We start from the raw sequence: 69,534 nt of genomic DNA on the forward strand, positions 1-69,534 counted from the left end.
GTCTAATATGTCTGGTATGCCTAATCATGTGATGTCCTGCTTTAGATGCCCTCCTCATGTGATTAAAGAAATGAACAAATGTTGCAGGACCTTTTTTTGGGGTAGGGATGGTACCTCTCCTATCTCTTGGAAGGATGTGGCCTTCCCAAAGACCTTGGAGGCTTAGGGGTCAGACTTGCTAATCGATTTAATCTTGCTGCTCAAGCTAAGCTTGGGTGGAAATGCCTTACTGACCATTCTAATTGGTGGGTTAAAATTGTTTCAAAAGTATCTCAGACATGAGAATTTCTTTACTCTCAAGAAAAAAATAAAATCATTTTGTTGCTTGGAAATCTATTTTGGATGCAAAACATGTTTTACGCAAAGTTCTTAGGTGGGTGGTGGGAAATGCTGGTTTCATCTTTTTTTGGACCTTCCACTGGGTTTTGCCTTTCCCTCTCCTTGACCTAATTCTTGAGCACCAAAAAGGTCCCTTGAATCTTGACCAGAAAGTTTCAGACTTCATTACCAATAACAACTGGGACAGAAATAAACTCTCTCAAGTTTTAGATGATGATTTAGTTGACAAAATCTTAACAGTTCCTCTTCCTATCTCTAATATGTAGGATCAAATGGGTTGGCTCCCCAACCCTAGTGGCTCTTTTACAGTGAAAAATGCATACAATATTCAAGTCTAGGGGCATCCTTCCTACCCTCAAGCTCATCTTCTAAAGAAAATGTGGAAACTTGATATTCCTCCTAAAGTGCAAATCTTTGCCTGGATGCTTATTAGAAAAAGACTTCAAGTGAGGGCTAGACTTCATAGATTTATGCCTCATCTTTGCCCTAACTGCCCTCTCTGCCAGAACTAGCCCGAGACCATTCAACACCTTTTTGTGGATTGTAGCTTTGCTAGGAATGTTTGGGGATGCTCCTTTGTTTTCCCTTCCCTTCCTTCATAAGCTTAGTGACGTTATTAGTTAGTTATTATCGTTGGATTGCACTACTCAAAACCCTCGTCTGGATCACTTGTCCAAAGCTCTTCTCATATGCTAGAAAATTTGGGAAGCCATGAATAACCTGATGTTCTGTGATTCTCTGCATCACCCTGCTTGTTGCTTTCATGCCACAGCCACTGTCGGTACAGACTATTGGCAGCTTAACTATTTGGTCAAAAAGAAAAATGATATCCCTATGGTGATTGAGTGGCACCCCTCCTCATACATGTTGGATTAAAATTAACTTTGATGGGTTTATCATTAATTCTCAAGCTTTCACAGGTTTTGTCATCCGGAATAGTTATGGTCATGTGCTTCTGGTTGGTTCCATCAACATTGGTGAAAACTCCATAAATGTGGCTAAAAGTGTTGCTCTTCGGGATAGTCTCGCTACTGTCATCAATAGAGGTTGGGGTCAAATGGTGGTTGAAGGTGACTCTAAACTTGTTATCAACAGTGTCCTTAAAAAAGTTTCTCCCTCTTGGAGTATCCAACAAATTATTCAAGATATTTGGCACTTTAACTCTTCTGTAGCTTATGTTCGCTTCCAACATGTGTTTAGAGAGTCAAACTTCACAGCGGATGCGATCGCTAAGCTGGGCCATGGGCTCTCTTCGCAAGTTTACTGGGAGCTTGGTCTTCCCTTATCAATTTGCTCCCGCTTTTATTTCGACCTTTTTGGGCATTCATGTCTTAGGTGCTTCGTTTTGTAATTTCTTTTTCTGCATAAAAAAAACCTATCCTTAACATAAATTACTTATTGGAGAATCTAACTCTATTGATGACATGTATATAAAATGTTTTAGAAAACTATAATTGTTCTTCTTTTTTCTAAAATTGTCATTGGTACTTCTTTTGGGACCATATGTAGAGGTGTCAAATGGGCAATACTGGGCAAGCTCATCCTATTTAGAGTCGACCCATTTAATAAAAGGGTTTCAAGTGGGGGGAGGGGTTTGTGGGACTAGGTTTTGGGTTCCGTGGTGGGTGGCGGGAGGAGAGGGGAATGGTTTAGGGGTACGTGGTGGAGGGAGATCGGTTTTTTTTTTTTGGTTACTTTTTAAATTTTATTTTGTTTATATGTAGTTTTTTATGTTTTTATTTTTATTTTTAATTATTAGAATATTCGGTTATGTTTTTATTTATGTGAAGGTGGGCTCTATTTGCCACGTCATCAAATTAATAGACTTTTGGATAGAGTTGACGCAGGGGAAAAGTGGGTCACCAAACCTCAATGAAGGGATGAAAGTGAACCATTTTGAGTTTGGAGGAGGGGGGCGTTTGGCAAAGTAGGATTTGACCAAAGTTTCAGGGAGCATTGGTATAATTAAGCCTATATAATATGTGGCTGCCTTATTAACTCTGCCTAATCCACAAGAAATTATAGAGTGATACAGTATCTTACCACGTCAGCTCCTCCATTCAAAATTTGCTACGTGTCTTAGTTTTTTTAACAAATGGATTTAACCTTATTTTTATCTTTAAAATTAGAAGAAAAAGAAAAGCCAAGTAATCACCTCCCTGAACAACAGCGCCCCCACCCTCAACTGCCTGCCATGGAAATCTATCAGAAGGTTTGAGACTTCTTGACCTTCTAACCTGTATATTCTTGGCCTTGCAAGACCATAAAGGGTTCAACAACAAACCCATCCCTCAAGCCTCCATTTCATGTTTAAGGTTGTATTGAGAAATTAAGGTGAAAGAGATATGAAATATGGGAAAAAGATAAATGAGCGACATTCAGTGCAGGCAGGGATGGGGGGACATTGTTGGTGAGGAATAGGTTGTTAGAGCTGCTCTTTCTTTTTCTATTTCCAATTCTTTTATTTTTTAAGTTGAAAATGTAAAAATAGATTTTTAAATTTAGATGTATAAAGATTTTTAATTGTTTTGAAATAAAAATATAATATGTGGAAGATTTTAAATTGAAGTATCACGAGCTGACATGGTGATATCCGTAGTATTCTATAACTTCTCCTAATCCACGACCAAATGGCATTTGAAAACCCGTATCGATAATTTTCTTTAATTAATTAAAAACTTTTCATGAGGGCAATGATGTGCACACAAAGTTACTGATGGTTCTAGTACTTTTTGAGTTTACTATATTTAATCATGTAGTCTAATTGGGTTTCTATATAATTTTTTATTATAGAAAAAGTGATAGTAATTTATATATATAAAGCAAAAGGCAGAGGATGGTGAAACATTCAAAATATCAGAAACTGCCCTTGGTTAATTCCAACATTAAGAGTTGAAATTATTAACTAAATGAGGATAATATGATAAATTCACATTTATTTCATATTAAAAAAATAAAAATAAAACCAAATCAAATAATAGGTCATACTTTTATGGAACATAACTTTCCGTATTTTCTTTTCTTAATTCTAAAAAAAAAAAGAAAAAAAAAACAATTGGCACATGCTCACACATGTGCCAAGGGGCTAGTTATTGATAAAACAGAATAAAATACAAAGTAGCCATCGTGCAGAATATGGGTACAACGTCTATAATGACATGTTGAGAGTGTTTGTCCCACATTGAAATGTTAAGGGACCTAGCCTAGGTTTATAAGGAGTTGGGCTACTCCCCTTATTGTCAATTGGTTTTGAGGTGGAACCTCAACTTCCTTCATGGTATCAGAGCAAGGCTTCACGTGTTGGGCCCAACGGCCATACATGTTCCCACGTCACCCAATATGTATTGTTCATGTGTTAGGCTTGAAAGTTCACAACATGTGCGGGGGCGTGTTGAGAGTGTTTGTTCCACATTAAAATGTTAAGGGACCTAGCCTGGGTTTATAAGGAGTTGGGCTACTCCCCCTATTGCCAATTGGTTTTGAGGTGGAATCTCAACTTCCTTCAACTACTTATAAGTCCTTGCTAGGTTTCTCAACTTTTCAATGTGGGACTCTTTACCTTCACATTCTCACACGCCCTCGCACGTGTGGCGAATTTTCAAGCTTAACACGGGGACAACACATTTTGGGTAACGTGGGCCGTTGGGCTTTCACACGTGGGCAACCCGCTCTGATACCATGAAGGAAGTTGAGATTCCACCCCAAAATCAATTGGTAATGGGGGGAGTAGCCCAACTCCTTATAAACCCAGGTTAGGTCCCTTAACATTTCAATGTGAGACAAACACTCTCAACATGTTGATTTGATCTTTAGAGAATTACGCCTAAACCAAAAAAGACTTAATTCTTTATTCAGTAGCCAGAAACACCTGTAATCAGACTTACAATACAGATTCATCGCGCAATGGCATAAATGGTAAAAACTAAAATACAAAACACATCAAACTTCTAAAGAGTTCTTGAGAATTATTAGACGAACACAAACAAAGAAACAAGATCACCGCTCCACATCCTCTTTGGCAACTGAAGAGACTCATAACACCATACTGGCTAAACCTCAATCCATACAATTTGAAAATTTCCGTTTTTGCAACTCCAAAATCTGAACTAGAGCCAAATCCTTGTATATGTGGGCCAAAACAGCAACTATATCATGAAGAAAATGGTGTTTCGCGGTAATTGCTTCAACAACACAAAACAAACCATCATAGCAACCGATGCTACCCTCATTAACGTCGACGATGTCGCTTCCGCCGAGATAGAGAGCACCGACAGCCACTCAAGACCCTTGTCTATCTCCAAATCACATATTGAAATGAACCACAAAGATTTGAAGTAGATCTGAAGCAAAAACTCCAAATCTGCAACAACAAAAAAACAAAACACACACGCACACACACAACAATGCACAACCCGAATTATCAAACGATCATTATGAGGGAAGATAATACCTTGCTCTTTCTCCTCGCTGGGTAATAGGCTCCCATCTAACCTTTGACATCTTTGGCATGTGCTCTCGTTCAGCACTAAAGACCTGATGGGCATAAGAACCTACAGAGTGCTTCAGAGAGCATTAGAATGTACCAGCCAAGGTAGTATTGACAGGACCCGCCCCAGATTCCCTCTCGAAATCTATGACGAACCTTGCTTCCCATCCGCCAACTAACTTTTGACAAACCCACCTTACTAAAATGCTTTTTAACCCCAATTTAAAAGGATAAACTAATTGACCTTTGCCAAAACTTTCAGTCGATACTGTCGACTATCCCTATGGTTTCAAGCTAAGAAAAGTATTGGGTTGTGTAGAGGAGAGGGAGACGAAAATTTTAGAACAAATTTCGTTGGATTGGGTTGCCGGACGGAGATGAATTTGTCACCTGAAAAAGAGGCATCACGGTGGTGAAAATGAGAAGAGAGAGAGAGAGAGAGAGTGACGACCCGCGGGAGAAGAAGAAGAGAAATAAGGTTGGGTGGGGGTACTGTAGCAAATGTACTGTAGGGGTACTATTTGCTATAGTAACAAATTTTAAAACTCTGTTTCCGTCCTTTTTGTTTCTATACCTTTACACGTTCGTTACAACTTGGAACTGAGCATGCTGCCTGTCTACAAACTCATATTGGCGAACTCTACGCAACGGTGCCACTCAATTCCCCAAAATCATTTAGGATAAAAAAGTGACTAAAGTACCTGTACCCCAAAGACAAAATTGTAATTTCACAATTAAATAATTAAATAAACCCTTAAATTGGGTCAGGATGTTACAAGTTCGCCACTAATAGTGGAGATCATGTTGATCTGTGTCTTTAGTAAGGAGGTTGTGCAGGTTGGGTGTTCACATACTTGTCGAGTTTTGCTTCCCAAATGAGACACTTGATGATATTGCGAAGGCAAATATTCTACACAGTATTTATCTTGTGCTAGTCCTAGCCTTCTACACAGAGTTTAACTCTTCTTGTGTAAAATATGTTTACACTGAATCAATGAAATCATTCGAGAAGGCAAATATTCTTCAAAGATGATAAGAGTCATCCTCAAGATAAAATCCTACCTCAACTTCAAGGCTCTTCATTATCAGCTTATAATTATCCCATACGTATGTATTTTCCATATGTATTATCTTCCCATGTTTAAATTTTTTTTTTCCATAAATTAATCATTCATTTTTTGTTTTTGTAGATTCAAGGTTCACTTGCCTATAATTGGTGAATTTGTTGTGATTTTTATGGTTCTAAATACACACTTATGAAACCCATCTATGTTCTATACGGTTCCATTGCTATTCAAAACTGGAATCATCAAATTAGGATTTTGGGTGCTCATGAATTGCTTGTAGATGTAAAGAATATGTTGGCAATTGCAAATAGGGTCCTTTTGTTCTTCTTTTTTTGCCAGAGGGTCCTTTTTTATTTTTAAATTTTTTTTCCAAGAGGTTCCTTTTTTATTCATCAAGTAAAAGAAGATATTTGTTATTGCTATCCGTGTTTATTTTTATAGTTTTTTATAAATAAAATTTGGCATTTGGGCACGGTGGGGAATTCTGTATCTAAATTGAAAACAATATTATTATCACTTGTCAAATGGGTGAGATGTAAAAGACTATAGAATTAGTTTTTTAAAGATATAATTCTTATATGTCTCTGCATTTGTTACATTCCTACGTATCATTCCCATTAAAAATAGAGAGGTTCCTACAATTTACAAATGAACGTCTCCTCATTTAACGAAAAGAAAAAACTAAGACGTTTTGCATTCCATAGTCTTCTTGGTTTTCTTCGAAAATGAAATAGAAATAAGATTCCTACATATATCATTACATAAAAACATTCCACCTTGTCAATGGCGGAGCTATTGGGGGTTAGTACTATAAATTCAAGATTATATGAGTTATATTTTAACTAATATTGTAATTGACGCTTAAGAAATAATGGGATTTTCATGGAGTTTTTGGGGGCCACGGCCATGGCAGGCCTGCATGTGGCTCTGCCTCTACACCTTATAGTCATTGACTTGTGTGAACTGCCTAATATTCGATAGTCTTTCTTTATTTATGAACATGAGTAATTGACCTAACTAATTGAAATTTCTAGAAACACCAAGTTTGAGTCGCAAATGTTATAGCAATTGCCTCAATAACTTTAGATTAATTTTCTAGGAACGAAACTAAGAAAATTAATATTCAGTTGATTAACCATAAAATTATCCCACCACCGTATAACTTGCTCCACCACAGCTCAGCCTCTGCTGCTGGCTGCACCACCATGTCGCCTCTGGCCGCAATCACTCCTGATAAGTTTCGTCAATTTTCTTAATTGAAAAATTGATAATGAGGCAATCATGTCCACACACGAAGTTTCTGATGGCTCTAGTTAGGGCTCGTCAATGGGCCGGGCGGGCTAGCCCGCCCAAATTTAACGGGCTTGGGCCGGGCCGGGCTTTAAAGAGAGAGAGAAAATATTGGGCAGGCCGGGCCAATTTTTAGAAAATTCAAAGCCCAAGCCCAACCCATAGGTCGGGCTTGAGAAAGCCCATTGGGCCGGGCTGGGCTAAGCCCAACGGGCCGGGCCGAAACGGGCCTACTTCATTCGAAAAAAATCATAAACTTAATCATAAGGGCATTTTAGTCTAAATTTGAGATTAAACTCACTTAATTCCAATATTTTCACATCAAACCAAATTCATAAAATACTCAATAAAGTCACACAACTTAATAAGATTTTCCACAAAAATAATAAAACAAAGTATTATTTTTGAGGTTATTACATAATTAGACCATAATACGTTTTAAGAAATAATTTAAAAAAATAATAAGTATCAAAAAGATATTTTTTTTAAAGGATGGTATAAATAAATATGTAAATGTTTGGTGATGTGTTCAAGAAAAACATGATTATATTTGGTGGTAGTAGTATGATTATGTTTCGTGATATGATTATGTTTAGTGATATGATATATTGTTCATCTTATTTATATATATATATATAATTGTTGTATTAATAATTGACACAAATTAATGTGCTAATCATCCAATTATAAACTAGGAATGAGTAAAGAAAAGTAAATGAAATGAAACAAATTATATATGTGATTTAAGTGATATAATCCTAATCCTAAACTCTTATTTATACATAATTATATATCTATGCGGGCCTAACGGGCCGGGCTTTTGTGGGTGGGCCGGGCTTTCTTGGGCTTAATCGGGCCGGGCCTATGGGCCGGGCAGACACCTAAGCCCAGCCTAGCCCAAGGCGGCGGGCCATCTCAAAGCCCATAACGGGTCGGGCCGGGCTTTTTCCAATGGGCCGGGCGGGCCCCCATCGGCCCATGAGCCCGCGGGCCAAATGATGAGGCCTAGCTCTAGTACTTCTTGAGTTTACTATGTATTTAATCATGTAGTCTTTTATATATATATATATATATATATATATATATATATTATAGTGAAGCCAATATACAACCACCATAGATAGTAACGTTCGACCTTTTGCATTGTTCATTGTCTTCCTCTATGTCCATCCATGTATGATGCGCACATGCATCTTAATTCCGATGGCTCTAATATTCTTTGAGTTTACTATAATTAATACTTCAGTCTTTTTTAATTGTCCAAATTGATATTTACATAATATTTATTTTGGCTTCAGTGTATCTATATAAAACATAAAGTCAAGACCGTCACCTCTGACCAGAAAAAAAATAAATAAAAATAAATAAAAAAAATAAATCCCCCTTTCAACTTCCTTTGCAATGTTTATTATCTTCTCTCCATGTCTCTATATGTATATATATGTGTGTGTGCGCCTTCCTTTGTACTGACGTACTAATTCGGCATCATTAGTTGAAAAATTTGTATTCTGCAATGGCGAGCAGATTTGGTATGTTTCGCTACTACCTTGCCCTCTCAAAATTTCCTTTGCATAAAATCATGACCGGCATTTGTCTTTTGATTTCCAATAGAGTAAAATGTTAAATAAGTATAATTTGAATGAATCATTTATCAAATATTTCGATTTTTTTCCTTTCTTATGATTTTTTTAGTATAAGCGATAGTCTAAAATACACGGGAAGGGGGTTTGTCATACACACGCACACAACTAAGATTCCATAATGACTCGAACATGAAACTTTTAGTCTGCAAGTCAAGACCCTTTTGCACTGGGCTAGATGCCGTTACCCTTTTCCTATTATTTAGATCATGTTTATCAATTTGGTTTCACTTGAAGCTTTCTGCCATATAATTTTCTTCTGCTTTTGTAAAGATATTGCAGTGACGAAACCATACAGAAGAGACTCTCCACCACTTCACTTTAAGTTGGAAATAAATTCATACTCCTCCTTATTGACGACGCTAGCAAAAAAGTACGAATCTAAAGTGTTTGAAGCTGGCGGTCACACATGGTGGGTTTTTTCAGTCATCCACTAAATTAGCTTTTTTTTTTTTTTTTTTTTTCCTTTAATCTTTTACATGCATTTCCCACTTAAATAAGGATGCTGATCAAGATATTGCCTAGCTAATTTCTCTTTTTAAAAAAAAGAAAAAAAGAAACGGATCTCTTGTTTTTTATTTTCTTTTTGCTTTTACATGGACTTGCGTTTGGATTTGGGCTCACTTTGCATTGTATTCAAGGATCGTTTCTTACAAAAAGATCAATGAAATAAAAAACTATGCAACCATTTGATTATCATAACAAGATTTCATTGTTTACCTGAAGTACTATGTTCACCTATTTATTATCATAATTAGAGATCTTCATAAACTTCCATTTGGCTAATTGTTTGTAATTGATCAACAGATTAATGTTCTAAAACATCAACATTAACACGAAACTTTTCACTGTATTTAGGGAAATCTGGAGATATATAATTTAGTTGTAAGTCTGTGTTGCAGGAGGTTGGCTGTTTACCCAAGTCAAATGATAAATGGAGAGAAGTACATCTCCCTCTACTTGGCAAAGGCGAAGACAAAGAATAATGGTATTATTAACTCTGTGGTGTCAGCTCTTAGGGGGCAGGCGGAGGTTTATGCTACTTTTAGATTGTCTGTATTTGATCACCACCAAAAGAATTACTTTACCGTCGAAGGTAAAGTCTCTGATACGTATTCTATGTCTGATTTGCATAAACACGTGATTTGAATGCTGCAGATATTTATAAATAAATAAATTAATATATATATATACGTACATTAAATGAAGAACATATTTTGGGCGACGTGAGAGTATGTTAGCCATTGGGCTCAACGACGTGTGAATAGCACGCTCTGATACTATCCCACTTAAAATCAATTGGCAATGAGTGGAGATGGCTAATAATATTTGTACTCAACTAATTTTGAATTTGCGCTATGTTTGTACAGATAAGGCCGGAGCATTAAGCCGATTTGAGAGTGGGACTGAGATAGGTTTTGCAAAATTTCTTCCCCTTCATACTTTCCAGCGCCATTCAGAGGGATTCATTTCGAATGACTGCTGCACATTTGGGGCCGAGGTCTTCGTCTCTACGAATAAAAGGACACTTCACAGGGAATCGCTTTCCCTCGAGACACCTGCCATTCGCATGCGTACTTTCCGTCGTGATTTGGGACAGTTCTCCACACAATTTGACATGGAGTACGCATTTCCACAATTGATCATTGTTGGAGGAAGAAAATGGTATGCACAATCATAGTCGAGTATTTTATGTTGTCAGACAATTTTGACTACCATACAAATGTAGGTTCTCACCCTTAAAAGATTGGTATTTTTTTTTCTTTTGGCCGGGATCATTACCTCTTCTTTTTTTTCTACTAATTATGTAGGCAGTTATGTGTTTATCCGAAAGGGTACGGGAAAGAGAGGAACAAGTCACTATCACTTTACCTACGATCGGCCGACGATTTGGACACGCTTCCCAGTGTTTATGCAGAATTCAAGGTTCGGGTAATTGATCGATCCCTTAAGACGCACAATACTGAACGGAGAGGTAATTCACTTAACACATATTTTTGGTCATCTTCCTGATTATCTACTACTCATCAGCTCATTGGCCTCACTTGTAATATCTCTAATTTTCTGTTTCAGGCAACCACTGGTTCTCGTCCTCAGACTGCATTTCTGGTTGGCCAGATTTTATGCCGTTGCGAACTCTAAAGGGGTTCCTTAAGGGTGATATATTATCTGTTGAAGTTGAAATGCTGGCTGTGTCTACGTCGTTGTGAGACAGCAGAGAGATGGTTTCCATCTTTGGAATTGTGTTTGAAGCCCTTTCTGAATTATATATTGTGTGTCAATTTTATCAGTTACCTTTTAAGTTTTTGGATTGAATATGAATAAGAAATAATAATGTTTTGATTTGGAATAAAAGTAATTAGCAGAGTGTTTTGTTGTTAGAACTGTGTACGCTAGCTGGTGTACCGCTTGTAATCCACACAAACAGACGAAATAATTTTTTAAAAAAAATGGTAGCAGGTGTATTTTTGTTGGGGTGAGCACTCTAACATAGTTATCAGTTATCTTGGATTCTTCTATGGTGTATTCTTTATTTATTTTAATTTTGAGAAAAATGGTAGCAGGTGACCAAACTAGTACCTAATGACTCTGCTGACCTGCCATTCGCATGGTAGCAAATTTTGAAAAAGCAAATACTTAATGAATTTAAAAGGAAGTGGGCTCACACAAAATTAGAAATTGAATTCCAGATTTTGGAAGTATTCAATTCTTAAGTGGAATGTGGTATTCTAATTCGTTGAGATTCAACCCATTAGGAATTCATCTTTTTTATCCATTATATCCGCATACAAATTTAAAATTTTCAAATTTGTCATCTACTTTAACCCAACAACGAGGATATTTTAGTAATTAGTATCACTCCAACCCCAATTCTATATGGTTTAATAAGTAACTTCAATAGGAATATGGAATCTAACTCTCCTCAATCTATATGGTTTAGTAAACAACTTTAGTAGGAATCCGGAATCTAATTCTCCTCAATCCAACTCTTCCTCAATTTAATTCCTCCTAATCTGATTATGGATTAGTAAACATGCTATTAGTGCAGATAAGTCGTATTCAAAACTAGTCGTCCAATACAAATATGAGTGATTAAGAAGATTTTTAGAATAAAAATGAAAAATCATTTTCTCCCAAAGAACACTCTCTCTCTCTCAAAACACAGAGCCAAACTTTGCAAATATGAATGATTAAGAAGATGAAACTTCAAATCATTACACTCATATTTCTAAACTGATTCTCCATTGAAGCACATGAAAACCTTAAGTACAAGATGAAGTTATTATCCATTGAAGGGCACTAGGCAAATAAGAGTAAAAACTGCAAATGTTAGGCAGCACGAAATGCAATGCATGTACTAGTCAACTGAGAGTAGAAACTTCAAAATTTTAGAATGAATGCAATGCACATATGCATGAATGATTTACCTGAATTAAGGACAATTAAGTAAAGTGGGCCCGATATCTATCAAATGTTGGCTACATGAGATTGGTCACGAATTTCTAGAGAAGAAAACTCACACACAAAAGTTTAATTATAACAAATAATGTGGTCTCCTTTTTAAAGGTTCAATTATTACTATTTGGATAATGTACTTTTTCCTGGCCGGTGCATCTTAGTTAAGCCACATGGATATACATGTACACCTGGCTCTGGAACTATTAATCTGACTTTATGGAGTCTTCTTTTAATTGACTTTCTCTACACTTTCTCCATCTTTATATGTGGCTGTCTTAACTCTGTCCTAATCCACGATCAGTCAGCATTTCTGCAACTGCAATGGCGAAATTTGGTATGTTTTGCTCATATCTGAATTCTCAAGTTTCCTTCTCATAGAATAGAATTAATAATTTGCTTCGTTTTGCCATGAATTTCTTCTGGTTTTTTGAAGATATTCCAGAGATGAGAGAATACAAAAGAGAGTATCCACCAGAGCACTTCATCGTGGAAATAAAGCCATACTCCTTGCTATCAAACACCAAAGCAGAAAAGTACGAGTCTGGTGTCTTTGATGCTGGTGGTTACAGATGGTACGTTGGTTTCTTTACATCTCTTTTCTTTTCTGAAAGCTGCTTTAATTATCTGCTTTCCTTTTTCTTTCTTTTTTTCTTTTTAAAAAAAACTGCCTAGCTAATTTCTCAGCCAAATTAATATCATTTTGACTGATATTTCTCAGCTACTGATCTAGCTAATTTTATTTTGATCTCAGTTTTAATGGTTAAACTGAATGGTTTGATTGAATTTTTTTATTTACTGAAATGAAATTAGCCTTATTTTAAAGAGAGACATTAAAAAAACTGTAATTTGTGTTGCAGGAGGCTATCACTTTACCCAAATTACGAAACAACAAGTAAGAAGGGTTACATCTCCCTCTTCTTGGTATTAATAGGGAGTGTGTCCGGGAAGCAGTCGCCGGCCGAAGTTTATGCCACTTTTAGATTGTTTTTATACAAGAATACACCTGAAACACAGGAATACTTGACCATAGAAGGTGAAACTCTCTGCAACATATCTGATTTATCTGCTCATAGTTGACTTAACTATATGTCTATAGTTATGTATGTACATAAAGTATTCATTATCAAAGTTCATACATTATTAGTGATTAAATTATGTATAACAGATGGTTCTGGAAAAGTAAATCACTTTCATGAGGAGATGAGGCAGGAGTTGGGTTTTGCAAAATTTCTTCTCCGTTCGACTTTCGAGAAACGTTCTGAGGGATACGTTTGGGACGATTGCTGCAGAATCGGGGCAGAGGTTTTTGTTCATAAGGGCCAAACGAAAACTCTTGACGAATATCTTCCCCCTCGGGAACTCAAAAATCCAACCTCAAGTGTCCGTAAGTTTAGGTTGGGAAGCATCTCATCAAAACGTGACCCAAAGTGTCTATCTTCAGATAAATTTCATCTTCAAGGAAGAAAATGGTACGTACGTGCAATATGTCTTACGTATATGTATAAAGAGAACTGTTATTCACACTCCATATAAAAAGAAACATTATGCAATCCTTTTATTCGCTATGGAAGTTTATACGGGAATCATTGTAACTTTGTTGTGTTTATTAATTTTAGGAAGTTAAGTGTTTGTCAGAACGGAGAACCAGAGAACAAATCACTGTCATTTATGTTAGAATCGAAAGAAGATTGGAAGAGCTTTCCGAGCTTTTATGCAAAATTCAGGGTTCGGGTATTGGATCGAGTCCATGGTAAACATACTATTGAAAAAGAAGGTAATTCCCTTTACAACTATTGCTATATGGAGAGTTAGACTCGGCTATCCTAGATTAGTTACTATTGTTTTACAAGAGAACATTACTATTGTTTTACATAGTTCTCTAAAAATTTGATTCTCTGTTTCAGTTCAACACTGGTTCTGTTCCTCAAACCGCAAAATTGTTTTCCCAGACTTTATGCCGTGGAAAACTCTCCGTGACTCGTCGAAGGGGTTCATTAAGAATGATGTATTAACTGTTGAAGTAGAAATATGCTCGCTATCTGTGGTTGATGCTCCTAGAATATTAAAAAACCCATAGTTTTATGATTAAGATAGATGTTTGCAGATCTTTGAATAGTATTCGGAGCCCTGTGTGTATATGCTGTGCTAGAATTGCAGAGTGGTGTATTTGGAATATATAAAAATTTGTGTGAACTTTATCAGATAATTTTCATGTTTGAATTGTTCAAATAAATAAAGGATTAATTTCTTGTGCTAGATACCACTCTTTTTAAGGTTTTGCATAATTAAGGAAAGACATGATTGTTAATTTCTTGTGCTAGATACTTTGAGTGGACAAGAACATAAGAATTTGGATCCAACCATTGATTTTTATTAAGACTTTGAACTTAAATATGACACCTCAATCATGACACTATAGTCGACGCTCATGACTAAATGCAGCATACAGTTGATATTCATCTTATGAGTATCACTTCTTATTAAGCGACATTAGGGGAGGAGGGAAGACAACAAGTGCAAGGATAGATGACTTCAGACCCAGCCCAGTTAACTAAAATACTAGCCCAATTAATTACATTCATTAACCTGTGCCTTAATTTGGTTATTTGGTCCAAACGAACATGCGTATCCTCAGGGTTGGGAGGATCGATGGAGGTTTTTGTCAACTTCAAATTGTTTGCATTAGATATTTTGCACAAACATGATCATAAATCCAAGAACTCTCTACTATATTTGATTCGTGCACATGTTAAACAATCAAAGCTCCCCCAACCATCATATCCTTGATGCTAACGACTTCTTGGGAGTTCTGGTAACGATGGTGAACATTTCTAGCAGGGCTCAAATCCCCAATGAGCAGAAAATCATTAAGCTCATCGAAAATTAACTTCAATATACAGATAGACGGTGTTCAATAAGGGAGAATAGAGTTTCACACATAATGCCAATGCATCATGGAAGTTTAAACCTAAGATCACTTATGTGCAACTTTATTATTTTTTGGGTTGACTATAACTTATGTTGTAGTCTTCTCTTTCCTATTATTTTCTTTTGGCTTGCTTTTTTTAAAAGCAAACTTTATTGGCTTGCTTTTTTTAAAAGCAAACTTTATAGTCACTCAACCATTAGACATTAGTATCTTCCAACTTGATTTGCATTGTTTTCTGTCTTTCTCTATGTCGATATACATGTAGTCTTTGTTTAATTGTCCACTTGCTATTTACATAATAATTCTTTTTGGTCCGTGTATTTGAATAAGCCTTATGGTCAAGCCAGCCATTCACATGAACCATGGATCAGTAACTCTTAACCTGATTTCCATTGTTTTTGGTCTTTCTTTATCAGGATATATGTGTGCACATGGTTCTAGTACTTTTTTGACTTGATCACTATAAGCAATAGAATGGCTTGTTTGGGAGTGCTTCTGGAAGGCCTAAAAACACTTTTTGACAACCTAAAGCGCTTCTGATAGCGTTTAGCAGAAAAGTTTAGAAGTGCTTATTGGCCATAGAAGTGCTTTTTGGAGAAGCACCTGTCATATGCTTCTTCATGTGCTTCTCCATGAAGCACTCCTAAGTGCTTTTTTAGGAAGCACTTTGATTTTTTATGAAATTTTCAACAACTTTATAATAAAAATGCTTTTGTTAGACGCGCTTATGAGCAGAAGTGCTTCCTAAAAAAGCAGTCCCAAATGAGCCCGAAGTCTTTTTAGTGTCTTTGTTGACTTTTGACCGCTAGCTTTGACATTTGATTATCAACCATTGACTTGTGTCTCCTCATTTCATTTCTCCTCATTTGCACTTCTAATCACATGATCGTATAGTGCCCTCAAAGATTAACAACATAGTCACAAAACATCTATGATGCCTCAGGTATAAGGATTAGTTTGCACCATTGCAATTTATGAGTTCTAGCTTGAGATGTGAGTAAAGACTTCTATGCTGTAACTCGTGTGTTGGATCATGTTCAGTGTATTTGTTCTTCTACAAGCACCTACACACATATCAATGTGTCTCCACACTTAATGACTTGAGACCTTGCCATTTCCTACATATCCTTTCGCTCAATACTCTAGAATCGACAATTGAAGCATCTGAGGCTGCATTAATCGGGGATACACGACAGAAGGCGTTGTTTTATTTACAAACTTCAGAAACGATATTGTGTGTACTGGTCTTTACGGAATATTGACGCCCAATCAATATTCCTATGACCAGGAACATATTCAGGATTTAGGGATGATGAGAAGTCTTCATGTATGCAATCTCATTACATAGCTATCATATCAACTTGTGTATTCCTTGGACTATGGTTGTTCTACATATTGAAAGATAATATATGATGATTTAATGTATAAAATAACATTTCTTGCCTATTGATAACATAATATGTCTTTTATCAAAGATGTCCTTAACTCTAACTATCACATCAATAGTTGGCTTTAAGGGCATATTTCTAACACCAATGGTATCCATCCTTCCTCTTAAATTTTTAACCACAGTTGGCATCATCATTGAAATAGTAATAATGAAGCTTCTCGTGATTAGTTAGTGGTGGAGTTATGGGTCTATCTATGTACTAGTTTCAGAGTGTTGAGTTAGTGGTTTTATTTATATAAGTGATAATTTAAATTAAATTAATCTAAACTATACATTTCCAAGTACATGCATTTTCTGTTGGCTCTAGTATTTTTTTATCTTACTAGGTATACTGGGAGACTTTGGAAAAAGCAAAAGGAGAGAGAATTTTTTTAAAAGAAGTCAAAATGGACAAATTGCCTTAATTTATTTTTGGATTTCCTAAGGAATCCTTTACATTTGCATGTCTTTTATTTGAAAGTTGAGAGGTTTTTCTGTCTTTTTTGAAAAATCTTTGGCTTTTTCCAAAAGTGAAATTTTTTTAAAAGAAGTCAAAATGGACAAATTGCCCTAATTTATTTTTAGATTTCCTAAGGAATCCTTTACATTTGCATGTCTTTTATTTGAAAGTTGAGAGGTTTTTCTGTCTTTTTTGAAAAATCTTTGGCTTTTTTCAAAAGTGAAATTTTTTTTATGTCTAAAACCTAAATTTACTTAACAAAATGTGGTCTTTTTCTAAATGTTCAATTATTGCTATTTAGATAATAAACTTTGGTCTGGCCGGTGTACTTAAATATATTTTAGTCAAGCCATTCATAGTGGATGGGTAAGTTTCAACTTTTTTTAATTGTCCAAATTGATATTACATATTATTTATTTTGGCTGCTTGTGAATTTAAACAAAACTTATAGTCAAAGACCGTCAACTATGACCAAATAAAGAAGAATTCAACTTTCAACTTCCTTTCAATTATTGTTTCTTCTCTCTCTCTCTCTCTCTCTCTCTCTCTCTCTCGTATATGTATGTGTGGGTGCTCCTGCCTCTGTGCTGAAGTACCAATCCGCGGTCAGTTGGCACTGGACTGCAATGGCGAACAGACGTGGTATGTTTTGTCCTCACAATTTTGTTCTCCATAAAATCGTGACATGCATTTTGTCTTTTGATTTCCAATAGAGTAAAATATTAAACAAGTTGTTTGAAACTCTAAATTAAACATGTTTGGTTTCACTGAAGCTTTCTGCCATAATTTTCTTGTGCTTTTTGTAAAGATATTGAAGCGATGAGAACATACTCAAGAGACGCTTCACCACATCACTTTAAGTTGGAAATAAAGTCGTACTCCTCATTATCAGCCACGAGCGCAACAAAGTATGAATCTAGTGCCTTTGAAGCTGGCGGTCACAAATGGTGGGTTTTTCCCGTCATCTACTAACGTTGTTGTCTTTCCGTTATGCAAAAGGCGGGATTCCACTTTCAATTATGTTGTTGAACATATTTTCATTTTGATAATATGTGTTTTTTGGTTGCATTTAATTTATATTTGTTTTATGCTAAAGCTTACGAGAAATTGGCATGTAGTCTTGCATTCGAGGAACTAGCATAGTTTATATGATTTTTATCTCTAAAAAGACAATAGAAATTAGAAGTACAAAAGAAAATTATTATTAGATTATTAAACTAATAACTTTAGCTAGCCCACCAGTTGATAAATTTGTGATTCCACCCACTGCACTACTCTTTAAATCTCATCGAAAACCATATAATCATTTGATTATTATCTCAAGATTTTTTAAATAATTTGATACATGAATACATACATAAACTCGAAGTTTTGCACTGTATTTAGGCAAATCTTAAGATGTATAATTACTTGTAAGTTTGTATTGCAGGAGGTTGGCACTTTACCCAAGTCAAATGATAAATGGACAGTGTTACATCTCCCTCTACTTGGCAACAGCAAAATCAAGCGTTCCTTCTTTGAGATCAGTGCACAGTGGTATTAGTGCACCGCGTTCTTTGTTATCAGTATACAATGGTATTAGTGACGGGGAAGACGTTTATGCCACTTTTAGATTGTTTGTATTTGATCAGAAACAGCAGAAATATCTTACCGTCGAAGGTGAAGACTCTACTATAATATTATTTCTTATTTACATACATAGGCGAAGCCAATTAAGGCCAACAAGGTTCACTTGACCCTTCTCATCTTTTGGTAATTTATTTTTGTATGTGTTGCATTTGATTGAATTACTTTCTAGATTACATGGCTGACCTTTCTCATCTTTTGAGTTTACTAACTTTCTCATTCTCTTTGTTTACTATTTAAATCCTATAACAATTAAAGTACACTATAAAATCCCTCTTGGCTCTAATAGTATCGATTTTCTAACGCATAAACACACCTCAAAATTCTTAAGATTTCTCGTGATTTTTTCAGTCGAATGGGTCAATTAATTAGGCAAAATTTTCACTCTCGTTATTTAAGGTTGACCCTCATTGATAAAATTTCTGACTCTGCCACTATTTACATACACACGCATGTACTTAATTAACTTTGAATTTGCATGTTGACGTACGAGCAGATCGTGCCGGAACATTAAGCCTATTTGATCGCGTGACAACGGAGGTGGGTTTTGCAAAATTTCTCCCCCGCGATACTTTCGAGCTTCCTTCTGAGGGATACCTTCTGAATGACTGCTGCACATTTGGGGCGGAGGTTTTTGTTAATACGAGTGGGAGGACGAGATATAGAGAATCTCTTTCCCGGATAAACAATTCCATGTTCAGACCCCCTTTCCGTTATGATTTGGTAAACTTCTCGTCACAATTTGGGCTGGAGCACTTATGTCCAAATCTGATCATTTTTGGAGAAAGAAAATGGTATGGCACTTTCACTCAATTAAATTGTTGGAGAGTAATATTGGGTACTTGATTTGTGGGCTTGATGAATTGTTGGACCTTCCCTTTTTTTTTTTCTTTTTTTTTTTGGGTTAGGAATTAATAATTTTTACCAAAATTAATCTATATCCATATATATAAAATAAAATGCATAGAATGGTGAAACATTCAAAATACCAGAAAATACCTTTTGGTTAATTCAAACATTAAGAATTGAAATTATTAATTAAATGAGAATAATATGATAAGTTTACATTTTTTCATATTAAAAAAATTAAAATTAAAAACGAAATTAGATAATAAGTCCTACTTTTATAGAACATAACTACCCATGTTATATTTAAATTCGAGGACATTTTGGACTTTCGAGCCTCATACTCTCAATAGAGCTGGTACGTGGCTAACCTTTATAATTATCTTATATTGCTTCTTCTGTTTGTGTGCTTTGTACATGTATACGTTTGACCTTTATGACGCAATAAGTAATACCTAAGATTAACTGGCCATAGTCAATATCCTTTTTTTCTTTTTCTTTTTTTTTTTTGGGTTTTTTTTAAAAGGGATCATTTTTTTCTACTAATTGTAGGCAGCTATGTGTTTATCCAAAAGGATACGGGCAACATAAGGACATATCACTATCACTTTACCTACGATCGGCCGACGATTTGTACACCCTTCCCAGCGTTTATGCAGAATTCAGGCTTCGGGTAGTGGATCGAGCCTTTAATTTACACCATATCGAACGAACAGGTACCTATTTTTGTATCTTCCTAATTATACTTTTCAACTCATTGGTCTCACTTGAAAAATCTCTACAAATTTGATTTTTCTGTTTTCAGGCAAACACTGGTTCCTGTCCTCGGACAACACTTTTGGTTGGTTAGATTTTATGCCGTTGCGAACTTTAAATGACCCTTCAAAGGGGTTCCTGAGGGATGATATATTATCTGTTGCAGTTGAAATGCTGGTTAGGCATGGGTCCTAAAAATAGAGAGATATTGTATTTGAAGCCATGTTGCGGAGATGTCCCAATTATGTGTCGATTTTATCAGTTACTTTTCAAGTTTGAATTCATCAATGAATAATAAATAATGTTTTGTTTTTGCAATAAATGTAATTGGGTTTATATATGATTTTTTATTATAGAAAAGCGATAGTAATTATTGATGAAACATAATAAAGTACAAAGCAGCCATAGTGTTGACGATGGGTACATCCAATGACTATAGACAACAACATGTTGATTTGATCTTGATAGAATTACATATATATATATATATATATATATATATAAAGACTTAAATCCTCGATTTAGCAGCCAAAAGCATTTGTACTCAGACTTAAAATACAGATCCACTGTGCAATGGCAAAAACAGTAAATCCGTATCGAAAGACAAAAACTAAAATACAAAACACAGTACATTTTTAAAGAACAAACAAAGAAACAAGATTACCACTCCACATCCTCTTCAACAATTGAAGAGACTCATAACGCCATACTGGCTAAACCCCAATCCACACAATCCGACAATTTCCTTTTTTGTAATTCCAAAAAGTGAACTTGAGTCAAATCCTTGTATATGTGGGCCAAAACTGTAACTATATTATGGCGACAATGGTGTTTCACGATAACTGCTTCAACAACACAAAACACATCATCACAGCAACTGATGCTACATTCACTGACATCGACGTAGCTGATTAGTGCATAATTATATATCATTTTGTACTCTTTCTAACTTATGATTTGGTTATGCTTTTTAGTTAAACTTTTGCTTTTAATCTATTTTGTGTTTATCATTCATTTCATTGAGCTTTAGGTAGCAAGATGGCTTTAGATAGGAAAATGTGCAAAATGATGCAAAAACGTGCAAACTGAGTTAGCAATTTGTTTCGGCCTTAAATCCTTCCTCCAACCTTGGATTGGCCCAAATAACATTTGGTTGGAAAGATTACATTCTGCACTGCAAGATGAACGGCTCAAAGTCATCAGTTTCTTAAGGGAAGCCCAATTCGTGAGCCTATGAAGTTGCTATTCATGCTAATTTAAGGATGAGCTGATTAGCACTGGATCTATGTATGGTGGCTGAAGGTTGAATGTGCAACAAGAGGAAGCTTCCTCCTAGGTTCAAAGGCATATCTATACCAAGCATTATAGAAGGGAAATAGATGCAAGACAAGAAGTGTGGCTGGAAGCTAGAGTGAGAAGAGAGAAAACCAAGTGTGAGATAGTTCACAAGTGCATCAAAGTGTTGAGCAAGGGGTGTGAGAGAAATCAAAATCGTAACCTATCTTCATTAGTGAAATTTCTCAAGGAGATCATCAAAGAAGATGTAGGCAAATTTCTAAACCTCTATAAATACTTGTGTCATTTGTACTCGGTTATTTTCTCTGTGTGTGAGTGTTTGACACATCCATCATTGTGTTTGTCTGAAGTCCATCAACAACAAGATCCTAAGGGAGTTATTTGCACAACAAAATAAACCACCAAGATATGAAGTAGATTTAAAGCAAGAGCTCTGAATCTAGAAAAAGAAGACAAACAAAACAACCATGCACAGCCAACAAACTAGCCCAAACGGCTAGAGAAATTCGACCAAAAAAAAAAACGGCAAGAGAAGCCAATCACCCCCAAAGGAGTAGTCGCGCCTGAGTTTTTCTCTTGCTAGAGTCTCTCTCTCTCTCTCTCTCTCTCTCTCTCTCTCTCTCACGTTTTTAGAGTTTTAGGCCTATTACCAATAGGTTTATATATAATTTAAATTTGTAGTAGGTGCGTTTTTTTCAATGTATGTTTTGTTATTTTGAGAGAATGACGATAATACATTACTGAAATAAGGATGTGCAACTAGTACAAAAATCGGGATATGTCGTCACGGATTAAGCGAGTGTCTTTATACAAATGGGCTCAGTCGTTGGTCTAACTAAGTAGCCTTACTCACTCAATCGCAAGCTAGAGCACCACATAAAATAGATTAATATAATATTTTCCCTTATTACTTTTTTGGGGGGAGCACTATATAAAATAGTTATCTTGGTGTCTTCTTTTATCTATTCTTTATTTATTTTAATTTCATCAATGCCACTACGAAAATGGGATTATAAAAAAATTCAAATGTGAGATCATGTGCTAATAACAACGCTTTTTTTTTTTTTTTCTTTCCGAGTTGAATTATTTGTAGAATAATGTTTAATAGTGATGCCTTGAATTTATTTTGACAAAGCTCCAGTTACTATAAGGAATCAGCTTGACCACTCTTATGCAACATGATTTGTTGACAGGAGGAACATAATATACCCCTGCTTTTAATTTCGATCCAACTAATTATGCTACTTAAGTGTAAAGGACCCGCTAAGCTTTAAAAACTAACTCGAAATAATGCCCTAATTTAATGACAGAAATACTTAATCACTTGTGCTACAAATCCTTTGCAAAACAAATGATCTTTTTTTATCTCCAAAACGTACTGTGGCGTCTGACTATAACTAACAATGTAGTCCTTCTTTAATTGTTTAATTGATATTTGCTTAAACTTTGTTTTTCTCGGCTGGTGTATTTAATAAGATTTGTAGTCAACCATACACGGACACGACCCCACGATTTTTTTTTTTTTTGCATTGTTTATTTATTATATTTCTCTATCTCGAAGTATAGGTGTACTTTTCACATGCATTTTCTGTTAGCTCAAGTATTGTTCAGCTTGCTAGGTATATTAGCAAAAAGTTACTTTTGATCTTTGTAGTTTGTCATTTTTACTACTTTGGTTTCTGTCGTTTTAATTTGGTCAATTTTATTCTTATGGTTTCACTTTGAAGCAGTCCAAGGACAATATCTCATTTCTATCAAATTAAAGTAACTTATGTTACTTTGAGCATTTCCACAGCTCCCTACCAGCCCAAGCAAGAGGTCCTCTAGGCCCTCAGAAGTGTTTTCAGTGCTCAAGTCTTGCCAAGGCAAGAGATGGGATCCACCTACCCAAGCAAGGATCAAGACAAAATCAGCCCGCCCTCCTGCCTGGGGGCTATGACGTCACCACTAACGTCAGGATGGCGTCAGCACACGAAATCAAATTTTTTTCTACGAAATCAAATCTCTCTATCTTTTTGTGACTATTTCATTCGACTCCATGGCTGGACAAGGTTAGTATATTTGGTTTTATAACTTATTAAGAACTTACATATCTTGGGTAGTAAGGTCTAACAATTTGAGAATCCAGAAGTCAACTTCAGCTAACACTTTTAAATTCCTAAGTCTTTTTAAGTATCTGATGAGATCTCCCCAAAGCATTATCAATATGAAATTTGAGATATTACATGCTCACTTGACGACTATCTTAAAATAATAAGCTCTCTCAAACAATAAATATGTTATGTTGTCAAACCATCAATCTAATACCGTACGTTAAAAGAATCTGTTTCACAAGAGAACATTTATCTGGCCATTGTACATATCACAAAATGGTGCACATACTCGTTGATGGTGCATCATGGATGTAGAATTCCAACTGAGGATGGTGAGAACAAGGTTGTGGTCTTGCATTTTCGGCTTTCGTTTCCTGTTTAGGTTCAACTTTGTTCACAGCTTTCTTTTCAGTTATTTCTTCGACACTCACCAAGTCTGCGTAGCCAAGCTTCTTCCTCAACGAGTTCGCCATGTCCACAGCATCAACTCCATCTCCAGTTATCACCATTTTGTCTCTGTTGGGTCCCTGGAAAGCCACTGATATTACACCTGCAACATTATAATTCATAAACAAAATTATCGAACTAATTAAACAAATCTCCCATTAATATGAAAGAACATAGTTTCAAAGTATGAAGGGCACCATCTTCCGCAACAGCTATCTTCATGGCCTTGGACCGACACTTATCACATCGAATCTGCGCCTCAATGGTTATCTTTTGCTGTAGGTCATGCATCCAACGAAACAAATGCGTCAGAATCAAACCATGGACTAAATATGACATGCTGCGCCTTCTTCCCTTTTCCCCAGAAAATATTTTTGGGAAGAAATTCTTATTAAATAAAACGATACAAACTCAAGAGATTAAGAGAGAACATATATAAATTGTGTGCTTCTGGGAGAAGTGATTTACCTTCATAGTGTCTGCTAGTATACTGAACAAAATTAAACTTTGGGGTTTCCAAGAAGAACGTATGGATGTTCTAATGCTGTAATAAGAATGTGAAGCTCAGTGTCGTTTTTATAATGTCAACCGTTTTAAAATGGCAGTGGCAGCTAAGCCTACACGTGATTATCTTAAATAATTGAGTTTAAGGGAACAAGTTTGGGGATCGATTCACGTTTTGTGGGTTCAACGTGCGCTGTCCTATCAGACTAAGTCAAAAAAATTAGATAATTAATTTTTGCTAATTTGATTTAAGACTCTATTTACAAGTCAACATTAGGTAGTACCCTAATGACAGTCAGCACCGCTAGTGTGTAAGCAAGAGTTGTGTTATTAGAATATTATGAAGCATCACATGTTCAACCAAAGTAAAAAAGAAAAATCTGTCCTAGTCAGGCTCATTCATTGTACAATGACTTGTCGCCATTAGGAGATAGAATTTAAGAAAAAGGAAATCTAAATTAAAGATCAATCATGACTAGTTTCCATATAAAAATTGACTTATTTAATTTGGAAGCTGTGCATGCACTCCTCCACAATTTAATTTTTATTTTTTTTAAACCAATGCAGTCCTAGAGTTCTACCTTAAAAAATAGGTTATGGAAACTCATCTCTGGGAATCTTGAGCAGTGTAGAATGGTATTGGAGTATGATAATGTGATATAACTTGTACACGGTCTTATAATATGGGTGGACGATAAGTTGATATTCCCCTTTTAAACAATAGTATTACTAAATATCCACTTATCATGTGACCGTATGACTATACTACACTATAATTAATCATGGGTTCGAATGATCTTAGAGGTAAAACTTAAAATCCAGACCGAATTTCAAGAGCTCCAAGTGTTACGAAAGTTAACTGATTTCCCCAATTAATTGGGGATTCCTGATATGTTGGTACTAAGGAAAAGATACTTACCTGTTGGGAAAATATTAGGTCTGTACATTTGCTTAATTGTAGGGATTACTTTCTTCTACTGTAATCGTAGTGTACCTATATATATCTTGTACTGTCTTCTTGTATATTCATATTTACCTATATATATCTTATACTGTCTTCTTGTATATTCATATTGAAGTGAATAAGAATTTCTCTTCTGTCACTTTTATTACCAAGTGTTCAAGATGGAAATGGCCTCTCGATTGGCAGAGCCAAAGAGTTGAACTTTAACTTGGTGATGGAGCTAAAGCCAAGGAATTGCAGGGCATTGTGCAGGTTGAAGACAGTAAGTCCCAATTGCAATCGCTTAAGTTGTCGATTTGAAAGATGGGGAAATTAGAGCCAAACAAACATTGATTGAAGAATATGACAAAGAGATGAAATCCAACGAGCAGAAACTTGGTTCGATTCAGAAATTAGTGCTAGAGTACCCAAATGCATTTGAATAGAAAATAAAAGATTTAATTTGCTTGAGAGTGGGTCTGCGATGGGTTGAGGGACCCTGGGAGAGGGAGAAAGTGGTTTTTCAGTTTTTTATTTATAAAAGGACTCAATTTTCTTTTTAAATTTTTTATATGAATTTTAAGTTTTAAAATAGATTAAATATTTTATTTGAAGTCATGTGGCTCTATATCATTGAATGTTTGGGCTATACATATATGTCACGCCATCAATTTAATAGAAAATTTGACAGAAGCTAACAACATGGACCATTTTGATGTGTGGAGGGTAATCTTAAGAACCATTAGTGCACAAAAAAACTTTATGAATGAAAGGTGATAATTTCGCAAATCTCAAGAATCGTTTGTAATTTTTTTTTTTAATTTTTTAAAAACCTTTGTTTTATATACAAAAATTAATGTAGGGAACGTGGGAAACAGGAAAAAAAAATAGAGTGTCGCTATTTCCACCCCCTTGTCCTATATCCCCACCCACCTTATCTTCCCACCCACCATGTAAATTTAAAAAATACAAATTTATAAATAAACCCAATCCTAGACATGTATTTATAAAAAAACCCAAGCACTATTTAAACATAGAAATACACCCAAAATCAACCCCAAAGTCAACTTTTTGGGTGTGTTTATAAATGGGTTTTGAGTGTGTGTAATGATGGGTTTTGGGTGTGTTTATATGTTTAAATAGTGCTTGGATTTTTTTATAATTTCAACCCCCATTTTGGGTGTTTTAGTGAAACTCCCTTTAAAAAAACACAATCTTATTTTTTACCCACCATTATTCCTAAAATACCCTTTAATTATTAATTCAAACAATCAATCTCTCTCTCTCTCTCTCTCTCTCTCTCTCTCTCTCTGCTGGGCAGTTTGGGTGCCCGCCCATCCCAAAGTTTTTATATAAAAAAAAAAAAAAAAAAAACCTACATATGTTATAAAGGCAGCCCCAAATTTAAAACACATGTTGCCCATCCGACTTCCAAGAGGAAGTGGTCTGATATCTTCTCTCTTCTCTTTTGGCACATTAGCATGTTTATCTCTTCTATTCTATAGCAACCCGACGGCAGCAACATCTTTTCCCACCTTTATTTGCTGCATCTTCCTGTTATCTTGGCTGGGCAGTGAGTAACTTGGCAATATCTTCTCCTCTCCTTTCTACAACAACAATTATTTTCTAATTCTCTAATTTTCTATAAATCTTTAATTATAGTGTGATTGTATGATTTTATGTTTGTATTAGGTAAATAGTATGTGTTATTACATTTTCCATACACTACATTACGATTCTTTATCAGTTTAGTATTGACAAAAATAATTAATGAAAAAGGTTATTTGGGTCGGTATATATGATGGAGTGGGATTGACGATAGCATATCCTACCTCGACCCATCCGTGATTTTACCTAGGTCTAAGAGCATCTCCAATGGGCTCCCTAAACCACTTCCTTAGACAAATTTTAGAGAAGAATCATAAAAATGCGACTCCAACCACGCTCCCTATCTACCTCCTAAAATAGGGAGTCCTCTAGGAGCTCCTAAATCTGAGGAGAGAGAAAGGACTCCTAGTGGCTCCCTATAATTTAATATTGTTTTATTTAATGAGTATTTCAAACCTTTATTTAATGCTAACTATTTTTTATTTTTAATAGAGATGGACCAATCAAAAAAGAGTTATAGTATTTATGACTCTTCAAATTAGAAAGTATGGTTGGAGTTGAAGTTTTTTAGAGAGCTCCTAAAATAGTTTTATTATATTCTTAGCTAAATTTTAGCTAAGAAATAGAGAGTATCATTGTAGATGCTCTAACAATATTTAATTTTATCCAAAAAAAAAAACAATATTGAATTGACGTGACGTAAAGAAGTATTCATGTTATAGCTTTTTTGCTGTGCAATTAATTCAAAAAAGCATGTCCAAATTTGATCGAAAGGTACACGCAAGTCTTTCGATTACCCTTTTCTTGAAAACTAAATTAGCGTTCACATATCCAAATTTGATCGAAAGGTACACGCAAGTCTTTCGATTCATGTGTAAAACCAAAATAATCAATCTTTTGTAGGGAGAAAATAAAAAAACATATTTGAGAACTTTTTTGAGTTTAAAAGATTAAAAATATAAATATGGCTTTGGAAAACAGATGGTTTCTCTTTTCAGATAGAAAATCATCGGCCAACCTTTACATATCGTATGTATGTACAAAAGAAAAGAAAGGAGAAATATAGAAATTAAAGAAGTTGACAACCATTGATGTATGATTTCAATGATTTCAACCATTCTAACATCGCAAGTAATCCACATGTGAGTTTCGTTCATGGAGCTGGCGATCCACTTTTTGTGGCAATCAGAATGCTTTGCTCATGACTCTGTTTCTGCGATCTTTCTTAATTATGACTTGTCAGAGTGAATTATTGAAGTAGCATATTGTAACCTAACCCAAAATGTATCGAGTCAATACTTGCCCAAAATCCCCAAACCATCAGGTTTGGACTTAGAAGGTCGTGAGGCAATCTCACTGGGTCATCAAGATGACCTCATGCATGACCAAATAACTGTACTGACATTGCATTCATTCAAAAACTTCGTCACAGAAATTTGTGATTAAATAATAAATCTAAGACTTTTTTCCATTTTAACTACTAAAAATTGTTGTGATAAAGTTTAATGCTTAACTGTTGATTTGCCATTTGAACTTGTACATAAATTTCAATTTACTCATAAATTTTTTTTACAAAATTAAGGATATGAACTTTTTTTTTCCCTAATTTCCCTCTTGCCGTCTAAATCTACAATATTTCATCAAATTTGCCGTTAAATATGAGAGAAAAAAAGTCATTTTGCACGTTAAAAATAAATAAAAAAGTTTTAAAATTTGAAATAATATCTCTCTCTCTCTCTCTCTCTCTCTATATGCATGTGGGTTGCGGGCCGGGTTATGTGGGTGAGGGGTGGAAGTAGGGATCTATTGCCGCTACTGGGGTGGAGGGAAGGGATGAGTGTGGGTCTGGGGTGGGTCTCTGAGGGGAGGAGGCAAGGGATGAGGATGAGGATGGGGATGGGGATGGGTCTAGGTTAGGGGTGGATCGAGGGTGGGAGGGAGGTTGTATGGTGGCGGTTTAGGTAGAGATAAATATAGAGGATGAGAGAGAGGAAGATATAGAGGGAAAAGGTTGGGGAAGGCAGGATTAGGGGTTGGGTCGAGGAAGTGGGTGTCTGTGATGTTGAGTTGGTGAGGGGGTGCATCAGGGGGTTTGTGGTCGATGGGGTTGCAGGAGGAGAGAGAGAGATTAGAGAGGGAGGGTGGGGGAGATGGATGGGGAAGGAGGGAATGGTTGGCGCTAAGTTCGGTTTAGTGGGTCCCATGAATTTGTTCCCTCTTTTCCTTCAATTTTTTCCAAAAAAATTTGTATTTTTTTTAATGATTTAATAGAAATAAATGTTCAGGATTTAGACGACAAAGGGAATTGGCCGAAAAAAAAAATTAATATCTTTAATTTTCTATATTAAAAAAATATATATAAGGGGTAAAATGAAAATTAAATACAAATTCAAAGGGTAACACTAGTTGAAAAGTGAGGTAAATCCAAAATGAAAGTTATGATCTAATCTAAAATGTTTATGATCCAAATTAAAGTAATGGGTTAAACACAAGTAGTCCAAGTAAAGAAAAAAGGCCTGCCATTGTTTTATCAGAACCACCTAAATTAGTTTTTTTAAGGGAGTTTCACTAAAACACCCAAAATGGGGGTTGAAATTATAAAAAAACTCAAGCACTATTTAAACATATAAACACACCCAAAACCCATCATTACACACACTCAAAACTCATTTATAAACACACCCAAAAAGTTGACTTTTGGGTTGATTTTGGGTGTGTTTCTAGAATTGTAGAGTGGTGTGTCGGAACATATAAAAATTTGTGTGAACTTTATCAGATAATTTTCATGTTTGAATTGTTCACATAAATAAAGGATTAATTTCTTGTGCCAGATACCACACTTGTTTTTAGGTTTTGCATAATTAAGGAAAGACATGATTTGTTAATTTCTTGTGCTAGATTGTCACATTCCGGGATCGGCTCCGTTGTAGCACAATATTGTCCATTTTGGGCCTCCTCTCTGCCCTCACGGTTTTGTTTCTGGGAACTCACGAGCAACTTCCCAGTGAGTCACCCATCTTGGGATTGCTCTAGCCCCAACTTGCTTAACTTCGGAGTTCTCATGACTCGGAAGCTAGTGAGCTCCCAAAATGCCTCATGCTAGATGAAGGCGGGCATATACATATAAGGCACATCACACCCTCTCCGTTGGTCGATGTGGAATGTTAAATCCATCCCCCTTAGGGGCCAGACGTCCTCGTCGGCACACTCGCACCACACGGCAGAGTGGCTCTGATACCAAATTGTCACATCCCGGGATTGGCTCCTTCGTAGCACAATATTGTCCGCTTTGGGCCCCCTATCTGTCCTCACGGTTTTGTTTATGGAAACTCACGAGCAACTTCTCAGTGGGTCACCCATCTTGGGATTGCTCTAGCCCCAACTCGCTTAACTTCGGAGTTCCTATGACTCCGAAGCCAGTGAGCTCCCAAAATGCCTCGTGCTAGATGGAGGCGGGCATGTACATATAAGACACATCACACCTCTTCGTTGGTCGATGTGGGATGTTACATAGATACTTTTATGTTGTGCGGAAGCGTCAACCAATTGTGAGTGAAAATTAAACAACAACTGGCACGAAATTAAAAAAAACAAACAAACAAAACAACATCAACAAGAACACCAAGATTTATACTGGTTCGGCAATGCTTGCATCCAGTTTGAAGACGGCGGAGTATTCCACTATAATCAAATGAGAGAATACATTAGTGTTTAACACTCAATTTCCTAAAGACCCAAATAACCCAAGCTCACACACTCATAATAGGAAGAGAAAACCAAGAAATATAAAGCAAAGAACAATTTGAGAATTTTCTTCTCTCTGCCGAATGGCTTCTTGCTATTTTTCTTTCCCTCACTTTTTAGTGCAGCTTCTTCTCTGCTCTCTCTCTCTCTGATGCATGCTCCCTTTCTCCCTTTTATAAACCCATGCAGCAACTCTCCAAAAGAGAGTAACCGTATGCAAAAGGAATTTGGTCCAGCTCCCCCAAAGTCCTCCTCAAGACAAGGAACATTAATGACCATATGCCAACCCACGTGATGTCTAGCCGAAAAAGAATACATCCTCCATCATTTCACCGTGCATTGTCTCCCACCGAAGATACATTAAAGAAAGAAAGAATTTATTCTTTCTTCCACAACTTTCAACACTTTAAGCTGACACAATTTATGGTGGCCATCATGAAGACACATGTGGGTGCAATTTGAGCCAACAAAATCAACAATGGTTGCCAAATCACATGCCATTAGGGGAGGAGGGGAGACAACAAATTGGACAAGAACTGTTGGTAGCGTAACTGACCAAGCAACTAGCTAGGCTAGATCATCCACGTGTCATGCTTTGAGAGGTAGCCAAAGAATCATTACTACAAGTCACAACTTTAAGCAAACAAGAGGAGTCCCACAACAGAAAACTACAAGAAGTGAAGACTCCTCCTCACCTATAAGAGGAGACCACTCTCCACTTAGGGGGGGATCCCTAGGCTGGGCTTTATGTTTAATCATGGGCTTCCCCCTTCTTATCTTTATATTTGGGTCCAACCCTATGTACAAATCATACATTATTATAATGAGAACATACTTTTCCGTGGACGTAGCCCATTCATTAAGGGTGAACCACGTACATATCGTCTTCTGTATATTTATCGTTTGCCCTAATCTTCACACACATGTTAAAGGTCCTCACCTTCACCCCTCATCCACCATTCCACCTCTATCTAAATTGACCCTCCTAAAATGAGTATCAACAAGAACATAACAATTTGGATCCGACTATTGATTTTTATTAAGAGTTTGGACTTAAATCTAACACATCAATCATGATAGTTGATGCGACGCTCATGACTTAATGCAGAAATTCTTATAAATACAATTGATATTCACTAATGAGTATCATTCCTTATTAACTGACATTAGAGGAGGAGGGAAGACAACAAATGCAAGGATAGATGACTTCGGACCCAGCCCCGTTAGCTAAAATACTAGCCCAATTAATTAAACTCATTAACCTGTGCTTTAATTTGGTTCTTTGGTCCAAATGAATATGCGTATCCTCTAAGGTTGGGAGGATTGATGGGAGTTTTTTGTTAACTTCAAATTGTTTGCGTTAGGTATTTTGCACAAACATGATTATAAATCAAAGAACTCTCTACTATTTTATTCATCCACATGTTAAACTATCAAAGCTCCCCCAACCATCATATCCTTGATGCTAATGAGCTCTTGGGGGTTTTGGTAACGATGGCGCACATTTTTAGCAAATCTCAAATCCCCACAGAGAGAAAAATCATTAAGCTAATTGAAAATTAACTCCTATATATAGATAGACGGTGTTGAATAAGGGACAGTAAAGTTGCACACACACTGTCAATGTACCATAGGAATTTGAACCTAAAACTATTTATCTGCAAGTTTATTATTTTTTGAGTTGACTATATCTAATACTGTAGTCTTCTCTTTACTATTATTTTGATATTTTCTTTTGGCTGGCTTTGTAAAAAGGCAAACCTTATAGTCACTCAACCATTAGATGTTAGTATCTCCAAACTTCTTTTTTTATATTTAGAAATTGAATTTGTTTACACAATAATCAATCGAGCATATCCAGCATCAAAACGGCTAGCACCAAGGCAGATACGCATTTTTTCATGTCGAAAGAAGACATTCTTCGAAGTGCTAGACACCTGCCAAAGCTCCCGATTGTCGAAGCTCCCAATTACCGAACCTAATCTCTGGGACACGTGTCACCACCACAGCGACTTGCACAAAGTCCCACATCGAAATTTTGTGCAAACCTCCCACTTTCACTTTTCTATAAATAGGGAATAATACGCAAGTAAAAAGGGTAACTATTTTCTCACCTTTACTGTTACTCTGCCAAATTTACCACTCATAGCTGACTTAAGCATCAGAGAGCCTTCGGTTGAGACTACATCGGTGTTTAAAGCTTGATGACTGCTTCTTCCTCTTCATCTTCTGCAGGTCCTTCCCTTATCTGAATGTCCTTACATTCCTCCCTGCTAAAGACTCTACTCTTCTCTCTAAGTTGACCTCCCAAAAAGAACATCATGCTTAGTGCTGCTGGGAACCGATTTTTGAATTCCATTTTTCTCTACCAGCCCTGGCTCTTTCTCCCATCAGCCTCGTCGCCTCTTCTTCACCCACACTCTGCTATGTCGACGGAGGATAGCCATGATACTCAGCACCATACCTGCGGGAATACCTCCCGAAGGAAAACTTTGGCGATGTCAACCTCCGTGCGTAGGTGGGCGCATTCGTGCAAGTGTTGCCAAGATGTCGAGAAATACGAACATCTTCATACCAAGAATATCGAGCTGGAGCATGACTACCGCACCAAGCGTAGAGAGGACTCAACCCAAGGGCTCCCATCATGACCTTACCGGGATGTTGAGTATACGCCAAACCAGCGGTGCACTCCAGCCATAGTGCCCCGGTCCCTAGGCTCGGCAAGGGTAAATGCCCTCTTTATTCGGAACCAACTAAGTCGCGGCTCCTTCACATCTCCCCACTAAAGGACCGACCTCATGAACCGACGAAGGTCTACAGGATTGCAGAGGACCGTCTCTTGGATTATTAGCCAGACCCTATCCCTATCCCTGTTAATCTTAGAGACCTAAGAGTGGCACATTTAGGCCCCCCAGAACCCACCCACCTACCCACTAGAGAAGGTGCAGGATTCGGATAATTGGAAACCTTACCACCCACACCCTAGGCCTTGGCACCCGACACTCTCCCTCATGCCGACCCTGCCATGAGGCTTCTCTTTGAGAAGGTCCGGTGTTTGGAAAGTAAGTAGCACCGCAACCACCACCCTGCAGTGAAGCCATGACTGGGCCATTTACCGAATGTATCCTCAATTACCACCAGGAGAAAGAAATTCAGCCACTCCGCATTGCCTTCTATCTGGCACGGAGGATCCTCTCACCCATATCCACTCCTTCCAGTTTGCCCTCAGATGTAAGGGCCCCGATTACAAAGGCTTGTGCCTCTTCTTCCTTTCCACCCTTAGTAGCACGGCTACGAATTGGCTCTACCGGTGAACCCCAAACCATCAACTCATTTGATAGTCCAGGCACCTTCCCTGGACCATTTCACGATCTAGATTGATTGTGCGCCTGCCGGACTACTTGTATATGCTTGGCAGGTGAGGATGAACCTCTTCGGGAGTATGCAGCCCGCTTGAGCCATTAGTACTCCGCTGCCCGAGACTTATGATCGACCGCCGGTGCTTTCAAGAGTGGCTTCGCGAGTCAACTTGTGCTACCGGTCCACAGCAATCCTTGGAACACATATGCAGAGCTAATGAAGCGACATCGATTCACGCCAAGGCTAAGTACTTCAATTCCAAGCGTGGCCTAACCATTTCGGCACATAGCACTTTTGGTGATCCTCCACCTACTTCGGTACCCACCCTAGCCTCACCTTAGCATTCTGCTCCCGCCCCAGATAGTCAGGGTATCCAGCACCTAAAAGGAAGGATAACTACTAACATACATTCAAGCAATAGCAAGCGTGGCGACATGGCAACCACAACCAGCCTAGTGGAAGCAACCATCCCAGGACAAGTGATCTTGCCCCACTCCCTATCACACCCAATCCTAGGTTTGAGGTATTCACCACCCTCAACAGCACCTATGAGAATGTCCTCGTGCATAAGACACCTATCATACCCAAGCATCCCCCCTGGAGACCGTCGAACAAACCTATGCCAAACACAGGCGTCTTCTGCGTTTCCATCGGTTTAGTGGCCATGACACCGAATCTTGTGTTGTCTTGTGCAACATTATTGAAAGACTTATCCGTGAAGGGAAGCTGGACAAATATGTGCACAATCTCCTACCCCCACCTAACCCTCACCAACGGCAGATCAACATGATTTCCACAATCAGTGGTGGTTCCAAATTGGCTGAAATCTCCAACAACTTCTTTAATCAAGTCTTCAGATCGGCGGGGATGCTGAAGACGCGCTTGATTAAGTGGGCCCCTATTACCTTCAGTGAGAAGGAAGAACGTGGTGTCATTCTCCCCCATAACGACCCACTCATTATCCGTGAGGATATTTCTAATTTCAACCTTGGGCGTATCCTTATAGACACCGGCAACTCGGTCGGTGTGATATTTGCTGATATTTTCAACGAGCTCTAAGTCCTTGCTCACTTGCTCGATCGAAGCGTCACCCCTCTAGTGAGCTTTTTTGGTGATGTTGTTTAGCCCTTGGCAGCATCCACCTTCCTATCTCTATTGGTTCAGCACCCGGCGACAATCACCACTCCTTCCTTATCGTTGATCTGCCCCACGACTTACAATGTCATTCTTGGGCGCCCTACCTTGGAGGAAATGAAGGTTTTTATTTTCACGCATATGCTGCTGAAGTTCCCAACCCTCTATGGCACGGGCGCAGTGCGTGGCGACCAATTTGGAGCTCATTGCTATGCTTCAGCGATCAAGTCTATCAATCGCCAAAGCATGGGGTGAGGCCCTTGTAGTAACCAAGGCTCCAGCCCTCCTCGAGTGACACTAAACGACACGAGGACCCAGAGAGAATCTCACCCAGAGCCGACTGGAAGACCTTGAGCTTGTTACTCTCCATGACGACATCCAGGATCGGCAGGTCTAGATCGGCACCTCCCTCTCACAAGAGTTTCGCTCTGACCTTATAGTCTTCCTTCGCCTCAACTCCGAAGTCTTCGTCTAGTCTTATAACGATATGCCGACATATCACTTGACATCATTTTTCATCGGCTAAGTATTAAGTCATGTCGTCCGACCTGTTTGGTAAAAGCGTCGTGGCTATGACCCAGAAAGGTACAAGGCCATGAAGGCAGAGGTGGACAAATTGAGCCCCTCTCTCTGCCCTCACGGTTTTGTTTTTGGGAGCTCACGAGCAATTTCTCAGTGGGTCACCCATCCTGGGATTGCTCTAGCCCCAACTCGCTTAACTTCGGAGTTCCCATGACTTCAAAGCCAGGGAGCTCCCAAAAGGTCTCGTGCTAGATGAAGGCAAGCATGTACATATAAGGCACATCACCCCCTCTCCGTTGGTCGATGTGGGATGTTATAATCCACCCTCCTTAGGGCCCGCGTCCTCGTCGCACACTCGCACCACATGACAGAGTTGCTCGATACAAAATTGTCATATTCGGGATCGGCTTTGCAGTACGATATTGTCCGTTTTGGGCCCCGTATTTGCCCTCACGGTTTTGTTTACAGGAGATCACGAGTAATTTCTCGTAGGTTACCCATCCCGGGATTGCTCTAGCCCCAACTCGCTTAACTTCGGAGTTCCCATGACTCCGAAGCTAGTGAGCTCCCAAAAGGCCTCGTGCTAGATGGAGGCGGACATGTACATATAAGGCACATCACTCCCTCTCCGTTGGTCGATGTGGGATTTTACACCCCCTTCTTCAAGCCACTTAAGGGTAACAAGTGAAGCATTACCTGGACTGCCGAATGTGACATGGCTTTCAGTGAGCTCAAGGAATATATGAGCTGAGACCCTTTATTGTCAACCCCTGAGCATGGAGACATCCTCACGATTTACCTCTCCGTCTTGCAACAGCAGTTAGTTATGTGCTCATCAAACCATAGGAAGGTCTGAACATCTGGTGCATTATGTGAGCAAAGCATTACAAGATGCCGAGATTCGGTATCCAGACATTGAGCTGGCATTCACCCTAATATTTTAGGCTAGACGCCTCAGACCATACTTTCAGTCACATACCATTCATGTCCTAACCAACCAACCGCTAAGGTAGGTATTGCAGAAGCTAGAGACCTCTAGTAGGTTGGTTAAGTGGGCCATTGAACTTGGTGAATTTGATATTCACTATAAACCACGTCCGGCTACAAAGGGCTAGGCCAGGCCGTTGCTGACTTTATCTCAGAATTCACAAACTCCCAAGCTTTGGTAGTTTCCTAGATCATAACCAAACCCACTATTCCCTCGAGCCTAGTCCATGTCGCTAGTAACGGCACTCTCGACCTAACCTAGCCCTTTGTGGACCTTATATGTGGATGGCTCCTCCAGTGCCCGGGATATGGGGCTGGCCTCGTCATATCTCCCCTAATAAAGTCATCGCCTTGAGTACGCCCGCCGTTTCAAATTCCACGCCTCCAGCAGTGTTGCTGAGCGGCACTCTTAGCTGGCCTTTGGCTAGCCAAGGAGATGAGCACTAAACAAATCAGATATTCAGTGACTCACAGTTCGATGTTCATCAAGTCAGCCAGACTTCACAGCTAAGGATACCTTTATGATGGCATATCTTGACATACTCGCCACCTGCGACAACCTTCAGCGCTTATCTCATAAGCCGGTGTCACACTCTGAGATTAGCCATGATGATGCTTTGGCTAGACTAGCCTCAGCCATAGAGCAGGGCATCGGTTGCAACATCACATGGAGTTCCTCGATCAACCCAGCACACAAGCACCACTTATCTGTACTATTGATTGCAGCCCTACATGGATGGACCCCATCCTTGATTCTTGCAAAACCAGACACTACCGCTAATTCCGCTGAAGCACAACGTGTTCGTTATTGCTCCGCTCGATACCTTATCATCAATGACGCTCTATACAAGTGTGACTTCAGCCTCTCTTACCTTCGGTGTCTGACTCCAGAAGAAGGTAATTATGTCATTCGTGAGATGCATGAGGGCATCTGCGGTAATCATTCATGCGCTCGCTCACTAACACACAAGGCCATTAGGCAAGGATACTTCTGGCCCTCACTTCACACCGATGTCCAGGCCTTCACCCAGAGGTGCGACAAATGTCAGCGATTTGCCAACATCCCACAACTCCCAGCTAAACCATTGACAGTCATGGTCAGTCCTTGGCCATTCGCCCAATGGGGACTTGACATCATTGGACCTATGCCGGAGGCAAAGGCCAAGTCAAGTATGCAGTTGTCGCGTGGACTACTTCACCTAGTGGGTGAAGCCGAAGCCTTAGCCACCATCACCGCAGCTCGCATCAAAATAATTTTTTCCCGCCTAAGGCAGCCAAGTTCCACAGGTCACCTACCTTCTTATTGCTAAACGCCTAGGTACCTAGCTACTAGCAATTCTGGAGGCTCACACATTTTCCTCTCTCCTTGCCGAAGCCCGGTCGAGTAGTAAGACTTATGTGACTCTCACCCAGCCTAGCAAGTAGGCCATAACTTCCAAGTGATGACGCGACTTCTAGCTTGCTAACTTGGAGAACTAGGGAATGCCCTACGGCTCCCTGAATCTAGAATGCTTTGTCATGATTACACAAAATCTCATAAGTTCCCAACCTAGAAGTCACTTCTTGATTGCGAACTTGGGGGACTACTGTTTACACCATAATCAACTGAGCATATTCAGCATCAAAGCGACTAGCACCAAGGCGGACACGCCTTCTTCCATGCTTTGAAGGAAGACACTGTTCCTAAGTGCTAGACACCTGCCGAAGCTCCCGACTATCGAAGCTTCCAATTGCCGAACCTAATTTCCAGGACACGTGTTACCACCACAACGACTTGCACAACGTCCCACATCGAAACTTTGTGCAAACCTCCCACTTTTACTTCCCTATAAATAGGGAACAGTACCCAAGTAAAAAGGGTAACTATTTTCTCACTTTTACCATTACTCTGCTAAATTTACCACTTATAGCTAACTTAATCATCGGAGAGCCTTCGGCCGGCACCACACCGGTGTCCAAATCTTGACGACTGCTTCTTCCTCTTCATCTTCTGCAGGTCCTTCCCTTACCGAAGGTCCTCACCTTCCTCCTTGCTGAAGACTCTACTCTTCTCTCTAAGTTGACCTCCCAAAAAGAGCATCAACAGAATTCATTCATAAAACCGAAATATGGTACATATAACGATATTAGTATCTTGGAATTTTGTTTATTTTGTTATTGTTATAGCTATGTTTTTATTATATTGTAGATTGATCATTGTTATTAAAACACACAATTCATTGCAGTTTATATTTCTATAGAATTAGTTTTTGTTTGCAATTTCTGTTTTTGTTTTTATATTTGGAATTATGAAAAAGGAACTGCTCACTTTTGCATAGACTGCATTGCAGTTTTGCACACACTCATTGCAGTTTTTATTTAATTACAATTGGCTAAATTGTTTTATCATTGGATATTGGTATGCTTTTTGAAGTTAATGGAAATTATACAATTGTGTCATCAATGGATATGCCTTTTTGACTTCGTTTAGTTGCTTGTTTTCATGATGGATTTGATCTTTTACATTGTAGATTGATCATTATTAAAATACACAATGCATTGTAGTTTATATTTTATAGAATTGGTTTTGTTTTTGTTGCAGTCAATTTTTTTTTTTTTTTTTTGCAATTTATATTTTTGTTTGCTATTTTTGTTTACATCATTGATATGTACATTGTTTTGTTTTGCATAACTATAGAGCTTGAGGGATTTGGTACAAATCTTGCCCGAATAGGTGTTGAAATGAATTGTTTTTTATTTATTTATAAAACCTTTGACTCTTAATATAAATATTGCTCAACTGAACAAATATCACAAAAACAAGGTTGGTGTAGTAGTTTGTGAATGAGGATTTTCTCCTTTGAGGGTCAAGGTTTGAGTCCCTTGAAGTACACAAAATTTTCCCTTTTTTAAGAGTGAATAAAGAGCAACGAAGTTGATCGCTTGTGGTTGGGCGACGACGACAGTGGATGGCTGGCAAACAGCAGCAGCGGTGAGAGGGGGCTGGTCGGCGGTAGGTAGCAGGCTGTGGTGGTTGGACGAAAAGGATCACCGGAGGTGGACATGTGGTATGGTATGATTGACTTAGAAGGAGTGGCATTTTACATAATTTTGAGGTTCTTGACTTCAAATGAATAATGAAATTGTTTAAATAAACTTTAGTGGCATTCCTTGTAATTTATAGGGATTAGTTTTGTTATGGTCCTCCTTCAACTATGAGTCGAATTTTAAAACTCCTCCTTTCTCAATTATGTCAACTTTTCAGTTAAATATAGGGCTATATTTTTCTTCCCATGTGCTGGATTCTTAATTAGCAATGCCATGTCAATTGCCTCAAAATTTCCGTCAAATAGTGTCAAACTCGAACCCTAACGTCATGTCAGCTGTCTTTTAATAGCTATATGTGTCTTTTGGAATAATCAGGTAACTCAATTTGTGGAATTTTGTGTTGTTTGATTGATGGATTTTGACCTTGGATATGTGTCATTTTATCATATTGTGGATTTACATAGGGCAATGATTTCCCCACTTCTATTTTATTTACTTACACTCATTTTTTAGTTATAAAAAAGAAGTGTAAGTAGATAAAATAAGAGAAAAATGAGTGGGGAAATCACCACTCTTTACATAACATATGAGTTAGAGAATACACAATTAAGCAACCATAACGTGTGATGTGGTTTGTAAATTGGCACTTTCAATTGGCGAATTGCCTGGTGCCTCAAAAGTATGAATTCAAAACCAGTTGAGAGCACTTTGTGACTAGGGACAAACGAGTCGAACTTTGAGCGGGAATTAATTCCATCCTTCAAATGTGAGGACACCTCGTAATATTTACCAAAAATGAAATAACAAATACAGAGTTAAGCAAAAGCCCATATGACTGGTTCACTTCTTCCTATTGTTTTGCGACAGTTCACACCTTCCTCTTTCACCACATATATACTACTTATGATCTGTCTAGGTTTGGGCTCTATCTTCTCTCTCATTTAGGTGGATTCATTTCACCTAAACTTTAATTTTTGATTATTTTATCTTGTAAACTTTTATTAAAGCTTGTCTCGGGATATTTGATTAAATTTCTGATAACCATTATGGCTAAACAGTCAAATTTGATTGCTTATTGCTATTTTTATATCCATGTTTAGTCTCGTAAATTAAAGTTAGTCTTGTAACTCTTTATTTATCATTTAAGTGCTCTGACTTTTGTCCTCCGTAATAATTTAGCATTAATCTCATATCACTAAATCCTCAACATTATTGTACCACAACAACCCCCACTACTACGACCATCGTCATCGCACCACCACCATCATTGATAACAACCCCCAACAACATGGTCACCACAACCACAACCACTCACACTATCATCATCGTCACCATTTCAAAAATTTCCACATCCAAACGACTGTTCAAAAAATAATAATAATAAGAATAAGAATAAGAATGAACGACTATTCAGAAAAAATAATAATAATAAGAATAAGAACCCGTGCGTGAAGTCATTTTGGTCGCCCCCCATAGTCATCTATCTATGTTGGAGTCAAAATTCAACGGTTAACATTTAAACTTGAATCAAATATCCTAATAGGGTATTAACGTCAACCATGGAATTTTGATCCACTAATTGGCTATGAACTCCGGTGCCAATAATAGATGGTGTTGTGCCTAACACACTATTCATGTCCATTTTCTTTGAATCAGATTCTTGCTTAAGGTCTCCTTTTGAATCAGATTCTACTAAAAAAACCATCAATAATGTAAATATATATATGTTTGGGTAGTGTTTTGGTGGTACCTAAACATAATATGTTAGTTTATGTAGATGGATTAATTTCCAGCACGTAACTGCGACGACCATTCGTCTTCGTCTCTCTCTCTCTCTCTAAATTCCTCTTAAACAAAAAAATAAGAAGGAAAAAATTAAAAATTAAAACACTCTCTGTTTATACTTTTCTCTCTGACTTTTCTCTCAAAATCTCCCGATATGGACGCGCCCGACTCCGGCCAACCCGCGGCGCAACGCTTCCAAAACGTCGTCGTCATGCGCCACGGCGACCGCATCGACAACTTCGAGCCTCTCTGGGTGTCGCAGGCAGCGAGACCATGGGACCCGCCTCTGATCCAAGCGGGCAAGGATCGGGCCTTCTGCACGGGTACGAAGCTCCGATCCGATCTCGGATTCCAAATCAATCGGGTCTTCGTCTCGCCGTTTATACGCTGCGTCGAGACTGCCGTCCAAGTCGTCACAGCTCTCTCCGCCAGCGAACACCCTACTCTATCCAAATACGAAAGCGACCAGCCCCTCCCTGTCGATCCTTCTAAGCTCAAGGTGGGCCCCACCATATTTTGTTATTACATGTTGAGGATTGTGATTGCTTATTGAATCAAATTTGTATATATATGTATGTGGATTCGGTCCTGTTCTGATAGTTTGCGTGCATAATAAGATATATACAGTAATTTTTCTTTTTGGGCACAACAATATGTGACGTAGATCGATTGAGAGAGTTTTTTTCTTTTAAAATTTAAAATTTTAAATTTTATTTTTTATACAAGTGATATTGAAAGTGGGGGGGATTTGACAGCATAATCTCAAGCACAGGGTAACTGTTCTTAATTGGGAGAGTTATGTATATAAATTGACAATCATGTATTAGATGTCTTACATATTATCTTATCGGACTCTGAATCAGAACTTATGTTTTAAGATTTGTACTTTATGTTTTGACACATAACATGTCAGATATTGAAAACGCTAAGAGAAGTGTTGTACAGACACAGCCTTACTATATTTAAGTTTGGTGATAATAATATGTGGAGTGACAATGGCATGTAGGATTCAATCTGTTTGTCCATTTTACAGGTCTCAATTGAATATGGGTTATGTGAGATGCTGAACAAGGAGGCCATCCGTGGCGACTTGGCTCCAAAAGATGGGCAACGATGGGGTTTCAACATAGCAGAGCTTGAGGCTTTGTTCCCAGCTGGGACAGTGGATCAAACTGTGGAACGAGTGTACAAAGAGGTATATGGAAATTTCTTGGTGTATATAAGGACATAAATGAATTTTGCTTTGCCTAATGGAACCTCTTCCTGTGGTTGACTCCAGTTGCCCCGGTGGGGAGAGAGTGTTACGGGTGCACGGGCTAGATACGCTGAGGTCATTCAGGCCCTTGCAGATAAATACCCTACAGAAAATCTGCTCCTTGTCACTCATGGTAGGCTTCATATTTGGTTCAACTCTTTCTTGAGTTTTTAGTTTCTCTTTTATGTTTTTGGAAATCTTCGGCAGCTTTTTATATTCGTTCTTTAGTAACTCCAGCAATGTGTTCCTCTTCCCAAGGAAACGCCTTTCGAATCTAAGATAAAAGCATCTTTGTGCAGGTGAAGGAGTTGGTTCATCAATTTCTTTATTCCTGGAGGGCGCCACAGTTTATGAAGTAAATTACTGTGCATATTCAGAACTAAGAAGGCCTGTCTTCGACAAAGATCAGCCAACAACTGCTGGGAAGTTTGAGGTAGTGAAAAATCTTCGCCAGACTGGTCTCAGTTACTCGCTTGAAATTGCAGAGACAGGTGATTTAAGCTTACCATCAGAGTAACGATCGTGTAATATTTCCTTCTTTCTAGCGTGATTGACTGCATTTTTACACCAAAACTCCAATTATTGGAATTCATTTCAGGCTGACTGGTTTACAAATTGATCAGACAGTAGTTTCTCTTTTACGTTTTCTTTTGCAACTTTAGTTCCATGTATTTGCCCCCAGGCCATGAAGAGCTCGGGTTTGAAAGAAATGAAACAAAAGCTTCTTTTTTACATCAGAACAAGTTCCCTTCACCCCCCCTTCTCATTTATCAATATGATCATGTGCTACTTCAATCACTAACAACCGAAAAATGACTGAAACCATCAAAGAAAGTTCTCTTACTCTTGTTAGAAAGTTATCTTACTCTTGTTCTATAAGTGTTTGAGTTACAGTACATGCAAGCATAGTACCTTTCTTTAAGAAGAAGCAACTATCATGCCTGTTGAACAAAGAATGGCAGAGGAAACTTGACTTGCTATTATGTGTAGTTCAATGTCTAGTACAAATAATGGCAGTAACAAGAAATTATCATGCCAGTTAACCTTGTCAATTTCTAGTGAAAGAAACTAATACAAAGTTAGTGTTTAGTTTCCACATCCTACTTGCAAACTTGAAGTTACAAGGTTACTGCCATTCAATGCTGCTCTGATGAGTTTGGAAGCAGTTCAATCTGATCAAACATGTCTACCGGTAAGTCATCGAAGACAAAGTCCGGGGTTATGGGATTGCCAATTTTGTCCCTTTCACCACTTCCACAACTTCCTACCGGTTCGAGAAATGGGGGCTCCATGAGAAGTTGTTCTCCTCCATTTCCAAGTTCTGAAGCAACCAGAGGCGTTAACATGTCGAAATAGGGGTCAAATCTTGCCAAGAGTTCTTGGGTTTCTAATGAGAAATCTAGGTCTGTTTGGGGTTGTGGGTTCTGTAGGAAAGGGATTAGTGGTTGGGGCTCAATCCATGGATTCTTCTCAGTTGGGGCAAGCTCTTGTTGAACAGGGTTTGCTTCAAGAGCAAGTAACTTGGGCTTAACAAGATCTGGTAGTGGCACCATTTTGATAATCTCGGAGTTCCCAAAGCAAGGTGGTGATGAGCATGATTGAGCCTGTGAAGATGATTCTCCCTCTGATGAACAACTGAACTTTGGAGCCTAGAGAGGAAGAAAAAAATTCCAATAACATAATTAACAATTAATTACAATACTTAAATTTGTAGGAACCGTAGGACCATAACAATAATAACGACATCTTTTTCGTCAAGACTTATTCATCTCGCTTCCATTTTTTTGTTCTTGTAACTCTAACTACCAAAAGTTGAACAAATTAAAACGTCTAAATGGGGCTAACATGAAAATGCAATCAATTTCAGACAGTATTTCAAGTGCACAAGTAGAAAAACTTATTTTCTTTCTGTTAAAATGACATCAATTGCAGTCATTACCAAAAATGATTAAAGAAGAATGAAAAAAAGTTGTCATTTACACATCCAGAAAACCAATATTAGGTTTTTCTTCTTTCTGGAAGTAACATGTCATTTACCTCCAAAGTGATAACCTCATCATAAACAGGGCCTTCCCTTTTGTTTTTGTGTGACTTGGAGGGTGCTGATGCCTGCAGAATCCTAGCCAGCCTCTTCTGCCTGCTACTCCAAAAATTCTTGACATCATTGTCAGTCCTCCCAGGCAAATAGGTTGCTATTCTTGCCCATTTGTTCCCAAATTGTGCTTGCAAATCTATCACCACCCTCTCCTCCTCTAGTGAGAATTTGCACCCACTGAGAAACAAACACAAATTCCAAATACAATTAGCAAAAAACCCCAACAACCCATTTGCTAAATCTTGATTAGCAACAAAAACCCATTTTTGAAATCTTAATCAGCAACCAAAACCCAAGAACCTATTTTAAAAAAAATCTTCATCACATATAATGTGCATGAAACAATGTACCAGATGCAACAACTAAAAAAGAAAGAGAAAATGAAATGGTGGATGATGAGTTGGGTTACTTCTTCAAGTTGGGTCTAAGCTTATTGACCCAACGGAGACGGCAAGACTTGCCAGTCCTCTGCAAGAGGCCTTTGGATCGAATGGAGCTCCAGTCTCTTGGGCCACACTTCTTCACATGGTTAAACAGAACTTCATCTTCCTCTGCTTTCCATGGCCCTTTCCTTATACCCTCTTCTCTTCTACCCTCCATTCAGAATTCTTTCTCCTTTCTCAGACACAAAGGGAGTTACTTTTGTCACTTTTTTCTGCAAAAGCTTTTCTATAAGTTGTGCAGCAATCTCTGTGATTTTCTTATCGTTTGTGTAGTGGCGGTTAAGGCAGTTACTGATGCCATCGTCCACTAATTAGCCCACATTCGCACTTTTTTCTCTGTTTCAAAATCACACCGGTGAAGTTACGAAAATGGCCCTCTCTTATTTTTTATTTTAATTTCCAACCATCAAAGCAAGGAGCCCTGTTTCTTTTGACATTTTTACCTCAAATTTTTTTATAAAAAATCAAAAAATTCCCTGGAAATTAAACATTTATTTGGTAGGATAGGACTGCTCGAAGATTTCAAAGAAGAAGCCAATGGGTTCCCACCACAATGGTGGTGGGCTCACCCCATTGGCACCCGAATTTGAACCCAGGGTCGAACTCCGATGTAACAAAAAAATAAAAAAAGATTTCAAAGAAGAAAAAAACAGTTCCAAAACCAGCCATTATAATAATTCTCCTTTTCCTATTGACAGTGGTTCACATGGCTGAATGCTATTCCTTCACAAAAACAAAATAAAGAGATACATTTACTACTTCCATTGGGCCAAGATATCTTAGCTTTCAAAGTTTCCTTGAAATGCTGTAAAGCTCAAATGTAAGTTAGCAGCCATATAACTTTGGTACAACAAATCAGGTCAACGAACAAAAAAGCTATAATTAGATCTATTGAAGAGTATATACATGAAGAAAACCCTACAGCTAACTAAAGCACTAATAGCACTAATATTTTAGCTCATCTGTCACAAGTCTGTTGGATGCCACACTCGTCAAAAGGCCTCAGCAGTCTCCATTGAAGTTGTTCCCTCAGCAGCAGTAGTATTGATGGCATTGGCAACTGGTTGGCTGATCAACCCATTGTTACTGTTAATGCTTTCAGCACCGTTTTGAAGTTTAGTCCTTGTAAGATGAGATTCAGTAATTAAAGACGGCTTCTCAGAAGAAACAGTTTCAGTATCCCCATTCTCAACAGGCAGATGTTCCTCATTGTAAATTGATGTTAATGAGCATTTAAGCAATGATTCTCCTTGTACAACCATCAAAGTGCCAACTGCATTTGAATACTGACTACAATCAGAACCATTTATCAAGTTGTCACGAACCCCATCAATTGTGATAGCATCATCAACGGATGATCGGTGATTACTTGTGCTTCCATTCTTGCTTTCAATTTCTATTCTATCACTTTCTGAAGCTTCAGACACTTCAACCACTTGTGATTCAACAGGCACAGATGCAGATGGCAAAGTCTTGCTATCTACGATATTGTTACCAGATGCTCTAACAGTGGGCTCAATATCATTGCAGTGGAGATCATTTGGATCGGTTACTGTGCATTGTTCCGCAAACTCCATTCCATTTTTTCCTTCAGTTTCCATTTGTTCATTTCCTGTTATGACACCTGAAGTTTCAGCTACTTCAACCACTTGTGATTCAACAGGAATAGATGCAGATGGGGAGATCTTGTTATATACAGTATTGTCATCAGATGTCTTGCAAATAACAGTGTGTTCAATATCATGGATGTGGTCATCATCCGGATGGGTTAATGTGCATTGCTCCACAAACTCCATTGTTGAAGAAGGGATATCAATGTCCTCATCCATCGCATTTTCTTGCCTATTTCTATTTAAGATATCGTCCTCATATCCAGTTGGATTAGTGAGAGGATCATCTGTGGAAGCCAAATCTTCAGTCTCGGTGTTAAACAATGACCTCTGTCTGCTTCCCGAGAAGACACTGCTAGACACAACCTCGTCAACAGAATATAACCCAGGTGGGGAAATACAGATGGATGATGGGTCAACATCCATCTCATCACAAGATACTTCTTCTCCACAACTCTCATTACATATGCCACTTCCACGTGCTACCAAATTACTCTGTTCAGTACCCAATTTACCCTTGGTTCTCTCAGCAGTGACATGTCCATCCCCACAATCATTCTCATTATGAGATACTACTTCCTCATTTACTAATTCTCGATCTCGATCAGCAAAAGATGTCACATCCATTGTGGTATTGCAGCTTTCCAAATTAACTAGTCCATTTAATTGATTCTGAACAAAGACGGCTAAAGAAACAGCATGATCACGAATCAAGGAATCATGAGGTGGGCAGTGCAGCATATCAATCAAGGCCTGGTGGTACTGCAATAGGCTTATAGATGGCATAGCCGACTTTTTCCGACAGACACTGATAACTTTCAGTACATGCTCGCACAGGTTGCCCATTTCTGCCCAACTGCAGTTGCAAATACCGAACTGTGAACCAGGGTTCCAAACAAGATAAGCCCTATCTTGATCAAGCTGGTTAATAACTTTTGCACATGTACCTTCCATGACTACATTGGAGTCTGGAATCTTCAACGCTTTACGCCAAGATGTTAAACCACTCACCCATTCATCTTTCCAATATCGAGCAAAATCATCCTTCTCAGAATATTCATCAAGCCAGAAGTAGGAATGTACTTTTGTACCCAGCTTGTCAACCAACCAGTCAACTCGTGTGTACACACTAGGTTTCTTCTCATTCAACAACCTAAGCTTTAGTTGGTTGTGGTAGAACTCCATTGCTGCACAGGTTTCCTGGCTAGCAAGAGGAAGATTTTGTAGAGCAGAGATCCACATCCCTATGTCAAAAAACATTTTTCTTGAATGAGTAATTCAAAATAAAGCAAAATTAAAATTTTTTTTAAAAAAAAAACCAAAAAAAAGGCTCAATAGAAAGGGGAGAAAGAAAACAAAAAGGCCACTATCTGCAAGACTAAATATTATATTGAACCCACGCAATAAATTGATCTTCTGCCAAATAAAGACTGCTTTACAATCAGCAGGCCAATTCTTAGCATATCAAATTCCCCTGTATACAAATGGATAATATTACATGCAAAGCATATACTAAATTATATATATTACACAAACACACACACACATGAACATCCACACATTTATGCGATTATATATGTAAAATTTATGAATATGTGTATGTATGCATATCAAAATGAAAACCAATAAAAAGAGACATGTTAGTTCATATCACAGGGCAAAATATACCTCTACTTAAGATGATAGTGACCAACCTATTCTAGGATACCAGGTTGCCTTAAAGTAATCCATAAAATCTGATTCATCTAGAAAATCTTCTATGAAGTCCTCAAACAAACCCTCAGTTCCTCGTTGCTGACAAATGTTATCCATTGCCTGATGAAACCTTCTTGATATTGCAGCTCGCATCTCATTGTCCACACATTTCTTTACTAAGTTTTTATGCCATGCATGACGGACGCGCCAAAAGCTTATCAACACCGAGCACTGAAATACATCCCTGAATACAATGAAAAAACATTATTCACTTAGCTTCAAATCATGCAAGTATTTATCCATTAAAACAAGAAAAAGAAATACAGCTCTAGATCATGTCAAAGTGGCCTGCTCCATTTTGAAATCATTGCGGCTATTGTCATTGGCCCAAGCCCCAAAAGGTCACCTCATAAAATTGGATAAATAAATAAGATTTATTTATAGCCTTCAACCTTGATTTTAAACATCGTTTGATAATAGCAAGGCTATGTGTTGAAATTAAATCACTTGTGGTCAAAACCAAACAAATCACACAATACTAGTGCATTGACTGGACAGTCTGATCAAGTCAAGAGATTGGGCATTAATTTCAAGGAGAGAATCCCACCTGCGTATAATATTAAACTGAAAACAAATCTTCTAATCATAAGTAAACAACTGAAATGGAATACATTGGAAACAGGTTAATAAGTGGTGATGTAGTTGGGTTCACACTGCCATTTCTATGGAAAATGATCTATGGACTGTGTTCTACCAAACAAAACATCAGCGAATACAATCATCTATTGTCAGTTTGATGTTCGGACAAGGACTGAGAAGCCAACCTGATAGTGAGCACATCAGCTAGCGGATCATCCACTATGAACCCAGCCAACTTCCATGCAGGATCTTTCGTTTGAACTCTATTGTAAAGAGCCCTCATCCATTTATGGGCATTGGAACTTTCAAACTTTGGAGCCACTATCCAAGCTACTGGAATGGCCTTGTTGTCGTCGTTAAATACAAGGAGACTGTGAACTGAATACTATATAACATCCAAACATGAGCATATTCAGTTGCACATTCTATTAAGAATTGCAGTTAACAATAAAAAGGCTACACAAACTAAACGGACCTTCAATTTGTTTGTTCCGAACCTTGAATCAGAAGCTAGAAGGCTGCGATTTCCAAAGCGAATCATCTGTTGCAACTGCCAATCTGTTTGAATTCCCAAAGTGAAAGGGTCCACATCAGAGAAATCCTCATAGTAGAAAACATTACTCTGATGGTTTTCCACCCACATGCTGATGCTAACCGCATCATCTGCATCCAATTCATATCTAGAACGTCGAATGATCCTCTCCTGTCTCCGAACGTACCTATGGGTTAAAAGATCATCACGATTAGATGGACCGCCCTGTTTCTCTACTGACTCATTGTGTCTTTGCATTATAGTCTCCACAGAGACCCCCACATATAGTAAAGATAGCACACGAAGACGTAGGTCCTCAGAGATGTATGGGGCAAACATAGCACGCGTTCCAGCAGCCATCTTGTCTTGCGGGCCATGACATGGCACCCCTTTCTTATCCACATGCTTATCCTGATTATATATGACAAGCGCCACTGAGGGTTCAGCAATTAAGCGTTTCACGATAAAGTGGCAGGTACATCCTCTCTTGGTGTTTGGTCGACCAGCATTTTTCTTCTTTGGGAGATAAGTAGTCCTGCTAGGTCGAACAACCCCACCCTTCCTATGGTCATCAGGCCCAAAGGAACACCAATATCTACACATTTAAAGAAGATAATTTAAGCTGATAGAAGGCTGGAATGCTGGCTAGAATGGACAGAGGAAAAAATGTGGAACTTACAGAATATATTCAAGAACACCATCAACCTTTGGTTTGTAAGGCGTCTTTGCCTGCCGCCGCCTCCTTGCTTCAACATGAAATCTTGTTGGACATTCTTTGTTCGCGGATTCACCCCTCAAAAAATCATCAACTCTAGCAAATGGAATTAGAGCAACTCTATCTTTATTGTCACGCCAACCTTCCACCTTTGACCACACAATATCAGCAGAAGAAAACTCCAGTGTTGGTGGACTCTGAACAGGAAGGGACAGAATCTCATCCCATCTAGCCATCTACCTAAAATGGATAAAAGAGAAATGATACACTTAATAACGGAACACTAATACACCAATGTTCACGCTACCAGAGCACTCAATGAGCAAAAGCCAGATGTTAACCTTAAAAGCCCAACTTTAAAATAAACTACTTCTTAGGCAACAGTGAATTCAGCACAACTCAAGTTAACCAATCCGTCTAACTTTAAGTCGAGAAGAAGAGGCTGGACCTGGAAATTCCTTCCGAAATTTCTTTCATGTTCTTCCTTCTTCTTGAGTTGGTGCCGCCGTTTCTTTTAAAATGGGAAAACCTAGCCTTCTCCTCCCTGTCGAGAGGAAGAGGCTGGGTGTGATTAAAAAGTTTTAAATTTTCATTTTTAACAATGATTACCACACCCTGAGGCCCTGAGCTCAATTACAAATTATCTATGTTGAATTAAACAATTACAAGCACACCCCAAACCCGATTAAAAGATAAAACCAAAGAGCACAGAAAGATTAGTTTAATTCATGCAATAACTCTCATGCCAAATAAAAAGTCCAAAACTTCAGCAAACTATTCCAGTTCCTGTAAATTCTTTCTCAGAAATTTCACTTCTTCTAATTTCAGGAATTCTCATAAATCGAACACGGTTGAAAATTGCAAATAAAGGAGAAAAAATGTAACTTCTTTTCAGATAAAGTGAGCTCGCTAACCTTCGCAGACTCAAACTGAGCTATATGGCTATATGCACACATCACGCAATATACACATATGGACAACTATGTATGCAAATATGTTTATACTTCCGGGTTAGGGTTTTAGAATTAGGGTTACCTGATTAGGGAAATGAAATAGAGTGGGAAGTTGCGCTGCCTGTGGAGATTGCAAACGGACGGAGAGAAGGACTGAACCCCAAAAACCCTTTCGTCGACACTTTCTTTTTTGTCTTCTTCTTCTACTACTTGTTATTTTATCCAACTTTCTAGTATTTGCAAAACAGGTCAACTTTTCTCAATAATTCATTCATACGGTCATTTAGGAGAGAAAAAACAACTAAGCCCTAGAATATTAGGCGATCTCTACACATAAGGTTCGTTCGTCGTTGCTCTTGATAGAGCCCCGTCGCGTCCTAGAGATATTGAACTTTTTCTTGCGTATTACAAGTCAAGTTCACTTTGATATTAACATAAATAATTAGATGTAAAATGAGTCATATATAGTGTCAATGCATATAATTAAAATTAGGTTGAATTGGATTTGAAAAATACTAGAGATGGAAGAATTATCTCAACTTTTATCCCATTTCTCTTATATATTGTGGTCATTAAATCATAAAACCATGTATAATTCATGTAAGACCCACTCACTTTGTTTTCTTATTGTGCTAAGCACGACATGGGTGTTGTGTCATATGTTCTGCCCATTGTGTCTTGGGCATACCAATGCTTTTGTTGCACCAAATCCATCTTTTCCTTTGATAAATATTTTCTTAGATACGTTTTTTATTATTTATAAATAGAACATTAATGTGGTGAGATAATGGATACTTCTCAATGAGTTTGGTAACTTCATCTTACAAATGGAAAAGAGTGATCAAGTGAAAAAAAAAATATATATATTTTCAAGATGAGAATCCAACATAAAGGTGTTGGTTTTATATAATAAAATTGAAATTGAATTCGAAACATAAAATTATTACAACCAAACAATGAAAGGTTATTCGTCTCTTGTCCTCTGAGGTACCCCAAGTCCAGTTCTTATGTTTGCACCCAGCTCTACTAGATCCTCCACCTGTAAAACAACTTACAGACTCAGTACATGTATCATTTGAGGTACACATCACAACAACCTAAATGATAGGATACAAATCTACGTTAACAATGGGGCTGATAATGCACCCATGACAAAGCTACACCACTGCAATGGGCTAGCTACAATTAGGTACCTAACTCACCACAAATATATATTATCCTTGCATTCATGTGAGTCTAATATGAGAGCTCGTCGAACTAAGTGGAGACAACTCCCATTGAATCAAAGGCCAGTTGGTAATTTCCTTGACTTTATACTGGATATCTAACTATATGATCAATTTTCCCATCTTTAGACAGTAAGGATTTATGTAAGACTTTGAGGTGTTATCTCAGCTCTTTTAGGACACCTTCATTAATTGCTAAGTAGCGTCCATGTTTTTGAGAAAAGGTCAAACAAGTTGCAGATAGAATAAGGACCGAACAGTTTTAGATATCAAACCTGATAAGTTGTTCCACCTCGGTATTGCAACTAGGAAACCTATTCAGATCAGGGTAGAGGGCTGAGAACTTTAAGAGTAAGGTCTAAACTTGGCAAACTTACAATAGGTCTAAACTTAGGTAATGAGGGGACTAAAATGGCCGTGAGGTTTCAAAGAGAAAAAGGGATAAACAGTTTAAAGGATCTACTCCACAAAACCACTAACGAAAGCTAATAAATTCAGCAACAAACCTGGCTAAGTTAAAACATCATGAATTCGGCTCAAAGGCTCAATGATAAACTGTACCATAGTCGGTATCCAGTCTCGAGAGTAGCTCAAGTTAAGAGGTCCACACTCTAGCTAAGATATAAGTTGTACCAAACCCGACCTCTCCCTCCTCCATGAAAATATCTGAAAGGAAGAAGACGACGAATAGCGGATGGAGAAAAGTCTCAGAACCATAAGAACACAAAAGGAAGAGCAATTGTAGGTACATGAGAGGTATACCCCAAATCCAAAACATCTTAAAACTGATAAAAAGGAAACTAAGTCTAAAAGAGAGAAGGATTGCTGGAGTAGCTATCCATTCAAAAAGAGCCCACAAGGGAAAAAAATGCTCATATCATTCGTCACAGCAAACTCAATGTACCACATGACAGAGCCCAATTCCCTTATACTCCTTTCTTCACCAAAGTATTATTTTCAGGAAGACAACATCTGTCTCTATAACACTACCTTCCCATTACCCAAAAATGCAATCTACTTGTCATCGACTTCTTTTTCTGGGTTTTTTTTTCCCCAAGCAATCAGACTAATCCTTCACTTCAAAGTTCAAAATGAACAGAACCTTACACTTCTGTTATTCAGTAAAACTGTTATTCACAATCATTTTGCTTCATTGCTTATTATTAATATTAAAATTTGACAAATGAAATTCTGAATATTTGCAAATGCCAAAGATAGAAAAACAGACAAATAAGGAAAGCAAGACAAGGGCGTATATATTTGCAAATACCATCCAATCAGGGGGGCGTAATTGTAATTACACAAGAAATACAAAACACAGATACATGCCACACTGATACAACTTGTAGCAAATTGCAGTGTTTCACTCACAGTGAAAACATTTCCCGAAGTGACTGATATACCCCTAAGAATCTGAGACACAGATAGAGAGAGAGAAAGATGAGAGCTAACCTTGCGGATTCCAGAGGCTTGCAGGCCAGCGACGCCCGCGGTGGCGATGGAGCCGACGTAGAGGGACGCAACGGCAAAGGCCTTGAAAGGCATCGTCGTGGAATTTCCGGCGCAACCTCTCCGGGACGACACCACGGCCCAACCCAACTGGGCCGCGCTGGCCCCGGCCCACAACAAGTGAGAGCGGGACCCACCGCGACCACCACTTCCTCCACTCACCAGAGTCTCCTCCTCCTCCTGCATCTGCGCTGATTATAAAGCAGCTGGTTTTGATTCGTTCGGAATGATTTCAATTCAAGTAATGTATTTGATTGTGCTGGGTTCAACTGTTCAAGTGGGCTTTTCTTCATTTTGGGACCCAAAAAGATTCCGGGCACAACTATTGGGCCTACTCATAAATATTGTCATGGATTTGGGCTTACTAATGATATTGTCTCCAGGTTTTATTTTTTTGGGTCCGGAAGATGTCGTCCACAGGTTAGTCCAGAATATTCCATCACGTCAATGACGTGAAAATTGATACATGTCATAGGCTGTTCCCCTTCCAACTAGTGCTCGGTTTATGTAACTGCTCTGTATGTGGTCTCTGTAATTTCAGGTGAAATCCGTGAAAGATTTGTATGTATCTAAATAGACTTATTTAATTTGGGCATCAATTTTATCGCCCAAATTTGTTATAAATGTCACCCCCACCCTGTTAGATACAAGTCATATTTTGCTCATATAATCTAGTTACTAGTTTAGAACTCGAGAGCCAATTTTCAAGTTTTAAGTCGGATGGTCGCGAAAAAAAAAGAGAGAGAAAAGGAAAGGAAAAAGAAAATTTGGAAATGATTAAAATTAGTGAAAGAAACTTATTCCATTATAGAAATGGGTGGCATGGGAGAAATTGATGCACGAAGGGATTGGTTTTGTAACATTTTCCTAGCTGGGATGGATGTAAGGTAAATTTATTTACAGATGTTAGTTGCTTGTTTTTTTTTCGTAGTTTTTATCAAATTTGTCGAGTGATTAATGCTGCTAAAGAAAATAAAAATTCTTGAGTCCTTATTAGATTTGTAGCACAAATGCAAATAAAAGATTGCTTTCATATGTTCGCCGAACGGTCAATGTTGTGACTCATCGTTTGGCTAAGTTGGGTTTATTTTCAGATCATGATATGTTTTATTCATTTATTTTAGGAGCCTCTATATGTAAACTCATGTTCTTCACCGTTGATCGCTACTCGTCTTAATCTTTCAATAAAACGCTGTCGTCTTTCACAAAAGGGGAAAAGGGAAAAATCAATTTTGAGATGTAGTGTAGATGCCTCACAGTTTAGACTGTTAAGCGCGTTGACAAATTTCCTTAAAAAATAATAGCCAGAATGAAATAAATTTACTTAATTTCTTTTTTTACAGATGAAGCGCATGAGCATCCCATAGAGATCAGTCATTGCTTCATCACATTGCTTCATGGAGGAGTTTATATAAAGCAACCCATACATTCATTTGAGTACCCAAAATGGATTAAGCGACTGAGCCCCTACCCTAAAGTAAATTTAGGTTTTAGCAACAAAAAATTTCACTTTTGGAAAAAGCAAAACTTTTTCAAAAAGAAAAACCTCTCAACTTTCAAATCAAAATGTAAAAGAAGAAATCAAAAATAAATAAGCAATTTTGTCCATTTTGGCTTCTTTTACAAATTTTCTCTCTTCTTTGTGTTTTTCCAAAGTCTCCCAAAAAGAAATCATCAAGTTCAAAGAGATTATTATCAAGTTCCGGCACCATTGTAAATCACAATATCTTAGACGTACAGTCAATTAATATTATTATTTTTTTTGATAAAAATGATATTAGGGAGGGAGAATCAAACCTAAAACCTCAGTGCAGGGAGTAAATACTCTTAACCACTGAGCTACAAATCCCTTGCATCTTAGACAGTCAACTATGATATAGCTATAAGACTGGAAAGTGATTATATCACATGTATATAAATACATGTGAAAAGGGTAGCAACAAATAATGGAGATTCATTTTCCCTACCTTTTTTTTTCCACCGCAATGTAAATTCAATTTAAAACTTGAATGCTCTATGACGTTTATTTATTTATTTCCCACACATGTCCAATCTTGATATATAATGGTTGTTGCCATGAAAACTGCTGGTACTACAGAAAATGCTCAAAGCCCTGTTGGGTCACCTGCATCTGTTGATACTCATTTATCTCCTATCATGGCATCTTTTTGTAACTATACTAATTAAGTGCAAAGAGTATACAACCTTCTTCTGAAAGTATGCGGTCATGTAGAAATCACGGAATCGTGTTGTAAGATGAGAACGAATACACCCAATTACCCTCAAATAATCTTATGACTAATAATGGAGACCACATTTTTGTACCACATTTTAATACCAAATAATGTGGTAAGACATAAGTCGAGAGAGGTCAACTCTTGCACTCCCTTCCCCTTCCCAAAGAAAAAAGAAACACTACAATTCTGACTGAATACAGGACAGGAAAAATGTTGCAGAAGGAGTGGAATATAAAGAACCTGGCGGTGGTTACGTTCTTGAGTCGACGACAATGGTGGCTGTTTGGCCTGTCGCTAGCTAGTGAGCTAGCCTTGTCATTGCCTTATTGCAAACAGAAAAATAAGGTTAATAAAAAGGGACTGGCTCCGTTGACCAGGCCCAAGTGGGAAAACCTATGGTTAAACAAAGCTTTGGATCCGTTGACCATCAAGGCGTGGCTTGGTTCCCTTAAAGATCAGGGGATAAACTAAACTTAAACCAAGACTAATTGGAGTTGAATAATAACTAAATTATGTGTTTCATCATAAAAGCCTAGTGAACATCATCTACATGCTCAATGGCAAGTATACTTGGGCAAAAAAATAAATACACATGCTATATAGCTAGGCATGCACACATCTTTGCTGCCCTGCCTTTCAGTCAGAATTTTAAGTGTTTTTTTTTTTTTTTTTCCTTTGGGAGGGAGAAGGAATGCAAGAGTTAAACTCTCTCCCCATATCCATCATTTAGTATTGAAATGAGGTACAAAAATGTGGTCTTCGTCACTACTCAAAAACAATTAATTGAATGTGGGTGTATACGTTCTCATATCTCACAACGATTCTGTGATTTTTGTTTTGCTGTTGCAATATTTTTGGTTTTGATGTTATTGTTACTAGTATAGAAAAGAGAAGCTTTGAAAGAAAAAAGGGAGAGAAATAAGAGGGAAGGTATTCTACTGTTCTGTTCTTGTGCATTTGATTTGTTACCGATTTTTTCTTTTATTCGCACCGGTGATTTTGTCTGTATTAAAATCATGGGTTGCATGAACTATACTAGCTAGTTAGACAACAATCACAGCATCGTTGCTTTGATACCATGCTAAAATAAGGGAAACAATTGTGGGAATTTTTTGTGTATTCTTTCTCCCTTGAAGGCCAAGTAACGTTGGAGTTTAAGTAAAATTATAACTCATAATTCTATTTACAGTAGGAAATCAGAAATAGAAAATGAAACAAATTTTACAATTAATCAATACGGAAATGCCAACTCATGCGCCAACAATTCCCTATAGCAAATGAGGAAATTAAGTCACACCAATATGATTACGATCATTTTTCTTTGGAATGTTTAGGAACATTTTCAAATGACCTTTGTTTAATCATATTAAAAAATTTCATTATTTTACAATTATTATTTTTAATGGAAATAATTTAACAATGGTTGAGATGGAATCGTGTATTTTCAGTCTCTGAAACAAAACTTCCAATTTATTTGACATTTTGCTTATCTTCTTAGATTTCCCCTTACCATTGTTCCACAGTCCATTGGTGAGTCAGGAACAAAATTCTAGCCGCCTAACACCTGACGCATGAATTTTGTAATCAATTTGTAAGATTTCTTCTTTTAAAAGTTTAATGCAGAATATTCTATGACATGAAATCTTAAAGATATTAAGAACGTGATGTATAGTGTTCAATTAGAGTTTAAAAAAATTGTAAACATTCATTTTCTTTGTGTATTCACGCAAAATTAGTTAAGGATTTGTTTTTAGTTTGGCAAACTTCAATATAATCATCGGTTTGTGGCCTAAATTAGTCTCGTTAAAACAATGGACTTATAGGTATTTTATAAAAATTCTTTATCTAGCTAAACTTATTTGAAAGTCTCTTGATGCACGGGGAAGTGCACGTTAAAAATCAAATCTAGAATATTCCATCATGTGAAATGACATGAAAATTGATAAGTTGTTTCAATTATCTTTTTATTAGTTTCGTAACAGCTATATGTGTGGTCTTTGTAAATTCAAATGAAATATGTGAATGATTTGTCTGTAGCTAAACAAAAGAAACATGTGAACGATTTGTCTGTAGCTAAACAAACTTAACATGTGAATGACTTGTCTGTAGCTAAACAAACTTATTTAATCCCATCATCGGCTTTATCGCCCAAATTTATATATAAATGCCTCCCCAAATTTCTTTCCTAGTACAAAACGTAAATATTGCTCATGTATATAGGTTCTTCCTTTTGTAATGGTTATCATTTTAGAACTCGGGAGCCAGTTTTCAAGTTTTAGTGGAAGGAGATGGAGAAAGAAAGGGAAAATAAAAATTGGGACAAAAGTAAAATTAGTAAAAGAATATTCCATTGTAGAAATGAGTGGCATGGGAGAAATTGATGCAAGAGAGATTGCTCTTGAAATAAGGGGCTTTAAGATCCTCCTAATGGGCCTACAAGGTACATTTATTTGCTTGTTACTTGCTTCTTCTTTTTTCTCAGTTATTGTCAACTTGCTCTTGATTCATTATTAGGTTCATCATGTTTTTGAGACCTTGGAAATTTTATGGTGCTTAAAAACTATTGTCAATTTGCTCTTGATTCATTATGAGTTTGTAGTATTTTTCGGAGAATTTTTAGGAATTCGGCTGAATTTTTGATCTCTTCTTTCCCCATGTAGTTGGTGGTTCCAAAGAACAAAGAAAGGGGGAAAGGATGGTTTTTAGCTGGAAACGTGAGAACCCATTCCTTCAGTTCCAACTTCAAGAGTCTCTTTCCAGAAACCCATTCTCTCCCTTCTTTCTCCGTCAAATTTCTTTCTACCATAACTTTCATTCTACAACTCCAATTCTTGCGCTGTTTTCGCCTTTAGGATCGTATGAACGAGCTCTACAAGATAGGTAAACCATTCTTGGATTTGGTTAAGTTTCGAAAATTTCCTCTTTCTGAGATAGTGACTGATTACGCTTTAATCTCTTGTTTCCAAGTGTGGTTTGGGAGAATGGTGGTCACTAGCCATACTTGCTGCTGGAATTCCAGTACAGTGTACATTGATTTAAGTGAGATTGTGTAAGTGATTTCGGATGTTATTTGATGACATGCGAAGAATGTAGTTAATTGCCAAGATGAAATAACTGTTAAGTGCGTTGACAAATTTCCTTAAAAAATAATTGCCAGGATGAAATAAATTTACTTAATTTCTTTTCTACAGATGAAGCGCATGAGCAACCCATAGAGATCTGGCATTGCTTCATCACATTGCTTCATGGAGGAGTTTATATAAAGCAACCCATGCATTCATTTGAGTACCCAAAATGGATTAAGCGACTGAGCCTCAAAAAGAAATCAAGTTCAAAGAGATTATCAAGTTCCATTGTAAATCACAGTATCTTAGACAGTCAATTATTATTATTATTTTTTTTGATACAAGTCATATTAGGGGAGGGAGAATCGAACCTAAGACCTCAAGTGCACGAGTAAATACTCTTAACTACTTGAGCTACAAACCCTTTGCATCTTATGCAGTCAATTATGGATATAGCTAAGACTGGAAAGTGATTATATCTCATGTATATAAATACATGTGAAAAGGGTAGCAACAAATAATGGAGATTCATTTTCCCTACCTTTTTTTTACACCGCAATGTAAATTCAATTTAAAACTTGAATGCTCTATGACGTTTATTTATTTATTTCCCACACATGTCCAATCTTGATATGTAATGGTTGTTGCCATGAAAACTGCTGGTACTTCAGAAAATGCTCAAAGCCCATTGGGTTACCTGCATCTGTTGATACTCATTTAGCTCCTATCATGGCATCTTTTTGTATACACTAATTAAGTGCAAAGAGTATACGATCCTCTACTAACAATATGTGGTCATGTAGAAATCACAGAATTGTGTTGTGAGATGAGAACGAATACACCCTATTACACTCAAGTAAGTTTATGACTTATGTCTTACCACATTTTAATACCAAGCAACGTGGTAAGATATAAGTCGAGAGAGGTCAACTCTTGCACTCCCTTCCCCTTCCCGAAGAAAAAAGAAACACTAAAATTCTGACTGAATGCAGGACAGAAAAAAGATGTGTCTGATGATGATGTTCCCCATGACACACATCATTTACTTACTAGTCAAATAGTATCTGGTCTTGGTTTATGTTTAGCTTATCCCCATTTGATCATCAAGCGAACCAGGATTTGGTTTAAGTACTTTAGTTTAAACGCATCACTTTTCCACATCTCGACTGTCAACGGATCCAAGTTTTGGATCTGGTTCCTTTTGTGAACCCTAATTTTTTGTTTTCAATATTGGGCCAATGACAAGCCTAGCTCTAGCTAGAAACAGGCCAAGCAGACACCACATGTGGTAGCTCAAGAAACCTCAACCACCGCCAGAGATGCCATTGCATTTCCCCGAGTAAACTTGCAGGTTCTTTTTGCTCCACTCATTCTGCTACATTTAGTTTCAACTGCAGAATTGGCTATACTGAAGATTGCTTAATTTGCTTTCTATAAGGATTTCAGTTTTGTTTATATAACCAAAAATATTTGTGTTAATCTGTTGTTCTTATTTACTTTAATGTTTTTCCCTTTCAAATTTGGGAACATAAGAGGTACTTAGGAGATGAGAATAAAAAAATTCAATGGAGCTTGAAGATCCAACGAGTTGAAGACGTATAGATGGCCCTCCAATCTGATGAATTTACCTTTGAAATGCGAGCAAAACACATTGGAAATTTATGAATCTATTGACATTTTCAACTCGCAGTAATAGTATTCTAAGTTAGTTCTAGATTCTTATTAATGCATCCGGATGTGGTACACTAATGAAGAAATTCTCAAACATCTGAATGAATGACGACATTCTTCAATACAGGAATTTTGCTGGTGAAGCAGACTCTATGCCTATGTAGTACTACTTTTAGTTTCATTGTCACTAGGGAAAAGACTTCACATAGAGGATCAGAGAGCTGAGAATGAACCAGAATGGGCTGAAGCGGTACCATTTTTCTACCAGCCTGACAAGAGGTGTATCTACAGAGTTCCCAATAAACTCCGCAAAGTGAATGAAGCAGCATACACTCCTCAATTAATTTAAATAGGCCCTTTCCACCATGGCAAACCAGAACTGAAGGACATGGAGAGCAATAAAAGAATATATTTTGATCAATTCAGCTAATGACTTTTTATTTCTGATTTTATTTTGAGAAAAAGTGTATGCAAAAGAAGCAAATTACAAAAGGTCTTCAACTAAAACATGTAGGATATTTGGAGGATATCCCCAAACCATACGGACTCTTCAGACAAAAGATTTTCACATATGAAGCTTAAATTAGATTATGATTTGAGAGATTTAATAGTTCCAATGATTGAGAAAACCAGGACAAAAATTCAATTATAGTTGAACTGGCCGTCCAAAGATCCTTGAAGTAAACTCGCTTCAGGAGATTGCCACATGACGGTTCCAAAAACTGATCCCATAGTGCTTATTAAGCTGGTCACAGAGACCACTATAGCAGGATACATCATCCATAATCTGCTCACAAATTTGACTAATCGGGTTCCTCACTGTTTCATTGCAGCCTAGCTTGTTAACAAGAACTCCACTGTCAATCAGCAAATTCACGTCTTCCACAGTGTCCACAAGCTTATCCATCAACAAAAAGTATTCGCAAATATAAGCAGACTCTGGATACAGAAACTCTGCTCCAACGCCATGACATTTCGGATAATGCATTCTGTCTCATCCTTGACACAAAATTGTGTAAGCTTCAAGTCCATACTTGTACAACATGCTGAGTTGAAATTACAATGGTGGGATTCATGTCCTTTAATGACAAACCCTTCTTCCTTAAGTAGCCTAAAGTTCACTCCTGCTGCCTTCAGCTTTCTTGTGTCGTATATATTTTTTTATAGGAGTCAAACGACTATCTACCCAAGTCATTTCTTCTGCGGCCGGGGCACAGAAAATTTCTTACCAAATCAGTGAAATTTCTTATAATTAGTCCCTTCCTGACTGATTTTTCCTTAGTACTGTAATAGTTGAAGAACTCACAGGTAAGATTGAGAAAGGGATGAACAGATTCGGTGGCTTCAATAATTTCTACAGAATAATCATGGGGTTGATTTCGACTACAGCAAGGCAAGCAGTAACATATCTGATCAAGATCAATACATCTGTGTCGTCTATTGGCCTGTTGTGCTTGCACTTCGTTGCAGGGTTGGAAACAAGAGACGGGCCTGGCAAAGTCATACAGGTTTTGAAGAATAAAATAAGGAAGCTGATTTTCGAACAGCATGAGGTCCTAGCTTTCCTCAGCCACGGTGATCTTAATATGGGATAATCATTTTCAGGGTTTTCGGAATTCATCAAGAAGAGCTCAATGATGAAGCCAGCATCAACTAGAATTACGTCCAGAAAGTCGATATTGTCACCCTGACCAATTGTCCCTGCATAACAACTAAGAATCTTTCCTTGACAATCCTTGAAAAAACATTTTAGTTCATCCCTTGTCTTCGGAGAACGTGCCAAAAAATTCTCACAATATTTTTTTTAATGGTTCTCCATGTCCTTGAGTTCTGGTTTGCCATGGTGGAAAGGGCCTATCGAAATTAATTGAGGAGTGTATGCTGCTTCATTTACTTTGCGGAGTTTGTTGGGAACCCTGTAGATACATCTCTTGTCAGGCTCGTAGAATACTTGTACCGCGTCAGCCCATTCTTCTGTCTCAGATATCTGATCCTCCATAAGTGAAGTCGTCTCTTTTCCTGATGACAAAGAAACTGCAATCAGTACTATAGGAAGGGATAGTCTGCCGCTTCACCAGCAAATTCCTGTATTCAAGAATGTGGCCAGTATATGTGAAACTTATGTGCAGACATGGACTTAACCAAGTTGGCTAGAACAAATGTGCTTCCCACTCTGCACCCGAGTTTGAATTCCCATTCTTCTGGTAGTTTAGAACAAATTAAAGTAGAAAAATTTTGTACAGAAAAAAAAAAGGTGTGATGTGAAACCAAACCATAACAGTACCAACCATGCATTAATTAGAAGATAAAATTAACTTACGATTCAGTACTGCAAGTTTAAACGCCAATAGAAAAATTCCAAATGTTCGAAAAAATATGAGATTTAATTGCTGTATTCATAGAAAAATCAAAATTTAATTCATTCTATTAAAACACAATTTAATGCATAAAATAATCAAATAAAATATAAGCAATGGTTTAGAAAAACCAGAATATGATTGAGTCTAAAATTTGGCTCTATCTCCTTAAGATAAATTGCCCCTCACAGGTGCTTCAAGGTTTCATTGACAAACATCTCCCAGGATACAATGACCTCCTTCTTGTGGTAATAGCACTCTAAACCACAAGAACAACAAACACAAACTTATGTTTGAACTCTCTCAGTATGACACTATTTATATATACTCATCACAAACACTCTAGTCTGCAATGAATAAAATCTCTGGAAGACTAGTTTATCCAGGAATAGATTGATGTCTCTTTGAGTTAGATGAAGGTTTATTCTTCATATAGATGTGTTAAGTGACGGTTTATAAAATTTGTGTCCATTGAAGAGTCAAAAGTTGTATCGTTTCACTTTAAACATACACAACCTACTATATTCAAGAACAGTCACAACCCATCAGACACCATTTCCATTCAAATAAAATATTTCATTCGTAAAAAAATTAAAATTTTCCAACACCTAATTCATTGATTTCAAATTGCTTGCTTGCATTTCAAAAATAAAATCATCAGATTTGGATGGCCATCTATATTTGTCTTCAACTAGTTAGTACAGAGTTGGGTACTCCCTAATGCTAGTTGATTTTGGAATGGAACCTCAACTTCCTTTATAGTATCACAACCAATTTCGCCCAGCTGTGAAGTCTAACGGACACACGTGCTTTATGTCATACAATATGTGTCTACGTACTAGACTTGAAATTTCGTCACCTGTGTGTGAAGAAATGTCCCACATTGGAAAACTGACAAACCTTGAAAATGCTTATAAGAAACTGGGCTACTCTTCTACTACCAATTGATTTTGGGAAGGAACCTCAATTTCTTTCAGTTAGCTCCATCGATTTTTTCCATTCTCATCTACGTACCTTTTTGGTTTTCAAATTTGATTGGGAAAAGATTATAGTAAGTAAAGGAAGGAACGGCATAAGTTAAACATTTATTTGGTTATATAAAGAAAACTAAAATCCTTAGCAAGCCAATTCTGTAGTAGAAACGAAATGTAGCAGAAGGAGTGGAGTATAAAGAACCTGGCGGTGGTTAACGTTCTTGAGTCGACGAAAATGGTGTCTGTTTGGCCTGTCGCTAGCTAGTGAGCTGCTAGCCTTGTCATTGCCTTATTGCAAACAGAAAATTAAGGTTAATAAAAAGGGACTGGCTCCGTTGACCAAGCCCAAGTGGGAAAACCTATGGTTAAACAAAGCTTTGGATCCGTTGACCATCAAGACGTGGGACTAAAAAACCTGGTTCCCTTAAAGATCAAGTGGGGGGAAAACTAATAACTGAATTATGTGTTTCATCATGGAAGCCTAGTGGACATCATCAGACACATGCTCAATGGCAAGTATACTTAGGAAAAAAATAAATGCACATGCTATATAGCTAGGCATGCACACATCTTTGCTGTCCTGCCTTTCAGTCAGAATTTTAGTATTTTTTTTTCTTCGGGAGGGAGAAGGAGTGCAAGAGCTAAACTCTCTCCCCATGTCCATCATTTAGTATTGAAATGAGGTACAACAATGTGGTCTTCGCCACTACTCAACAACAATTAATTGAGTGTGGGTGTATACGTTCTCATATCACAACGATTCTGTAATTTTTGTTTTGCTGTTGCAATATTTTTGGTTTTGATGTTATTGTTACTAGTATAGGAAAGAGAAGCTTTGAAAGAAAAAAAGGAGAGAAATAAGAGGGAAGGTATTCTACTGTTCTGTTCTTGTGTATTTGATTTGTCGTCACTGATTTTTTCTTTCGCACCTGTGATTTTGTCTGTATTAAAATCATGGGTCGCATGAACTATACTAGCTAGTTAGACAACAATCACAAGATCGTTGCTTTGATACCATGCTAAAATAAGGGAAACAATTGTGGGAATTTTCTGTGTATTATTCTCCTTTGAAAGCCAAGTAACGTTGGAGTTTAAGTAAAATTATAACTCCTAATTCTATTTACAATAGGAAATCATAAATAGAAAATGAAACAAATTTTACAATTAATCAATACGGAAACGTCAACTCATGCGCCAACAATTCCCTATAGCAAATGAGGAAATTAAATCACACACCAATATGATTACAATAATTTTTCTTTGGAATGTTTAGGAACATTCAAATGACCTTTGTTTAATCATATTCAAAAATTTCATTATTTTACAATTATTATTTTGAATGGAAATCATTTAACAATAATGACAACACTACTGGGTGAGATGGAGTCGTGTATTTTCAGTCTCTGAAACAAAACTTCCAATTTATATGACATTTTGCTTATCTTCTTAGATTTTCCCTTACCATTGTTCCACTAGTGAGTCATCAGGAACAAAATTCTGGCCGCCTAACACCCGACGCATGAATTTTGTAATCAATTTGTAAGATTTCTTCTTTAAAAAAAGTTTCATGCAGAACATTCTATGACATGAAATCTTAAAGATATTAAGAGCGTGATGTATAGTGTTCAGTTAGCGTTTAAAAAAAATTGTAGACATGCATTTTCTTTGTGTATTCATGCAAAATTAGTTAAGGATTTGTTTTTAGTTTGGCAAACTTCAATATAATCATCGGTTAGTGGCCTAAATTAATCTCGTTAAAACAATGGACTTATAGGTATTTTATAAAAATTCTTTATCTAGCTAAACTTATTTGAAAGTCTCTTGATGCACAGGGAAGTGCATGTTAAAAATCAAATCTAGAATATTACATCACGTGAAATGACATGAAAATTAATAAGTTGTTTCAATTATCTTTTTATTAGTTTCATAACAGCTATATGTGTCTTTGTAAATTCAAATGAAACATGTGAACGATTTGTCTGTAGCTGAACAAACAAAACATGTGAACGATTTGTCTGTAGCTAAACAAACTTAACATGTGAATGACTTGTCTGTAGCTAAACAAACTTATTTAATCCCATCATCGGCTTTATCGCCTAAATTTATATATAAGTGCCTCCCCAAATTTCTTTCCTAGTACAAAACATAAATATTGCTTATGCATATAGGTTCTTCCTTTTGTAATGGTTATCCTTTCAGGTTTTAGTGGAAGTAGATGGAGAAAGAAAAGGAAAATAAAAATTGAGACACAAGTAAAATTACTAAAAGAAAATTCCATTGTAGAAATGAGTGGCATGGGAGAATTTGATGCAAGAGAAATTGCTCTTGTAATACGGGGCTTTAACATCCTCTTAATGGGCATGCAAGGTACATTTATTTGCTTGTTACTTGCTTCTTCTTTTTTCTCAGTTATTGTTAATTTGCTCTTGATTCATTATTAGATTTAGCTTAAATGCCAAATAAAGATCATGTTTGTGAGACCTCGGAAATTTTATGGTGCTTAAAAACTATTTGTAGAATTTTGGAGAAATATTTTGGATGTGATTAAAGGAAAGTGCATGTGTTTAAGAGTTCATAGTATTTTTCAAAGAATTTTTAGAAATTCGGCTGAATTTTTGATCTCTTCTTTCCCCGTGTAGTTGGATGGTTTTCAGCTGGAAACGTGAGAACGATTCTCTTTCCAGAAACCCATTCTCTCCCTTCTCCGTCAAACTTCTTTCTACCATAATTTTCATTCTACAACTCCAATTCTTGCGCTGTTTTCGCCTTTAGGATCGTATGATCGAGCTCTACAAGATAAGGTAAACCATTCTTGGATTTGGTTAAGTTTCAAAAATTTCCTCTTTCTGAGTTAGTGACTGATTAAGCTTTAATCTCTTGTTTCCAAGTGTGGTTTGGGAGAATGGTGGTCACTAGGCAGCTCATTGAAGGTTGAGGATTACTTTGGAGCTGGAATTCTAGTACAGTGTACATTGATTTAAGTGAGATTGTGTAAGTGATTTCGGATATGATATTTGATGACATGCGAAGTACACTAGGTGAAGAATCCAGTTAATTGCCAAGATGAAATAACTGTTAAGTGCGTTGACAAATTTCCTTAAAAAATAATTGCCAAGATGAAATAAATTTACTTAATTTATTTTTAACAGATGAAGCGCAAGAGCAACCCATGCATTCATTTGAGTACCCAAAATGGATTAAGCGACTGAGCCTAAAAAAGAAATCAAGTTCAAATAGATTATCAAGTTCCATTGTAAATCACAATATCTTAGACAGTCAATTATTATTATTATTATTTGATACAAAGTCATATTAGGGAGGGAGAATCGAACCTAAGACCTCATGTGCAGAAGTAAATACTCTTAACCAATTGAGCTACAAGCCCTTTGCATCTTAGACAGTCAATTATGGATAGCTAAGACTGGATATAAATACTTGTGAAAAGGGTAGCAACAAATAATGGAGATTCATTTTCCCTACCTTTTTTCCACCGCAATGTATATTCAATTTAAAACTTGAATGCTCTATGACGTTTTTTTTATTATTTCCCACGCATGTCCAATCTTGATATATAATGGTTGTTGCCATGAAAACTGCTGGTACTACAGAAAATGCTCAAAGCCCTGTTGGGTCACTTCACCTGCATCTGTTGAAACTCATTTAGCTCCTATCATGGCATCTCTTTGTAACTATACACTAATTAAGTGCAAAAAGTATACGATCCTCTACTAACAATATGTACGTTCATGTAGAAATCACAGAATTGTGTTGTGAGATGAGAACGAATACACTCAATTACGCTCAAGTAAGTTTATGACTTATGTCTTACCACATTTTAATACCAAGCAGTGTGGTAAGATATAAGTCGAGAGAGGTCAACTCTTGCACTCCCTTCCCCTTCCCGAAGTAAAAAGAAACACTAAAATTCTGACTGAATGCAGGACAGGAAAAAGATGTGTCTGATGATGATGTTCCCCATGACACACATCATTTACTTACTAGTCAAATAGCATCTGGTCTTGGTTTACGTTTTCCTCGTTTGATCATCAAGCGAACCAGAATTTGGTTTAAGTACTTTAGTTTAAACGCATCACTTTTCCACATCTCGACTGTCAACGGATCCAAGTTTTGGATCTGGTTCCTTTTGTGAACCCTAATTTTTTGTTTTCAATATTGGGCCAATGACAAGCCTAGCTTTAGCTAGAAACAGGCCAAGCGGAGACCACATGTGGTAGCTCAAGAAACCTCAACCACCGCCAGAGATGCCGTTGCATTTCCCCGAGTAAACTTGCAGGTTCTTTTTGCTCCACTCCTTCTGCTACATTTAGTTTCTACTGCAGAATTGGCTATACTGAAGATTGCTTAATTTGCTTTCTATAAGGATTTCAGTTTATATAACCGAAAATATATTTGTGCTAATTTGCTGTTTCTTATTTACTTGAAATTTTTTTCCCTTTCAAATTTAGGAACATAAGAGGTACTTAGGAGATGAGAATAAAAAAATTCAATGGAGCTCGAAGATCCAACGAGTTGAAGACGTATAGATGGCCCTCCAATCTGATGAATTTACCTTTGAAATGCAAACAAAACAAATTGAAAATTTATGAACTAGCTAGGAACTTGTCTATTGACATTTTAAACTCGCAGTACTAGAATTCTAAGTTAGTTTTAGATTCTAATTAATGCATCCGGATGTGGTACTGATGACAAAATTCTAGAACATTTGAATGAATGATGACATTCTTGAATACTGGAATTTTGCTGGTGAAGCAGACTGTCAC

At 37.4% G+C, this 69,534-nt stretch overlaps 8 protein-coding genes, 1 long non-coding RNA gene and 2 pseudogenes across 20 annotated transcripts; 6 read left to right on the top strand and 5 right to left on the bottom strand.

Annotated features, from left to right (window-relative positions):
- Positions 1 to 8,656: 8,656 nt before the first annotated feature.
- Positions 8,657 to 11,206, top strand: LOC103331518 (uncharacterized). Its single transcript, XM_008234147.2, has 6 exons — positions 8,657 to 8,711; positions 9,096 to 9,234; positions 9,725 to 9,918; positions 10,193 to 10,487; positions 10,634 to 10,797; positions 10,896 to 11,206. Exons 1-6 carry the CDS (start codon positions 8,696 to 8,698, stop codon positions 11,030 to 11,032), a joined length of 945 nt encoding a protein of 314 aa, XP_008232369.2. The 5' UTR covers positions 8,657 to 8,695; the 3' UTR covers positions 11,033 to 11,206.
- Positions 11,207 to 12,458: 1,252 nt separating this feature from the next.
- LOC103331517 (uncharacterized) lies at positions 12,459 to 14,537 on the top strand. 2 transcript variants are annotated; one of them, XM_008234145.2, is made up of 6 exons: positions 12,459 to 12,615; positions 12,715 to 12,853; positions 13,139 to 13,314; positions 13,447 to 13,750; positions 13,898 to 14,055; positions 14,186 to 14,537. In XM_008234145.2, the coding sequence occupies exons 1-6, from the start codon at positions 12,603 to 12,605 to the stop codon at positions 14,356 to 14,358; spliced, it is 963 nt and encodes a 320-aa protein (XP_008232367.2). In that variant the 5' UTR covers positions 12,459 to 12,602; the 3' UTR covers positions 14,359 to 14,537. The 2 variants fall into 2 exon arrangements, with proteins under 2 accessions (XP_008232367.2, XP_008232368.2); XM_008234146.3 differs by having other exon boundaries at positions 12,523 to 12,615; positions 12,724 to 12,853.
- Positions 14,538 to 17,632: 3,095 nt separating this feature from the next.
- On the top strand, positions 17,633 to 20,667 carry LOC103331516 (uncharacterized). Its single transcript, XM_008234144.3, has 6 exons — positions 17,633 to 17,741; positions 17,908 to 18,046; positions 18,529 to 18,758; positions 19,222 to 19,519; positions 20,124 to 20,287; positions 20,377 to 20,667. The coding sequence occupies exons 1-6, from the start codon at positions 17,726 to 17,728 to the stop codon at positions 20,520 to 20,522; spliced, it is 993 nt and encodes a 330-aa protein (XP_008232366.2). The 5' UTR covers positions 17,633 to 17,725; the 3' UTR covers positions 20,523 to 20,667.
- Positions 20,668 to 23,814: 3,147 nt separating this feature from the next.
- On the bottom strand, positions 23,815 to 24,695 carry LOC103331515 (heavy metal-associated isoprenylated plant protein 47-like). Of its 2 annotated transcripts, XM_008234142.2 has the most exons (3): positions 24,632 to 24,695; positions 24,361 to 24,439; positions 23,815 to 24,266 (listed from the first exon to the last, which is right to left on the bottom strand). In XM_008234142.2, the coding sequence occupies exons 1-3, from the start codon at positions 24,635 to 24,637 to the stop codon at positions 23,986 to 23,988; spliced, it is 366 nt and encodes a 121-aa protein (XP_008232364.2). In that variant the 5' UTR covers positions 24,638 to 24,695; the 3' UTR covers positions 23,815 to 23,985. The 2 variants fall into 2 exon arrangements, with proteins under 2 accessions (XP_008232364.2, XP_008232363.2); XM_008234141.3 differs by lacking the exon at positions 24,632 to 24,695 and having other exon boundaries at positions 24,361 to 24,610.
- Positions 24,696 to 41,631: 16,936 nt separating this feature from the next.
- Positions 41,632 to 43,775, top strand: LOC103331514 (Phosphoglycerate mutase family protein). Its single transcript, XM_008234140.3, has 4 exons — positions 41,632 to 42,276; positions 42,811 to 42,972; positions 43,057 to 43,165; positions 43,332 to 43,775. Exons 1-4 carry the CDS (start codon positions 41,932 to 41,934, stop codon positions 43,547 to 43,549), a joined length of 834 nt encoding a protein of 277 aa, XP_008232362.1. The 5' UTR covers positions 41,632 to 41,931; the 3' UTR covers positions 43,550 to 43,775.
- Positions 43,776 to 44,038: 263 nt separating this feature from the next.
- On the bottom strand, positions 44,039 to 46,004 carry DUO1 (myb-like HTH transcriptional regulator family protein). The gene is made up of 3 exons (XM_008234170.3): positions 45,537 to 46,004; positions 45,070 to 45,304; positions 44,039 to 44,681 (listed from the first exon to the last, which is right to left on the bottom strand). Exons 1-3 carry the CDS (start codon positions 45,725 to 45,727, stop codon positions 44,169 to 44,171), a joined length of 939 nt encoding a protein of 312 aa, XP_008232392.1. The 5' UTR covers positions 45,728 to 46,004; the 3' UTR covers positions 44,039 to 44,168.
- Positions 46,005 to 46,294: 290 nt separating this feature from the next.
- On the bottom strand, positions 46,295 to 52,175 carry LOC103331512 (zinc ion binding protein). Of its 9 annotated transcripts, none has more exons than XM_089052216.1 (7): positions 51,797 to 52,175; positions 51,210 to 51,305; positions 50,726 to 50,997; positions 49,990 to 50,641; positions 49,700 to 49,899; positions 48,875 to 49,119; positions 46,295 to 48,424 (listed from the first exon to the last, which is right to left on the bottom strand). In XM_089052216.1, exons 3-7 carry the CDS (start codon positions 50,995 to 50,997, stop codon positions 46,563 to 46,565), a joined length of 3,231 nt encoding a protein of 1,076 aa, XP_088908342.1. In that variant the 5' UTR covers positions 51,210 to 51,305; positions 51,797 to 52,175; the 3' UTR covers positions 46,295 to 46,562. The 9 variants fall into 9 exon arrangements, with proteins under 9 accessions (XP_088908342.1, XP_088908339.1, XP_088908340.1 ...); XM_089052213.1 differs by having other exon boundaries at positions 50,726 to 51,001; XM_089052214.1 differs by having other exon boundaries at positions 50,726 to 51,001; positions 51,103 to 51,305.
- A 382-nt stretch (positions 52,176 to 52,557) lies between these two features.
- LOC103331511 (StAR lipid transfer-like protein) lies at positions 52,558 to 54,666 on the bottom strand. Its single transcript, XM_008234138.3, has 2 exons — positions 54,393 to 54,666; positions 52,558 to 52,753 (listed from the first exon to the last, which is right to left on the bottom strand). The coding sequence occupies exons 1-2, from the start codon at positions 54,633 to 54,635 to the stop codon at positions 52,679 to 52,681; spliced, it is 318 nt and encodes a 105-aa protein (XP_008232360.2). The 5' UTR covers positions 54,636 to 54,666; the 3' UTR covers positions 52,558 to 52,678.
- A 4,219-nt stretch (positions 54,667 to 58,885) lies between these two features.
- On the top strand, positions 58,886 to 60,302 carry LOC148917167 (uncharacterized). 2 transcript variants are annotated; one of them, XR_016127263.1, is made up of 4 exons: positions 58,886 to 59,126; positions 59,347 to 59,566; positions 59,654 to 59,735; positions 59,878 to 60,302. It is a non-coding gene; the product is annotated as an uncharacterized LOC148917167 (long non-coding RNA). The 2 variants fall into 2 exon arrangements; XR_016127262.1 differs by having other exon boundaries at positions 59,347 to 59,735.
- A 1,708-nt stretch (positions 60,303 to 62,010) lies between these two features.
- On the bottom strand, positions 62,011 to 63,421 carry LOC107881139 (UPF0481 protein At3g47200-like; annotated as a pseudogene).
- A 6,066-nt stretch (positions 63,422 to 69,487) lies between these two features.
- LOC103331006 (UPF0481 protein At3g47200-like) overlaps positions 69,488 to 69,534 on the top strand; it is a 1,637-nt pseudogene continuing 1,590 nt past the window's right edge.

This window comes from Prunus mume, linkage group LG5, assembly GCF_029339155.1.
Source record: "Prunus mume cultivar Tortuosa linkage group LG5, ASM2933915v1, whole genome shotgun sequence".
Taxonomy (NCBI): Eukaryota; Viridiplantae; Streptophyta; class Magnoliopsida; order Rosales; family Rosaceae; genus Prunus; species Prunus mume.

Coding starts and splice junctions, on each gene's coding strand:
- LOC103331515 (XM_008234141.3), bottom strand. CDS start 24,502: ATGTCATATTTAGTCCATGGTTTGATTCTGACGCATTTGTTTCGTTGG. Junction 24,267..24,360: donor GATAGCTGTTGCGGAAGATG/GTGCCCTTCATA, acceptor ATAATGTTGCAG/GTGTAATATCAGTGGCTTTC.
- LOC103331517 (XM_008234145.2), top strand. Junction 12,854..13,138: donor GATGCTGGTGGTTACAGATG/GTACGTTGGTTT, acceptor TTTGTGTTGCAG/GAGGCTATCACTTTACCCAA. Junction 13,315..13,446: donor GGAATACTTGACCATAGAAG/GTGAAACTCTCT, acceptor TATGTATAACAG/ATGGTTCTGGAAAAGTAAAT.
- LOC103331516 (XM_008234144.3), top strand. Junction 18,047..18,528: donor GAAGCTGGCGGTCACAAATG/GTGGGTTTTTCC, acceptor TTTGTATTGCAG/GAGGTTGGCACTTTACCCAA. Junction 19,520..20,123: donor ATTTTTGGAGAAAGAAAATG/GTATGGCACTTT, acceptor TACTAATTGTAG/GCAGCTATGTGTTTATCCAA.
- DUO1 (XM_008234170.3), bottom strand. CDS start 45,727: ATGGAGGGTAGAAGAGAAGAGGGTATAAGGAAAGGGCCATGGAAAGCA. Junction 45,305..45,536: donor CTTAGACCCAACTTGAAGAA/GTAACCCAACTC, acceptor TTTGTTTCTCAG/TGGGTGCAAATTCTCACTAG. Junction 44,682..45,069: donor ATGAGGTTATCACTTTGGAG/GTAAATGACATG, acceptor CTTCCTCTCTAG/GCTCCAAAGTTCAGTTGTTC.
- LOC103331518 (XM_008234147.2), top strand. Junction 9,235..9,724: donor GAAGCTGGCGGTCACACATG/GTGGGTTTTTTC, acceptor TCTGTGTTGCAG/GAGGTTGGCTGTTTACCCAA. Junction 10,488..10,633: donor ATTGTTGGAGGAAGAAAATG/GTATGCACAATC, acceptor CTAATTATGTAG/GCAGTTATGTGTTTATCCGA.
- LOC103331514 (XM_008234140.3), top strand. CDS start 41,932: ATGGACGCGCCCGACTCCGGCCAACCCGCGGCGCAACGCTTCCAAAAC. Junction 42,277..42,810: donor TCGATCCTTCTAAGCTCAAG/GTGGGCCCCACC, acceptor TCCATTTTACAG/GTCTCAATTGAATATGGGTT. Junction 43,166..43,331: donor TCTGCTCCTTGTCACTCATG/GTAGGCTTCATA, acceptor ATCTTTGTGCAG/GTGAAGGAGTTGGTTCATCA.
- LOC103331512 (XM_089052217.1), bottom strand. CDS start 50,997: ATGGCTAGATGGGATGAGATTCTGTCCCTTCCTGTTCAGAGTCCACCA. Junction 49,900..49,989: donor TCGGAACAAACAAATTGAAG/GTCCGTTTAGTT, acceptor GATGTTATATAG/TATTCAGTTCACAGTCTCCT. Junction 48,425..48,874: donor AACCTGGTATCCTAGAATAG/GTTGGTCACTAT, acceptor TTTTTGACATAG/GGATGTGGATCTCTGCTCTA.
- LOC103331511 (XM_008234138.3), bottom strand. CDS start 54,635: ATGCAGGAGGAGGAGGAGACTCTGGTGAGTGGAGGAAGTGGTGGTCGC. Junction 52,754..54,392: donor AAGCCTCTGGAATCCGCAAG/GTTAGCTCTCAT, acceptor GTTGTTTTACAG/GTGGAGGATCTAGTAGAGCT.